The sequence below is a fragment of the Microtus oregoni genome, unplaced genomic scaffold (genome assembly GCF_018167655.1).
Source record: "Microtus oregoni isolate MIOR12 unplaced genomic scaffold, Mior012 000029F_ref0000214, whole genome shotgun sequence".
NCBI classification, from domain to species: Eukaryota; Metazoa; Chordata; class Mammalia; order Rodentia; family Cricetidae; genus Microtus; species Microtus oregoni.
The window spans coordinates 9,276,238-9,346,081 of NW_024543088.1; the positions used below are offsets into that span (position 1 = coordinate 9,276,238).

Below are 69,844 nucleotides of genomic sequence, written 5' to 3' on the forward strand. Positions count from 1 at the left end.
CCTGGAGAAATCCTGTTGAAGCTCCCTCCCCTCTCAAAAGGCCAGCTGAACCCACAGTGGGTACTAGGCAATGGAGTTATTCATTTCGTCATTAAAAGTATCTAAACACTGGCCAGTCTGCATGTCAGTGTTGACTCACGATGCAGATTTACAGGCAGCCATCAACCACAGAGAACTGAGTCGCTGCAATGTGATCATAGCAGGCCTCCTTACATGTGTCCCAGAGCAGGAAACACCACAAGAATTAGCAGTCCAGTGTACTGAAACGTCACAGTAATGTAAGCAAATTCTTAACTTTTCCTGTGCAGCTGGAACCTCCTGAGCCCCTGTCAGTGTCATGAGTGTCTTAACTTCTTAAGTCTGGATAAAATATCTGTGCTCCAGTGAGCTGTGCAATTCGGTCACTTTTTTTCTTTTCACTTCCGACTTCTCTTTTCCAAAATTAAACATCACAACACTAACACGTCCTTTATAATCTTCATCTGTGACAGCGGCTCCTACAGCGGCTCAGGGCTTCGAGCCAAGCCAGAACGTGGAGCTACTCTCCTGTAGCAAGCACCCAGAAGGAACAGCTAGCTGAATATGTATTTTCAGGACAGCTTTCTCCATAAGCGGTATTGTATATTCATAGGCACTGGACGGGTCATAGCCAGTAGTGAGGGTGGACCCCTGGGTGGGTGCCGTGGCATGCTCGGAGAGCCGAGAGCCACAGGAAGCAAAGAGCAGTGCCATCCTCGGCCTGAGCCATTTGCCGACAAACCTGGCAGCAGTCTTCCAAGCAGGGTGTGGTGGCGAGCAGACTCCTTCACCCTTTGATCTGAGGATGGATCAACGGATCAATTTGTTTCATCGCTAAGAAGTTTGAGAGCTCAGACTATAGAGCAAGCTGCAGATGGACTCTCAGGGAAGTCCTTCAGGCTAGAGACAGGCTAGGAGTCGCCTATAAAAACTGTAGTTCAGTGTAGGTCAGTGCTAGTGCACTCCCTTTAATCCCAGCACTCGGGAGGCAGAGGCAGGTAGATCTCTGGGAGTTCATGGCCATATTGGTCTACATAGTGAGTTCCAGAACAGCTAGAGCTACATAATGGACTCTGTCTCAAAGAAATAAAAATACAATATATTATGTAGGTTTTTAAACCATTAATACTAAAAGAAAAGCCTATGAGGCAGATACTAGCTTTTCTCCCATTTTTCAGCTTCAGAAAACCAGACTTTAGAGAAAGTTCAAGGGCCCAGAATTAGTGGAACAACTAGGATTTGAACTTGGTTCTGTTATTACTACAAGTCACAAGCTCTCCGACACTCCTCTGTAGAAGAACACAGGAAAAGATAAGGGTGGAGTAAGAATCGTGGGGACCTGGCTGGTGAGAAAGGAAAGGCGCTTTCCCCAAGCCTGGAACCTGAGTTTGATCCCCCACCTGTGTGGGGGAAGGACATGTGTCATAGAGCATGCGCGCGTGCGCGCGCGCGCGCGCGCGCGCACACACACACACACACACACACACACACACTAAATGAATTTATCAAAAATATAGTGTACAAAAGAATCTTGGAAACCATCTAGCATAAGGAAGACCTTTATTCATTTGTAGGTCAGATGGAAGAAACAAAAAAGAAACTAGATGTCTGCCAACTGAAGTCACTCAGCGGCCCTTCTACTGCTACCTTTATTAACACTCTGACACAAACTAGAGTCATCAGAGGATGGAAACTCAGTTGAAAAACCACCTCTATAGAATTGGGCTGTAGGCAAGCCTCTAGGACATTTTCTTATTTGGAGATTGGTATGGAAGGGCTCGGCCTGGTGTGGGTGGGGCCACGCAGGGCCAGTGGTCTTGGGACCATTTGGGAGCTGTAAGAAAGAAGGCTCAGAAAGCCATGTGAAGCATATCAGTTAGCAGCAGCCCTCCATGGCCTCTGCTCAGCTCCTGCCTCCAGGTTCCTGCCCTCACAGCTGTTGATGATGAACTGTGAGCAAAGCAAGCCCTGTGCTCCCCAAGCTGCTTCTCCGCCACAGTGTTTTGTCACAGTGATAACAACCCTAAGACAACTACAACAAGAAATTGTGGTTCTGTCGGATGGTGGCGGCACACACCTTTAATCCCAGCACTCAGAAAGCAGAGACAGGTGGATTTCTGTGATTTCGAGGCCAGCTTGGTCTACAAAGTGAGTTCCAGGACAGGCTCCAAGGTTACAGAGAAACCCTGTCTCAAAAAAAAAAAAAAGAAAGAAAAAGAAAGGAAGGAAGGAAGGAAGGAAGGAAAAGAATTGTGGATTCAGAGACTAAGCAGAAGAAACAATTTTAAAACATACAACAAGCTGATAGGTGGTGGTGCACGCCTTTAATCCCAACACTAAGGAGGCAGAGGCAGGAGGGTCTCTGAGTTCAAGGCCAGCCTGTTCTAAGGAGTGAATTCCAGAACAGCCAGGGAAATGCTATCTTGAGAAAACAAACAAAAAAACCTACAACAAAATACAAAGAGGAGCCACTGTGCTTGAAAGAGATCCTGAAGACTCAAACAAGGAATGAATGCCTGAAGGAAAAAATAAAAGTAATGGAAAAGGGGAAATAAAGAAATGACCAAAACTGGATGTGGTCATGCCTACTTGTAACCCTGGAAATGTGTATGTGTAAGTGGGGGGCAGCAAGTGGATCACCAGAGCTCACTGGCCACCCAGTCTAGCTCATCAGTGATCCGTGAGGGACAAAATAAAATAGCACACCTGTGGAGGTCAGAGGACAATTCTGGGGAGTCACTTCTTTCCTTCTATCTTTATGTGGGTTCCAGGGGATCAGCTTCAGATCACCAGGCTTGCAGTGAGCCACCCTGAGGGTCGAGGAGACGCGATTTAAATTGTGGATAAATAAATGAAGCATAGCCCTGGACACATCCTTCTAAAATGGCAAGATTTTGAGATGCAGTGTTCACTGCATCCCTCTGAGTCAAAGGAGCAAGTTACTTACAGAATAATAATAATAAAAACCCAGCTTGCTGTGGGACAATGGTCTGTACCCTGTCACTTGAATTTTAATAAAATGTTGATTGGCCAATAGCCAGGCAGGAAGTATAGATGGGGCAACCAGGCAGGAAGTAGGGGCAGGGCAACAAGAACAGGAGAATTCTGGAAGAGGAAATGGTCAGTCTGCAGCTGTCACCCAGACACAGAGGAAGCAAGATGAAAATGCCTCGCTGAAAAAGGTACCAAACCACATGGCTGACACAGACAAGAATTATGGGTTAATGTAGGATGTAAGTGTTAATAAGTAGCCTGAGCTAATAGGCCAACTAGTTTATGATAAATGTAGACCTCTGTGTGTTTCTTTGGGATGAACAGCTGTGGGACCAGGTGGGACAGAAACCTCAGTCAACACCAGCTGGCTCAGGATCCCTCATATCCAGCCTCAGAAGTTGGTAGGATTACAGGAGACAAAAAGAACAAAAATCGGGCTGGAGAGATGGCTCAAAGGGTAAGAGCACCGGCTGCTCTTCCAGAGGTCCCAAGTTCAATTCCCAGCAACCACATGGTGGCTCACAACCATCGTAATGAGACCTAGTGCCTTCCTTGCCAGCAGTACATTGTATGCTTAATAAATAAATAAATCGTTTAAAAAAAAGAACAAAAATCCAAAACTTCATAACAAACCAAGAAAGAGTCCACTTGGAGCTGGAGAAATGGCTCAGTGGTAAAGGACCTGTTCTGTTCTTTCAGAAGACTGGAGTTCAGTCACATTGGGCGGCTCACAATCTATGTAGCCCAAGCTATCTTCCCACTCATTGGGGGCTCACAGTCTATGTAGCCCAGGCTGTCTTTCCACTCATTGGGGGCTCACAGTCTATGTAGCCCAGGCTGTCTTTCCACTCATTGGGGGCTCACAGTCTATGTAGCCCAGGTTGTCTTTCCACTAATTGGGTGGCTCACAGTCTATGTAGCCCAGGCTGTCTTTCCACTCATTGGGTGGCTCACAGTCTATGTAGCCCAGGCTATCTTCCCACTTAGCATCCTCGTGCCGCAGTCTCCTCAGTGTGGGGATCACAGGTGTATTCCACCACATGGTTATTGCCCGTGCTTCATTTTGGTGACTTTTCCATGATATATTACAGTGTTCATATATATGACACAATCCTTTGAAAGTATACAATGTATAGAAACTTTAAGTTGACACTTGGGAGGCAGAGACAGGTGGATCTCTGAGTTCGAGATCAGCCTAGTCTAGAGAGTGAGTTCCAGGACAGCCAGGATTCTATGGGAAAATCCTGTTTCAAACAAAACAACAAAACAAAAAGAGTCTTTTGTTTTTGTTTTTGTTTTTCGAGACAGGATTTCTCTGTGGCTTTGGAGCCTGTCCTGGAACTAGCTCTTGTAGACCAGGCTGGTCTCTCGAACTCACAGAGATCTGCCTGCCTCTGCCTCCCGAGTGCTGGGATTAAAGGCGTGCACCACCACCACCCGGCACAAAAGAGTCTTTTGTGTATCTAAGACATCATTACATTATAAATTTAGGAGAAAAGAACTTTTTCTTCAAGACACACTAAGCATAAATAACTTGGCTATCAGGAAAACCTTGATCAACTTTAATGCATTTTCAGTAATATAAAACCAAATTTTTGAGCCGGGCGATGGTGGCGCACGCCTTTAATCCCAGCACTCGGGAGGCAGAGGCAGGCGGATCTCTGGGAGTTCGAGACCAGCCTGGTCTACAAGAGCTAGTTCCAGGAGAGGCTCCAAAGCCACAGAGAAACCCTGTCTCGAAAAAACCAAAAAAAAAAAAAAAGAAACCAAATTTTGTAAATATAAATAATTGAGACTTACCAGTGTGCCTTGACATTGAGCCAGGAAATACCAGTCTAGAAATGAACTTTAAACTGTATTGTGGCCAAACTAAAAACTTTGCCCTCTCTCATTTTACTTATTTATGTTTATGTATTTATTGGCGTTGGAATCAAATCTTGCGCTCTCTAGGCAAGAGCTCCACCACTGAGCTACATCTTTGGTACATCATTTACTTGAATTTCTGAAGTCTGTGTTGAGCCTTGCATGGGCACTTGGCATAGCTGGCATTTAGTCAGCCTCTTGTATCTGTAGGTTTATTTCTCTTCCAAACGTGAGAAGTTAACCACCAGCAGTTCTTCCAGTCCTCCTCTGTTTCCTCCTTTCCTTCCTAGGCTGATGATGGCTCACGGGTCCCTGAAGCTCTGTCCCTTCTTTCCAGCATATTCTCTCTGCTCTCCGCGTTTTGCACAGTGTATCCACCTGTCCTCAGGTTCACTGATGTCATCCTCCAGCCATCCCCACTGTATTCCAGAGCTATATTAGTAAGATTTGTATTTCATTTATTTTGGCATTTTTTTGTTTTATAATTTGTTTGTTTTTTGAGACAAGGTTTCCCTGTTTGTTTTATAATTGTAATTTGTTTCTTTTTATTACTTCTTTGCTGAGATAATTTGTTTAAAAAAATCTGTATCTCTTTGTCAAATATTTTTATTGTGATGTTTTAAAATCCTTAATTCTAGGGACTTCAGAGATGGCTCAGTGGTTCGGAGCGTTGGTTGCTCTTGCAAAGACCCTAGTTTAATTCCCAGCACCTGGCTCAGTGCAAACACCTGCAATCCCAGCTCCAGGGAGTCAGGATCTTTCCAGGCCTCTGAGGACACCTGCGTCTACATGACATCTACACACCAAAACAAACAAATGAATATCCGAGGAAGAGTGTGCCCCGAGGAGATGCTTCAGAAAAAACAATGAGCCAGGCACTGTGGTGCGCACCTTTTTAATCCCAGCATAGGCAGTCAGAGCTCTGTGAGTTTGAGGTCAACCTGGTCAACAAAGCAAGTCCCAGACAGAGAAACTCTATCTTGAAAAATTCTCCCCCACCCCCAAAAACAAGAAAAAAGGAGAGGAGGAGGAAAAGGAAGGAGGAGGCTGTTGTTGCTGTCTGGCTCTAAGGCGACAGAGCATGCGCAGACTAATCACTGGCCTCAGATGCGGTGTCCATACAACGAAAGCCCCGTGAGTCCAGCCAGCTTTGTGCTCAAATGCTTTCAAAAGACTGGGAAAGCTTTACTTTCTCACGAGAATTGATTATTAACTATCTCTGTGAAGGGAATATTGATGACTGAGGAAGTGTGAAAATCAATCCCTAGAAAACGGGTCCCCGGCTTCTTTTTTCTCATTTCCCCTTCTGTAAACTCTGAACCTCCAAACCTTTCCAGCCTGAGACTCTAGCCCTCTTTTGGGCAAAAATATACAAGGGGAAACTAACAAGCATAAGTAAATCTCTCTTTTTTAATAAGAAAAAATCCTGAGAAAACACTGAAGTTATCTATGTAAGAAAGAAAGAAGGGGCTGGAGGTGGTCCCATGGTTAAGACCACTGGCTGCTCTTGCAGAGGACCCTACTTCGGTTCCCAGCATGGACACGGAGGCTCACAACCATCTGTAATTCGAGTTTCAAGGAGTCTAATGCCCTCTTTTGCCCTCTAAGGGCACTACACACATGGTACATATACAAAAATGTAGGCTTAACTCATACAGTTAAGAAAATGTAATGAGGGGGGGCTGGTGAGATGGCTCAGAGGTTAAGAGCACTGACTGCTTTTCCAGAGGCCCTGAGTTCAATTCCCAGCAACCACATGGTGGCTGACAACCATCTGTAATGAGATCTGGTGCCCTCTACTGGTGTGCAGGAAAACATGCTGTATATAACCAATAAATAAATCTTAAAAAAGAAAATGTAGTGAGCTGAGCAGTGGTTGCACACACCTTTAATCCTAGCACTCTGCAGGCAGAGGTAGGTGGATGGATCTCTGTGAGTTTGAAGTCAGCCTGGTCTACAAGATGCTAGTTCTAGGACAGCTAGGACTGTTTCACAGGGAAACCCTATCGAAGAAGAAGAAGAGGAGGAGGAGGAGGAGGAGGAGGAGGAGGAGGAGGAGGAGGAGGAGGAGGAGGAAGAGGAGGAGTAGATGTAACGAAAGAAAATGAGATCATAAACATCTGTTGAGTACTTGTGTATTACTGCATATTCTTTTACATACTAAGCACTGAGGTATAGACCTGGGGAAGCATGGCCTTTAGATTCATGAGATCCATCCAAATGGTGAGGATTCTATAAGATGGGCTGAACTGGGAGAAAAAGAAGGGACATCTTATTGGCAACTCTGATGCTCACCAACGGGAGCAGAAGAACCATCATGGAAGTCATCCCGAGAGGCTGATATCCATGCACAAAGGGCTTTGTGGGTTTGCTGGAGAGTTTGCCTCCATTCTCTAGGCAGTGGAAGAAAATTAACCTCTGGAATGATGTAGTTAGGAAATTGATATTACAAGAAGGATAGAAACTATACATGTCACAATGTGATGAAGCAGATGGAGCCCCGGTAGACCCCTGTCACAACTGCCCAGATGACTCAGCGTTAAGGAAAGGATGATTCCAGGACCATGGAAGGGGACAGTGGGGCAGGAGTAGGCAATCTGGTGATTGCTTGGATGATGCAGGAGGCAAGGATGCTGGGTACCCAGTGATTGCTGGGATGATGCAGGAGGCAAGGATGTTGCTGGGTACCCAGTGATTGCTGGGATGATGCAGGAGGCAAGGATACTGGGTACCCAGTGATTGCTGGGATGATGCAGGAGGCAAGGATACTGGGTACCCAGTGATTGCTGGGATGATGCAGGAGGCAAGGATGCTGGGTACCCAGTGACTTCTGGGATGAGACAGAGACAAGGATGTTGTTGGGTACCAAGTGATTTCTGGGATGAGACAGAGGCAAGGATGTTGTTGGGTACCCAGTGACTTCTGGGATAAGGCAGAGGCAAGGATGTTGTTGGGTATCCAGTGACTTCTGGGATAAGGCAGAGGCAAGGATGTTGTTGGGTACCCAGTGACTTCTGGGATAAGGCAGAGGCAAGGATGTTGTTGGGTATCCAGTGATTTCTGGGATGAGACAGAAGCAAGGATGTTGGTGGGTACCCAGTGACTTCTTGGCTAAGGCAGAGGCAAGGATGCTGGGCATCCACATGGAAATGAGACGGCATTGCTCTACTCAGAACGTCAGGACCTGAGTCGTTTCACCTCCCATCAGACCACACGGGCTCTTTTTCTGCTGAACTGCAGTCCTCTATCAGTTCATTCACTGACTGCATACTTTCTCTCCCCTACCACCTAAGTAGAATACCCCTAAGACCTTACCCATCCTTTCCCTTCTAGACTTCATCTTTCCATGTGCTAACAACACTTGGGGCTCCAGCTATCTACATGGCCAGGTCTGTTCTCCAAATGCCCATGAATTAAGCCACCAGCCTCAACCTTGTACTCAGCACACCCAAACAGGACTGACAGTTGCATTGCCCAGTAGATGGATCCTTTGAGTTCTGCTTTCTTGGCTCATCGCTAAAAGCGTTTTCTTTTTTTTTTTCCCCAGTTTTTCAGACCAGCAACCTCTAGGGCAGATTGGTCCTAAAAGATCGCAGGCTCAAGAACCAGATTCTGGGTAAAGTGTGGCCTGGTTAGCTACACAGTCTCTAACTTGGGACAAGTGAACTTCCATCAAGGACCCTCTGTTTCTTCAACAGTGAGACGGGCATAACAACACCTGATGTCACTAGAAATACAGCAGATGCCAGGGTGCATCCCGACTCAGCAAGCTTGGGCCCCACTCATCCCACTCCGACGGGTCTCTGCATCCTGTAATCTCTTTCTGCTATGTTCTGCATTTCCCCCTTTTGCTTCATTTCCACTCTAGTTCATAATTACATACTTGTGTTGTGGGGTAATCTTTTTGTACACCATGAAGATGTATTTTTGCCAAGGCGCTTTCTGATTGGCTTAATAAAAAATCTCTCTGGATATTCACTAGGCAGGCAGGAAAGTGAGACAGAGAGAACTCTGGGAAGAAGAAGGGCAGAGTCACAAGGAGCACTAGGACTCAGAGGAAGTAGCATGGGCAGTACAGAGTAAAGAAAATAAAGCCATGAGGAAGAAAGTAAATTAATAGAAACGGGCTAATTTAAGTTATAAGAACTAGTTAGGAGCAGGTCTTAGCGATTGGCTGAGCTTTCGTAATTAACAAGACATCTCCGTGTTGGTTATTTGGGAGCTGGCTGGAGAGACAGAAAAGGTTTGACTACATGCTTGTTCTAAATCGCATCCACATCAGCAGCTTCTGAGCTGCCCGCCTTGTCATTTCAGCCCACACTTCAGATCAGCATTGATTGTTTAGAATGCTGTCTGCGTCTTTTGAGGCACACTTGCCTCTGTGTGGGAAAACTTTCCCTCACCCTGCTTTTACTGGGAAGGTAGTGAATCGGCACAGAGAAGTTAATAAACCTGCTCAAAGTCACACAGCTAAATAAGCAGCATTGCTGAGGTTCAACCTCGACAGTCCAGAGCTAAAGGCCATACTTCACCCACTTGTCAAGCTGCCGTTGAGTAAATAGCACTCAGGAGGCAGAAGCAGGCAGATCTCTGTGAGTTCTAGGCCAGTCTGGTCTACATAGCTAGTTCGAGCCCAGCTACGGGGTGAAACGGTATCTCAAGAAAAAATAAATAAATAAAAAGATATTGGAAACATGAGTCAGCTGAAGTCCAAAGTCAAACTGCTAGTAAGTGGTGAGGCCAAACCCCCTCCTCCCATCCTCCCCATCCCCCACAAGCTTTCAGGACAGGACTGAGAACAGAGCCAAGGAAGCTGGATTCTGCCTATGTGTGTGGTATGTTCACTAGTTTCAGTGAGAGGTGGGAGACCCCAGTCCGGAGGCATCTGGGTTTCTGTGTGTGAGCACACGTGCCTTCCACCCAGTGCTAGACTCTAAAGCTTCCAGGATAAGGATCGTGTCTGATGCTGCCGTGTCTCCAGAGTCTATCACAGAGCCCGGCAGGAAGCAGACAAGAGAAGGGAGGAAAAGAGTGATGTTAGTCCAAATGACCGTTTGTGCAGCCGATCCATGCCACAGCCCAGTGCACTTTAAGCTCATGAGTTTCTAATTAATCTTAGACTTACAATTTCCTATCTTCTGAACGCACCGTCTGACCTTCGGAGTGTTTATTGTCCTCGCAGACAAGGGTAATGCCCCAGCAAAAAGTCCTGAGTGGTGGTGACCCAGCGTGGAAGCCCTCTGACACAGCATGTCAGACGAACAACAGCCAGGGTGAATATCGGCGAGGGAGCCACATCTCTGAAGCTCAGAAGCAAATGGAAAACAAGGAAAGGAAAAAAGACCTAGGACAAACAAACAGTGGGTCCAGATGGGGTCCTGAGAAGCCCTGCCTCAGAACCAGGCGAGCAGACAGGGCTGTGCACTTCCTAGAAGCTCCTGAAGAATTGTGTGTGTCACACCCGTGTGTGTCTCTCTGAAAGATGACTTGTAGCTCTTGTGACGATCTCAAGAGCCGTGCAGGTCACAGACATCCTGTTAGCCTCTTTGCTTGCCTGTTGGAGAGGGGGAGAGAGAGAGAGAGAGAGAGAGAGAGAGAGAGAGAGAGAGAGAGAGCTCAGAGAAACCTGTTGGCTTCAAGGGATTCAAGGGACTGGGGCAAATTGAGTTGCTGTTGTCATGCTAGTCCCTCCTGGCTTCTTTTTAAGAAGCTGAACAAAAGCAATTCATTTTCATATATGTTTATAGGAAAGCAACAGCAAAGTGTGTGGTGGCGCATGCCTTTGATCCCAGCACTCCAGGGGCAGAGGCAGGAAGATCTCATGAGTCAAGGTCTACGTAGGGAGTTCCAGGCCAGCTAGGGTTATGGAGAGAGACCTTGCCTCAAAAACAAATAAAAGAGTTTGAGAAAGATGAGGAAGAAAGACCACATCAGACAGTCCATGTGTCTGTGGTTTCTTCTCAAGACCATCCCACTGCCCTTAACCTGATATACTGAAAAGTGGGGTAAAGCCATCTGTCAGGTTTGTCCACCTGGGTCCTCAGGCCTGAGGCTAGAACACAGTGGCAGGGATTTGCCCTGGGCACGGGAGCCCTGGGGTTCAATCTCCAACACCATAGACCCAAGAAAAAGATTGCTTTCTTCCATTGAAATATACATAAACAGGTCGGGCAGTGGTGGCACATTCCTTTAATCCCAGAGAGGCAGAAGCAGGTGGATCTCTGTGAGTTTGAGGTCAGCCTGATCTATCTAGCAAGTTCTAGGACAATAGGACTGTTACACAGAGAAACCCTGTCTGAAAAAAGTCAAAAAAAGAAATATACATAAACAATCTCTAGTTCGACTTTCCCTCCTCACATCAAGCAATAATCAGAATCAAAGTGTTATATACAGCATCTGATGAATGGGCAAAGTGTCTCCAAGTTCCACATCCAGGCCAGAAGGACAAAGATAAAGAATCCTCGAATATTGTAAACATATGGTACCAGGTTGGCATTTTCTTTCTTTTAGGTTTATTTATTTCATATGTAGAGTGCATGTCTGTGCACCACACTTGTGGCTGGTGCCTGCGGAGACAGAGAAGGGCATCAGATCCCTAGGAACTGGAGTTACAGATGGCTGTGAGCTGCTGTGTGGGTGCTGGAAGGCAAACCAGGGTCCTCTATGGGAGCAACCAGCTGAGCTGAGCTGTCTCTGGTATTGTCTTTTGAAATGATCTTGCAGTGCAGAGAGAGGTTCATAAGGAATCACAGGAGGACGGGAAACGCAACCCGCTTTCTAATACTTTTTCTAACTGAATTTCTCCAGGCATTAGATTTAAATTCGGCTACTGGCTGTATAAACACAAAAAGGTAAAGAGTGTCAATCCATTTTCTTGAGAAAAATATAAATTCCGTGTAACTCCAGGCCAGGAGGCAGATTACGGGGGGCACGGGGTTGAGGCTTTTATTTACCTTCTGTTGACGCCTGTCACAATCTGCTGGGAAGGTAAGAAAGCATGGCCGATTATCTGGGTTCGTGGCAATCTCTAACTCCAGCCTTCAGAGACCTGGAGGCTTGAATGCGATGGTGTTGGCAGAGGCTAACAAATGACTCTGTAAATGGAGCAGATGACGTTGATGGATGGTATTTTACAATGAAGCATGAGTAAAGAGAAAATATTTCCTTCCCCTCAATTGAATTGTAGGTCCACAGTGTCTCTTTCCCAAGGAAACCAGAGGAAAACGTCTGGCCTGTGTTCACAGACAATCTGGAGCAACGTGGGGAATGCGTGCTCTCTTGCTGTGTGTAGCTGTGGACACAGCATACGGGATTCTACAAGACCGGAAGTGTGAAAGGATAGAGTCGGTACTGAAGTGTACAAATGATCAAGTTGGCTGCAAACTTAGCAAGAGCTCCAGGCTTGGTCTACAGCCCCTCAGCTTCCCTGTCCCCTTTAATGAGTGACTCGGAACACAGCCATCTCTTTGGTGGGTATGAACTATCTAGTTAGTTACACATTTGCACTGTGGAAGAGAGGTACACTTTGAAACATGCCATGTTTCATGAGTCTGGAACTAAGAGCATCGATATCTGCATGTAAAGAAATACAGAGTGCTGGAGAGACGCCTCAGCAGTTAAGAGCACTGGTTCAGGTCCCAGGATGCATAGAACAGCACACAACCACTCTGTAGCTACAGTTTCAGGGGATCTGACACCCTCTTAAGTCCTCTGGGTTTTCCTGCTTGCATGTGGTAGGTACATGTGCGCGCGCGCACACACACACACACACACACACTAAATAGCTAACTAACTAATTAATAAATAAATAAATTATCAAAGAAATAGATAAACATGGACGGTTCCAGTCAAGCCGGGGCCACCTCTGATGCTTTTCTTGTTTCTTTTTGGTATTAAGGATAGAGTCCACTTTCTTTAGTATACTACCTTACAGTGTGTTCCACAGAGCCCTTTTCTGGTACCTTGTTATTGGGGAAGTCCTGAATCTGGAGACTCCAATGCCGGCTGTCAAAACACAGGCACACAGAGTACAGGGCAAGCAGTGACCCATACCACAGACAGGATGGCCAAGGTGACCCATTCTAACCTATAGTTGGGATAGTTACTTAAATTAGACATTTATGGAGAATTTCTCTTTTTTTTTTTTGTTTTCACTATTTAAATGACCATGCAACAGTTGACATGCCATTGTTTTTTTTTTTAATAAAAAAGAATACATAATAAACTGGACGGTGGTGGCCCGTGCCTTTAATCCCAGCACTTGGGAGGCAGACGCAGGCAAATCTCAGTGAGTTTGAGGCCAGCCTGGTCTACCGAGCAAGTTCAGGGAAAAACAAAAACCAACAAACAAAAAGAATACATAATATCTATTTCCTTCTATATTTTACTTTAAAGGACCAAATTATTTCCCATTGTTTAAATTAATGGCTACATGGGGTTAGAATTTGCCCAGTTCTCACCTTTGACACTTTCTCTCCCACCTAACTGGTTAGAAACGCTTTGTGAAAAATAACTTACTATCCAGAGAGCACCCCTGTTTGCCAGATAAGAGATCCTGTTCTGCCATCCCAGCCGGCAAGGGCTGTTTAAGTTACTAGATAACAAAGTGATTATTGATTATATTATTATTTTTTTTTACTCTTCCTGATTCCTTGAAATCCAAGGGGAGTTTGTCAGACTAAGAATGATTTTTGTTAAAAAAAAAAGGGGGGGGGCTCCTCCTTCTTGTGTTGTTAACTGGCCTGTGACAGATGGGAGCCCCGAGTTTCCTTGCTGCCCTTTATACTCAGGAGTGGGAGAGCAGAAAGTAAACAAGCCAGAACCCAGAGTACTCCTAGTAATCTGGGCTTCTCAGCGTTGGGCCCCAGCACTTGGAAATCAAATGGCAGGTCCTCCTGGACTCCCCTGGTAGCCTGATGTTGTTACCTGGGTTAGCATTCCCTTATCACATGCTCATGCGGGCAGAATTAAGTGGAATTAGCTAACAAATTATAGAAAATTCATTCACCTTTAAAGGAAGCTGTTTGGTCACGGTTAGAGCAGACAGAGTGTTGCATTAAGACCCAGGTTAATGGTCCTGGCTGGAGATGGATCAATATGCCTTGGTTTTATTGCCTGCCTTTAATTGTACTGATGGGTGAGCTGCTCAGTGTTCTGCCCTAGAGCCCACCTGAGAGGACACTAGCATCCCCAGGAGAGTCCACTAACCCATCCCAAATCCTTAGCTACCTGCAAAAACAACAGCTACAAAGGGAAGAAAGAGAATTATGTCAGTGTTGACCGACTGGGAAGCGTCAGTATTTATAGGTGTGTAGTCCATGAAGATTCAAATGACAATGGTTGGTCTGCTGTTTCTCCTGAATTGGGCATTTTTCCAGTTGCATAACAACCTCATGATGGAGAGTATTTTTCAATCATTTAAATTAAGTAAAATTTAGTCTAAGTGACTATTGTTATTGTTTTTTAATTCATTTACTTTTATTTTGTGTGCATTGGTGTTTGGCCATGGCCACAGGTCTCTCGGAACTGGAATTATAGACAGTTGTGAGCTACCATGTGGGTACTGGGAATAGAACCCAGGTCCTCTGGAAGAGCAGTCAGAGCTCTTAACCGCTGACCATCTCTCCAGCCCAGTTCTTGTTCTTAATGCACAGTATGCCCACAAATGAGCTTGTAAGGGTTTAAAATGCAGATTCCCGGGGCTAGGGATGTATCTCAGGGGCAGAACACTTGCTTTGCATACACAAGACCCTGGTTTTGACCTCCATCACAAAAAAAGAAAAAGCTAAACCAAAAGGCTAGGGTACTGACCCCAGCTCTCTGGAGGTAGAGGCAGGAAGATCAGGGGAGTTCAAGGCCAATCTCAGTTACCTAGTGAGTTCAAGGCCAGCCTTTGCTGGTTGAAAGCTTGTCTAAAATATATATTTAGTACCTACTCCATAATAAGCTAGGATATTGTCAAGGCAGCCAGATTGAATTCTAAAGGCCCATCATGGTCTTGAGAGATGAATCAATGGTTACGAGCACTTGCTGCTCTTGCAAAGGACTCGGATTCAGTTCCCAGCACCTACATGGTGGCTCGCAACCATCCATAACTCCAGTTCCAAAGGATCTGCCCTTCCCCCCTCCACCTCGCCTTCTGACCTCCGCCACTTGGCATGCATATAGCACACATACAGGCAAACCACTCATGCACATCAAAATAAGTAAATCATGTGTGTGTGTGTGTGTGTGGGCATGTACATGTAGAGGCCAGAAGAAAGCATGGGCCCCTGAAGCAGGAGTTAGAGGCAGTGATGAGCTACGTATGGGGAGTCGGAAACAAAACTCAGGTCCTCTGCAAAAGCAGTATGCACTCTTAACTACTGAGCCATCTTTCCAGCCCCCAGAACACTTATCTACTACTGAGTTCTCACTCCTCAAAAGCAAGCACACGGTAAGAGTCTATGGGTATTTAATCAATAAATAACATTGAAGCCAATAAACCGTTCAACATACAGCAGGTTGGTTGAAGGAGACAGCAGGAGGGACCTGCCAGTGTGGCGCACAACAGAAACTTGGAAGAAAAGAGAGGTCCCCAGGAGTAGGGCACAGTCAAAGGGGTGGGGAGGAGAAGAAGGCAGAGAAAGGACACATTAAAGAGAGCATGATCTGGAGGACTTAGAACAGAAGGCTGGGAGCAGGCAGGGATGATTGGACACTGGGCAGAGAGGTGAAGGAACCAGAGTTCAGGCAGAAGCAGACCAGAGCAGTGAGTGTACAAGTTCTAGGGGAGACCACAGAGATTGCGGGGGGGGGGGGGGGACACGGCAGCAGCTGGGGTGAAACTCCGAGTCTGACTTCCTTCTGTTGTTTTCTTTCTGCTGCCCAGTGAACTGAAGGGGACAGAAGAAGGAAACCTGAAAGGATGGGACCGGCTGGCGGCTCGCTCCTGAAGAGCCAGCAGCAGAACTGGAACCTCCAGAGACCCTTGCCCTTATGGCTTCTCTACTCACACACCAGAGCTAGAGGCATATGCTGTAAGACAGTTGTGCGACCATTCATTGAGCTGCAGGTCTGTGCTGGCTAGTTTCATGCCAGTGAGACACAAGCTGGCATCGTTTGGGAAGCGGGAATCTTGACTGAGAAAATGCCCCCACCAGAACGATCGAAGGGCAAGCCTGCGTGCATTTTCTTCATTGGCGATTGCTGTGGGCAGTACCATCTCTGGGCTGGTGGTCCTGGGTGCTGTAAGAAAGCAGGCTGAGCAAGTCACGATGAGCAAGCCAGTGGGCAGCACCCCTCTGTGCTGGTGATCTGAGAGATAGGAGGTTGGAATAAACCCTTTCCTTCCCAAGTCGCCTTTGGTCATGGGGTTTTATCACAACAAGAGAAACCCTAAGGAACACAATTTGTTGTAGAGGGGTGGGGGTGGGTGTTGAATTATCTGGAAAATAATTTCAAATTTTCACTTATTGCCACTAGAAGTGTTTTGCCCCAGAAATCAACTAACACACCTGCGATCCCATCTTGCTTGCTTTCAGGTTCCTCCTTCCTCCTGTGCTCCAGATGCTGAATCTGAATTGAGTCCCTGAGTAAAATCTCTTAGGCCTCTAACATCTGTGTTATCGCAGGTGAGTCAAAAATCAATCAAGAGGTGGTACTCTCCTTAAATATACACTGTTTGCTTTACTGGGCTTTCTCAACTCGGGGCATAATTTTGTTTTAACTCTCTTTTTTTCCCTCTCAAGACAGGGTTTCTCTGTGTAACAGTTCTAGCTGTCCTGGCCTCAGACTCACAGAGAGTCACCTGCCTCAGCCATAATTAGAGGTGTGTGCCACCACTGCCTGCCTCGTTTTAATTTTTAACAGCAAATAATTTTGAAATGTATATGGTCTTAAAAATTAAATTTCACATTTACCTATCTTTGCTGAGAATTACCCCCGCCTCCGTGCCCGCCACACACATGAACACAAAATGGTATACAATGGCTTAATTCTATCCTCTAGCCCAAACCAGCCTCTGGTGTGGCCACAGAACCACTCAGGAAGCAGACGGGAGTCTCTCTGCACAGTCTGCGCAGGCAGAGGCTAAAAGAGCAGGCAGGGGACCTCCAGTGTCAGCAGGGACTGTCAGGACAGCCTGCTAATCAAAGACTTTTTCACTGTCCACACTATAATTGGTTTACAGCTTTTTTTGTTTATTTATCCATAAGAGCTGCTGTTAAATGGCTCGGGCAGGCTCCTGCCTAATGGCTGGGTATCTCTGAGGCCTGCTGGAGGCGGAGGAGGCACAGGCGGCAGGGGATGCAGAGCGGAAATGCGTTTCACCTGTAATGGACTTGGCCACTCTGGGAGGCAGAGAGGCAGAGAAACGCTGAGTGATCTTGTTCGCTGGAGGTTCTGTAGTGTGCAACCATTAACCAGTCAAAAATCTAAGAGTCATACCAAATGGTTTTGGGATCTTTGTTTCTCAAGTCCCTTTTTAAGGAAGGAGATGGCAGAAAACACTACTTGTGAAATCAAGAATATGTCACAAACACCCACAGGCAGGAGAGGGAGGATCCTTTTTGCTCAGCCTGGGGGAATTATTTATTTGTTTGGCTTTGTTTTCTGCCGGAGAGACACTTTCCTTTTTGCAAGGCCCAGCAAAAATATTAAATGGGAACAAACGAAGCATCGAAATGGAAGTCAATTTACCAAAATGCATGCAATTAGACCAGAAGTGCTAAGTAAACACTCTGGGGGTGACAGGTGAGGCTGAGTGGGGGGAGAAAGGGGCGGGAGGAGAACAATGAGGATCCAGCTCCGGAGGTGCCCAGGTGAGTGAGGGGAGGAACCAGGAGGGAAGGTGCCTATCTTTATCCCAAACTGGAGACACGCTCATAACCGCCTCACCAAGTCAACCCGCACAGCCACTCGGCAGATTATCTTCCAGGGTCAACACCCTGCGTCCGCGCCGCCCACTCTGGCCCTGTCCTTCCGATCGATGTGGCCACTCGCGGTCAAGGAGATAGCGTCGAGTCCCAGGCGGCCACCCTGAACAATAGACTCATTGAGGCGGGCCTGTCGAGATTAGGTGCAAGGCGCCCCGGCCTTTCACTCCCAGGGCCCTCGATGGCAACAGGTGGCCCTTTTCCCTGAAGAAATCAGAGACACTCTCCCCTCTGGCCTGGCTTCCCTCGGTGAGAACCTGAGCCGGAGCTTGGGACTATAGAGGGTCCAGGCTCTCACATCAGCACTGCGCAGCATGCAAGCAAAATAGAATCCTAGGAGGGAAAAGAAATTTCAGAACACAAAACCCGCATAATTTTTGTTTGCCTTTAATAGAGACTAGCCTACTCCATCTGAATACACTTTTTCCACTAGGAAAAACATATTAAAATGTTGCAAAGGTTTTAATGTGGTTGTAGTGTTTGGTTGAGTCGGGACACAGTGTAAATCACTTTCCTCTTGGTTGCATGTGCCTCCCGCCTGCTTTTACAGAGGCTCTCTTCACCGATGCAAAGAGGCCCGGTTATTCCAAAACCTTCCAGTGGCCTTGGAGGACCAGGTCAAGGAACTCAATGAGTCCGCAACCTCTGTAACATCCGCTCCAGAGAAGGAACACAAAAGCCACTGGGTCCGTGCCAATGGGGACACACGGACTCTCTCTCTCTCTCTCTCTCTCTCTCTCTCTCTCTCTCTCTCTCAAGTGAGCCTGTGAAAGGCAGGTCCCCCAGCATATCTGGCAGGTGGAAACTAGACACAGGCCTCCTTGAACCGGCAGGGTTTTAATTTCGTTTTCTAGGCATCCCAATCATCTCCTTGCCCAGCTGCGCTGTTTCAACAACACACAATGTGGGTCTTCTCTACAGGTAGATTCTACCGGGACTCCAGGACAGCTGTCAGGGATCAGAAAACTGTTTCGATCCCTTGTCCAACCACAGAGGTGACACTTTCCTTTGCCTTTGGCACATTTGGGAAGTTATGCTGAGTTACTCAAGTAGATTCCAATTCCTAAAATTAAATAACAATAGCCTTCAATTTAAAAAAAATGTTTAGCCACTGTGATTCCGCCCCCCCCCCCCCCAAGTTAGCAGTCTGCCTGCTAGAAGTATTGGGAGTACAAACACAGAGGAAAAGAAGCTAAGAGGATAGTTTCAACAATAAAACTAAAACGACAGCTTCGGGCTTGGAGAGCTGGATTCTGCGAGCATCTCTCTAAAAGTGTGTTCTTCAGCAGCTGAGATATGCAACCTTACAGTTTTGCATATCACGGTATTGAGCTGATATTTACATACATTATTAAAAATACAAGAAAATTAAAAGTTGGGCATGGCGCCTTACACCTGCAATCCCAGGTCTGAGGAGGACAAAGATGAAGGCTTGAGGGAGTTTGAGACCAGCCTGGACTACATTCGTGAGTTGTAGCCGCGACAAGGCTACAAAATTAGACCCTGTCTTAAACAAAACAGACAAATCAAAACGAGCAAACAAACAGAAACCCAGAACGGGGACGTAAACATTTCAAGTAAGCGCGATGGAAGGGGTTCTGTAAAAGAATAAACACTCTGATATTTTTTGCGCGCCCCGCTTTGGAGACCTCCGCCTGCTGTAAACGGAGGAGGGCTCAGCCGACTGAGAGAGAAAATTGAAACAAATGTAGGTGTTCGCGGGTACCTGGGCCTCCTTCTTAAGGCAGTCCGCCAGGCCAATAATGGCCCCAGGCTGAGCCACGTGGGGTGCCTCAGAGCCTATGGCACGGCGGCCGGCTTGTCTGTGCCCCGCCAGCGCCTGGTCCTCAGGACAGCCGTGGGGAACTGTCAAAGCGATCTGGACAGGAGTTGGGAGTCCATGAGCTGCACAGCGCCAGGGCCTGGCTTGCAGATACCTACTCGGGGCGGCTGTCCCTCAAGTGCCGGCTGCCACCATGAACGGTGAGGAGCAGTACTATGCGGCCACACAGCTCTACAAGGACCCGTGCGCATTCCAGAGGGGCCCGGTGCCAGAGTTCAGCGCTAACCCCCCTGCGTGCCTGTACATGGGCCGCCAGCCCCCACCTCCTCCGCCACCCCAATTCGCAGGCGCCCTGGGAACACTGGAGCAGGGAAGTCCCCCGGACATCTCCCCATACGAAGTGCCCCCGCTCGCCGAAGACCCTGCAGTGGCGCACCTTCACCACCTCCCAGCTCAGCTCGGGCTCGCCCACCCGCCCTCCGGGCCTTTCCCGAATGGAACAGAGCCTGGGGGCCTGGAAGAGCCCAGCCGCGTTCAGCTCCCTTTTCCGTGGATGAAATCCACCAAAGCTCATGCTTGGAAAGGCCAGTGGGCAGGTAAGCCTGGCTTTTCTCCCTTTCTCTTCTCCTAGTGTAGACTCAGCTGCCACTATCTCCCTTGGGCCTTTTCCACCTGCAAGGATAAAGCAGGCTTAGCATAAACTCTGGTGAGGCCAACAAGTCCATTCACCTGGAAGCCTCTTCTCCACTGGCATTCCTCCTTCCTTGCGAGTGTCCTAAGCCTTTCTTAACCTGGGAACCGGCTCCCACTCCCAAGAAAGCCGAGGCCTACCCAGGTTCAGACCTTCTTGAACTCTCTGGATCCTTCTGCAGCGGGAGATCTGGAAGCCGAGGACTCCCAGGTAGTGGGCACCAAGTTAAAAGCAAGTCTTTGACCTAGGCTGGAACCCCTTGGGAGCCTCAGGCCCCTTCACTTCCTGGCCCTGTGCTGGTGCTGGTGGCTTTATTAAAGAAAATGGGCCTCCTGGGGGCAGCGAGTAGAAGCAGAAAAGCAGAAAAGGAAAGGAAAATTGCGTCCATCCAGGCCTGCCAAGGGTCCGGAGGCCCTGGAGTAGAGTAAGGGGTGGGAGTGAACAGGAAGAGACTGGGGCGAGGTGAGGGGCTCACCGAAAGGCGGCTCCCGAGCTGGCAGCTGGGAGAGGCGTCTGGGGTGCCTATTCTTTCTGGACCAACCAAAAGGGGTCGAAGGATCTTCTCGCGCTGCGTCCCAGGAAGTACATATGCAATAAGAGGCCCCTCCTTCTTGAAGTCCGGCTCAGACCCCCCGGGTTTCCTTAGCTCTGGGCTTTGCCTGCTTTGTTCCAGGCCCTCCCTGGCAGCGGAGAGGCGACGCAGAGCAAGCTCTAGGTCCCTTCCCTGCCGGGTGCTGGCAGCGAATTCGCACGGGGCCTGTGCCCGCCGCTGCACAGTGTTATCTCTTCCGGGCTGCAGCCACTTCTGGTCACACCTGTACTGCAAATAGCAGCCTTTTCTTTGCCTTCCGACTGACTGTCAGGAACCACGGGTTCAGAAGCTGGAGTTGGCATCCCCTGAGAATTCTCAACGTCAGGTCTTCAGGGCCTGTCTAAGGAGCCTGACTCGGGCCCCAGGAGCAGCCAAGCAAAGCTCTGGAGAGGGTCTGGGGTAGGCCAGGCTCACCAAAGTCCCAGGGGACACCCAGCGAGAGCAAAAATCCTAACTTAAGACAGGGTTCAAACTCTTCCTGGGGACGTCTGTCCCTCACCTCTAACCAATTCCAAGCAGATGAAGAAGGTAGATGCTGCAGAGGTGTCTCAAGGCCAAGGCCAAACGTCGCTGAGACCCGGTTCTTGAGCTGCTCTCCACCCAGGGGGTTCTCAGTCCCTGGTTCTTTGCCAAGGATTCTGTCTTTCTGGGCTCCCTCCCGCAGAGCCCTGGAATCTCTGGCTATCCGCTCCTGCGTTGGACTAAGGAGGAAAGAAACCAGGAGTAAATTCTGAGGGCAGGCCGACAGCTTTTCCTGTGCTTGGAAAACTCTTTGGAGAAGCCTTCGGACTGCAAAATTCGGGCGCCAGAAGCCTTTGCGGGTCCCTTCTGACCCTCTGCGCGTCCGACTCTGGACTGGCCGCCCCTCTCTTCTTCCGGTGGAGGCCTGCAGGGAGCTCCAGCCGGCTCCACTTCGGAAGAACTGTCAAGTTTAGCGAGACCACCTGCGTGTGCTCAGTGGGGTTTCGCAACCCTTGGAAAGGGCGCAATGACCAAAAGGCTCATAGTAGAAATACGAATACTAATGGCGATAGTCACTTGAAAATAATTGGACCTAAAAGAACGTCACCACTGGCCGGTTCTACTCTGAGTCCCGGGAAAAAGTCAGACTGGGGAAATCGGAACATTTTCTCATCTGCAGATTCCAACTTTAGTTTCCGTCCTCTGCTTCCTCTAGTCGGACACAGATCCCTATAGCTTTTTGCTAGGGCTCAGCAAAGTAGGCCGCTGAGGGCAGGAGTCCGAGGAACCTGTGAGTTACATTTATGAAACCGAGGTTGGCATTTTTAAATGCTTCGAAAAGGGTAAGTCTTTTCTCTCTCCTCTTTCGGGGAAGGCCTGTGTGGTTTCTGAGGCGTTCCCAGGGAGAGAGCTGCTTTCCAAAGAGTGGTCTAGGGGCCTCAACTCAACTTCTGGTGCCTCCTCTTGGTCCGTCCAGGAAATTAATCCCTTGCCCTGACTGCTGTCACGTCCCTTGCCTCTGTCCAGAATCAAGTCGGCCTTGGCCTCTTCGATGAGCTTTGGTGGAGAGCCCTAAAATAGTGTTCACAGTCTAGGCATTCGGGTGCCCTGCACAGACCTGGGGAACACTCAGTTGTGTCACTGATTTCCTGGAGACTTGGGTTTGTTGCTTGCTTTAGATGAGGGTTTGGAGCTAGGACTGACAAGCCCCTTGGTGATCTATCCCTTTTCCAGAATAGCTCTGAGTTCCTCTTCGACCTGGTCTCTGCCAATATTGGTGGCACAGCACAGAATGGGTCTCCTGTGTGATCTTTCCCCGCCCTCCCAAAAGTATTTCTTCTTCTCAGAGGCAGGGTACTAACTAAAATTAAAGTAACAATTACCTCTCAAGTTGGGGCTAATTACAATATAACCATATTTTTAAAACAATATAGGGAAAAAAACTAAAAAAACGTTCCCTCTTCTAATCTGAAGTCCTTAGTTCAATTCACGGAACCTAAAATTTAAAAAAAGAAACAACTTCCAAAAGCTGTGCTCCCACCTCCACAGGCGTGTTGCAACGCTCACAGTGCATATCCTACGAACAAAATAATAAATATTTAAATAAATAACAATATGTTAAAAGACATAACAAAATGTTCCCATAACTTAATGAGCGCCATGTTCTTTCACACTGCAATCTGGGTCCGTTAGTGAGTCATTTTCAATTCATTTAAAAAAAAATATGTTTCGAGACCAGAGCTCAATATTGCTGTTGCTGGCCTGGAACTCGTTATGAAGACCAGGCTGGCCGCCATTTGCCTGCCCCTGCCTCTGCCTCCTGTGCGCTGAAATTAGAGACTGCACCACGGATGCCTATCTTGTAAAAAAAAAATAATAATAATTTAATGTGTTGAGTTTAGCATTATTTTAAGCTAAAGAAACAGTGAGTAAAGAGGAGAATTAGCATCGCGTGTGGTAAAAGCGTAGTCTAGAAATGTTTATCGGGTCTATAGATTCCTGTAAAGACGGAATAGTAATCCGAACCCTATTTCATCCAGTCAGACTGATTTAGGTCAATGTGAGAAAGTTTGTTTAAAATCCTATGTTTACGGCATATTATTGCCTAAGTAGAATGGGATCAAAGTGTTTGTTGTGTGCATTTTAACCATTTTAACATCCCTTAAATGAACTAATTTTGAAACAACAGACCCAAGAATGATATCGAGGCGCGGCTGTGACCTAGGAGAAAGGGAAGTTTGTGGTGCAGCCACAGTAGGCTCTGGAGCGAGGGGCTGCCCAAGGTCTGACCAGTCGCGATCAGCAGGAGGGCTATTACTGGGCTGGGGATAAAATATTTGGGCTGAATTGTACCCCGGGGACCGCACTCACTGACTACCGTGTCGCCCACAGGCGGTGCGTATGCAGTGGAGCCGGAGGAGAACAAGCGGACCCGTACAGCCTACACGCGGGCGCAGCTGCTGGAGCTGGAGAAGGAATTCTTATTTAACAAATACATATCCCGGCCTCGCCGGGTGGAGCTGGCAGTGATGCTGAACTTGACTGAGAGACACATCAAAATCTGGTTCCAAAACCGTCGCATGAAGTGGAAGAAGGAAGAGGATAAGAAGCGAAGTAGCGGGACCGCAAGCGGGGGCGGTGGGGGCGAAGAACCAGAGCAGGATAGTGCGGTGACCTCGGGCGAGGAGCTACTGGCGTTGCCGCCTGCGCCACCTCCGGGTGGTGCTGTACCCCCAGGCGTCCCCGCTGCAGCCAGAGAGGGCCGGCTGCCTCCGGGCCTTAACTCGTCACCACAACCCTCCAGCGTAGCGCCTCTGCGACCACCGCAGGAACCTCGGTGAGGATCGCAGGCTGAGGATGAGCGAGCGGGTCTAGGACCCCGAGTATGGACGCGCTGCGTGTGGGCCCCTAGATAGAGAGGGGATGGTGAGTCTTAACCTGGATGCCACTCAAGAACATTCTTGAGGGCACGTGCCAGTTGGGTATAGCCAGAGAGATGCTGGCAGACTTCTGGAAAAAGAGACCTTGGATTCTGAAAACTTTGGAGACTGCGAATGGCCAGGTCTGCTTCTGTTGGTCGCGTTCCTCTCCCTGTCTCCAGGGCTCTATCCAGGGACCTATTTAGAGGACCGGACTCAAAACTGGCGATGATGGAAAGAGGACGAACGTGATCATTAGCCTAACGTCCAGTGGGCGGGAGAGCTGGGCTGGGTGCCTTTGTTTGCCCAGAAAACAACTGCCATTATTGGACCAACCATTTTAAGGTTAAGAATAATGAAAACAAACTGCTTGAGGTTTCAAAGACGCAGTGATGTGTGTGTTTCTTCTAGCCGTCTCTCCCTCCACCCCTCCTCCCTCCTTTTGCTTTGCTTCCCCTCTGCTAGATTCTTCCCCCCCCCCTTTAGCCAAATATTTCATTAACATCCGTTCTTCAACCTGCACTCTTTTCTTTGAAGATCAGAAATTCTTCACCGACTGGACCTGAGGGGAAGAGGAAGCAAGAGTCCTCGTGCACCTAATGGGACCTCCTGGGTCCTGAGGGACCAAGCTTGCACAAGGACATTTGAGATTTCTATTTAAAGTGCGGATATCTTCCCAAAAGGAAGCCAGGTGCCGAAAACTCTTCACAAAACCCGATGTGATTTCTACATCGTATTTTGAAGGTTTGGGGGCGGGGGGGGGGGAGGGGGAACTGGTTGTTTTCGTTTAAAGCTTTAAAATTAGCCGTTCTTTGCCTACGCGTCTGCCGTTTCCAAGTCGGTTGTTTCTTTCAAGGTCTGAACCTTATGTTTAGGTTGTTTGTGGAAAATGCTTAATAAATTGCATGATAGGTAACGAAGACAAATTCTCTTTGCCTTATTTCAAACCTCCCTAGAAGATGATGTTTCCGTCTCATTTAAATATTTAACTAGCAGTTTCGATTAAGAATTATCCAGCTTCAAGCTGGGTGGTGGTAGGACAGCTGAGGCCAGAGAAGCAGCGGTGCTTTTAATCTTAGCACTGGGAAGCAGAGGCAGGTGGATCTCTGAGTTGGAGGCCAGCCTGGTCTATGGAGCTAGTTCCAGGACAGAGACATGCAGAGAAACTGTCTTCAAAAAAACCACAGCTTTTCTAACGAAAGTGTTTTGTTTTGTTTTTCTTTGTTTGTTTGTTTGTTTGGTTGGTTGGTTGGTTGGTTTGAGTGAGTGAACAAGTCTCCATCCTCAGAGACCCAGCCCAGGAGTGCCTTGAACTAGCAAAATTGGCTTCAAACTCCTACCCCTCCCTGCTCTGCAGGCAACTCCAGAATAGTTGCTTTAGTGGCACCAATGCCTCTTGAGCACCCCCACAGTCTAAGTCTGAGATTCAGGAGTTACTACTTTTATTTCTTTCCTACACAGAGCGATATTAGGCAGTCTTATTTGTTTACTTGCCTGCTTTAATAATTTGCCCTATTCCTTAGAGAGTCACAACCTGGTAGGAAGACACTCTCCTAAATCAGGAAGGTGGATGTGCCCTCTCCTGGTGGAGGCTACACACTGGTTGGGCTCTGAAGTGTGACAAATCTACACTGGAGATATAGGGAAAAAATGATTTAAGCCTGGTGGTGGTGGTGGTGGTGGAGAGGCAAAGACAGGCAGATCTCTGTGAGTTAGAGGCCAGCCTGGTCTACACAGCTGGTTCCAGGACAGCCAGGGCTACCATTTCTGAAAAAAGAGAGAGATGAGAGAGAGAGAGAGAGAGAGAGAGAGAGAGAGAGGAAAGAAGGGAGAAAAAGGAAGGGAGGGAGGGGGGAGGGAGGGAGAAAAAAGAAAGAAAAGGAGAGAGAGAAAGAGAAAAAGGAAAAAAGAAAAGAAAAACTTATTTAAGTTCTTCTCCCATTTTAAAGTAGTGACAAAATTTTGTGCTACCTTATAGGATTGCTGCGGGGTTTAAATTAAAGACTATAAATGGGTTTAGTTTACTATCTAGAAAAGCATGTAACTGCTCATGGCCATTTCCCTGGCCACTAGCCTCTCCCAGTCTCCAGGGGTTCCTGGAAGGCCTTCCTTTGGCAAAGCCCCATCCTGTCGATGTGATTTTTACATACCCATTGATCTTAGATGAGCACTTCTGGTTTTACAAAATTCCCATGTTGCCACAGCAACCTCCTCCAGGCGCTTCTTCCTAGGATGCTTCTGTAAGGTTGGAGGAGACTGAGAACTGTCCAGTGTCCAGATGTTTGGGTTCCAGAGTAAAGCAGTCTGCTCTGAGAGTCTGAGAACCTGAGATCTCAATCCTGGTACTGGCGGAGTTGCAGCTTCCTCACCAGGCTCTGGAATATGCCCGAGGGAAAAAGGCATAGGCTGGCAGGGGTTTGGGATACAGGGGTTTTGGACACCAGTAGTTGTAAGGCAACTAACTGGTTTGCTCTCTAGATCAGCCAGAAGAGAGATCTTAGCTCATTCCTTTCCTCTTGTGAGCAGGAGGGTCAAGGTCTGGTAGGCAGAGCTGGGATACCTGGGGCTTTGCTCCGAACACTCTAAAAATAAAACCATCTGGTTCCCCTGACCTGTATCTCCCATCCCCTTACCTATGTGTAGCCTCAACTGAGTCAATTCTATTTCCTCCTTCATTATGGGGCCCATAATGAAGATGAAAGGAAATGGCGTCTTCTGGAGGGCTTTGGAGGAGGTCCAGCACACATCTTTCAGTATACGTGGTGTAGGAGGTGGTTGCTGTCCCTTAGTTCGATAGAAACCTCTCTAGAGGATAATACTCAAGAAAGTAAGAGAGAACAGGACTCTTCAGAGACAGCAGCCTCAAGCATGGGGAGAGTTGCACTGGCATAACCTTGGGTTGCAGGATGATTCGGGTCTTCTGGCACAGGGCTTCCACCTGTGTACCAGGAATTCAGCAGCCTCCCAGAGCTGACTAGCTGGAAGGTGCAGGGTAGGAAAAGACACACATTCTGGCAGCTGGGGATGTGGGGGTGGGCTCCAGGCGCTGGGAGTTCCAAGCTCAAGTCTGTGAAGAAGTCTGGGTTTCTGAGGCCTTAAGGATGAGAAAAGAGACTGAGGGCAAGGGTGGGGGGAACTGTGGGGGAACTGCCCACCTCCCTCTGCTACTCTGGGGTTTTGTGTGCTCCAGTCCTGTAAGGAACACCACTGAGGGTGAGTTTGGAAAGTGTTAGAAGAAGGTGTGTGAGCCCCAAGCGTGCCTGCCTGCACCTCCATGCCCCCCTCTTCTCCCCTTCTTTTCCCGGGGACGCCCTGGCAGGATCCACCATGTACCTGACCCGCCACTTCTCTTGAATTTATCAGTAAAGTGAGAGACCTTCCTGAATCACCGATGTGTGGATCAGTCCTGAACCACACTGACCACCGTGGTCAAAGTGGAGCCCTGGAGAACATTGCCAACTTCTTCAATGCGCACCCTGGCCTGGAAGCCTTTGGAAACGGCAACCTGACTCCTCAACCAGAGAACCTGAACTAAGGGATTTCTGTGGTTTTTCCCAAGCCCTGTGAGTTCCCAATCCAAGACCAGAATGAAGGCGGCATGGGGATAAAAATAGTATGAGTGGTACTGAGAACGAACTGTCTGTAAGGTATCTATGCACCTGCTCTAGGGAGCTCCCACCTAGAACCGCCAGACTCTTGTCCTGAACTGGAGTCCCTGCTGTGTGCTGTGTTTGCCCTGGGGACTCATGATTATCTGTCCTAGAGGGAGTAGGGCTTAATCAGGCTCACCAGGTATCTCTTTTGGAAGAACAAAGGCGGCTTCCACTTCCCAAATCAGCACTGGGGTCCTGAACTGGTCAAGTCACTTCTCCACACCCTCTCCAATTAATCCAGCCCCAGTGTCTAAATCTGAATGAAATTTAAGTGTTGCTCTTTCAAGTTAGTGAATTCTACCTATTACATTTCTTTTTAAATATTAATATTATTTTACTTTCTATGTATGGGTGTTTAGCCTGCATGTATGTATGTATGCCATGTGTGTGTCTGGTGCCTGTGGAAGCTCTGGGCATCAGATTCCCTGGAACTGAAGTCACAGATGGCTGTGAGCCACCAGGTGGGTGCTGAGAATCAAACCCAGTTCCTCTGAAAGAACAACCGGTGTTCCTAAGCATAGAGTCATCTGCTAGCCTCTCCTATCCTAGGTCTACGAAACACACCCCATCAATCTCTCTCTTTGAGTCTGTGCCTCTTTATATAGCCATGTTTGTATGGTTGATGTCTAAGGGTGAGCGCTATGATTGTGCTGGCCTTCCCTATCAGTGCCCTGTCCCTTTAAGAGACAAGCAGTCCAACTTTGTGTGTCTGGATATGCCTGCATACCCCATGTGATGTGTTTATATGTTTACTGTGTGTCCGGTAGGTTGCCATAGTGACAAGGGTCAGGTGGCACTAAACACCAAAGGCTGCTTTCCTATATACCTTTTCCTTTTCTCTTCCTTCCTTTCTTCTTATTTACTTATTTGTTTATTTATAGACAAGGGCTCACTCTGTGGTTCTAGCTGGACTGGAATTCTGTATGTAGACCATGTTGGCCTTGAACTAACAGAGATTTGCCTGCTTCTGCCCCTGCCAAATGCTGGGATTAACGGTGTGCACCACCATGCCTGACCCTCCCTCCCTCCCTCCCTTCCTTCCTTCCTTCCTTCCTTCCTTTCCTTCTTTTTCTTTCTCTCTGTTCTGGAGATGAAACAAAGGATTGCGCTCACCCTGTGCAACTTCTCCAGCACTGAAAGTGACCACAGCCCCAACCCATTACACATTCTTCACAGATGGCTTCTCCTGCCTTTAAAACTGTTCAAAATATAAAGAACTGAGACCATTTTCACCAGAACAAGCCATCTGTGGTATTCTACCATCTTCTACCAAGGTTTCAACCCTGTGTCACCTGAGTAATTTCCAAATCTTTTCAAGAAAATTCGAGGTCACAGCAACTACCAATCATGGCCTTAACAGCATCACATACAGGCGCGCCCAGAAATACCATGACTGGGAGGGTCAGGAAAGAGCAGAGCTCTCTATACTCAAGCCCACCTCTGTCAAGCTAATGGGAAACTGAGGTAGGGCAGCAGGAAGCAGAAAGCTGTCCCTGCAGGGACAGGCAGTAGCTGGAGCCTTCTGGACATTTTTCTCTGTGGATAGATCCGAAAGCTTAGGAGGACAGCCAGACACAGTGGGAAAGGAAGGCTAAACAGTGGCTCCAAATAACTGTTCCCAGGGTGAAAGAGGCTGACTGGCCAATCAGATCTGATCTTCGGGCTTCCTCAGGGTCTTGGATGTCAATGCAATTTCAAAGCTGTGTTTGTTTATCAGTAGGTGGAAGGAGCATGACCAAACCTTATTCCGACATTTTCACTAAAATATTTTCTCTGATGTTGTGTGTAGCTCAGTAACTGAGCTCTTGCCTAGAGTGCACATGTAAAAATTCATCTATATTTTGGTTCTTTTTTTTTTTTTTTTTTTTTTTGGTTTTTCGAGACAGGGTTTCTCTGTAGTTTTGGAGCCTGTCCTGGAACTAGCTCTTGTAGACCAGGCTGATCTTGAACTCACAGAGATCCACCTGCCTCTGCCTCCCGAGTGCTGGGATTAAAGGCGTGCGCCACCACCGCCCGGCTTCATCTATATTTTGGGCTCTAGATGAGATGCCATAACTTTTGAAAGCACAGACAACTCCAACTTTAAGCTGTATTCTACAATTTGACTTCAAGGAGTTGAATTGCCTAGAGTCTTTTCCTAAAGACTCAGGCAATGAAAATATATGTTCTTTTGGGCTGGGGCTAACCCCAGCCTAGCTTGTACCTGGGTTCGGTGCCCAGCACTGAAATTAGATCGATTTCATACGCATGCGTTCGAGTTGTTTCTCTGCACTGTAGCACAGTGCACTCTTCAAATGTATGGCGATAAGTTTGGCTATTCCTATGAATGAACTCTATTCTTATCTGAATGAATTTTTTTTCCTGACTTCTCTGCCAGACCTGATCATGAGACTATGAGGTTTGAAAACATCTTATCTATTTGCCCATGTTCCAAATCACTTAAGAGGTTCACACAGCTGAATACATCTGGGAATGCTTTTTATATTACATGGAATGGTTTCCATCCTTCTTTTTTTCTTTTCTTTTTCTTTTTGGTTTTTTGAAACAGGGTTTCTCTGTGTAGCACTGACTCTCCTGGAACTCACTCTGTAGACCAGGCTGGCCTCAGATTCACAGAGATCCACCTGCCTCTGCCTCCTGAGTACTGGGATTAGAGGTGTGTGCCACAACTATACGACCATGAAACCATTTCTACTTCAGGAAAAATAAATAAATAAATATACAAAAGGTATTATCAAGAATTGAAAATGTGAAGAGCCTGTATTTGTTGGATTCATTATAATAAACGCATATATACTTTATTTGGACTTAAGGTTGCAAGAGGAAGTTTCTAATAGGGAAATGCAATGCCCCCCACCCCATATGAGTGGGCTCCTCCACAAAGACCCAACCAAACACCAAGGCAAAGATATCTTTTTTAAAAAAATATATATTTATTTATTTATTATGTATACAATATTCTGTCTGTGTGTATGTCTGCAGGCCATAAGAGGGCACCAGACCTCATTAGAGATGGCTGTGAGCCACCATGTGGTTGCTGGGAATTGAACTCAGGACCTTTGGAAGAGCAGGCAATACTCTTAACCACTGAGCCATCTCTCCAGCCCCCAAAGATATCTTTCAAGCTACCATTTGCTCTCAGATTCAGTGGAGGAGAAAGGGAAAGACCCTGGGTCACAGGAAAAAAAAAAACAAAGATTTTCCTCAGAACCCTGGACAGGGCTTGGCTTCCTGAGCTGTGTCCGTTATTTATTGCCCTTCTGAAGTAGGGCAAATAACTTAATCCCTTTGGCCCTGTCTTTGACCCCTGGAATTAGGGCTCTTCTCATCTTCTGTGATTGTTGTGAAATAGTTTATGTGAAGAGTAGAGTCCACTGGAGTAGGGCTTTCCAGAAGCATGCGGTCCCTCCGAAAGCATAGGCCTCGCCTCTCCTACTCGGCATGTGGCAGAGCGTGGTCCAGTGGGCCCCAGGGCAGGCAGCATTAGCAATGTCATGCAGACTTTTTTTTTTTTTTTTTAAGGATCTTCTGTCCACCTCTGACGGACACCTGAATCTAATTCAGGATCCAGGCCAGAGTGTGTGGCCTGCAAAGTGACATAGATACTGGCCAGACCCAAGCAAAGACATGCCTACAGATAGCAGAGCATTGGCACACAGCACACACGGCACCGGTACTCACTTCATGTGGCTTTGCACACAGGACAGGCATGCATCATCTAATTCTAGGGTTGTCTGGTGACTCCGGGGATAGAGGTGTTTTGATGATGTGGGATTTGCATAGCAATTCTTAGGACCCCAAGAGTAAGAGATTGTCCCCTGATCTCACTTATAAATCATTTCCTTGGCTGTTAGTCTATCAATTGGCTTTCAGTGTGACTAACAGAGACCACCCAAATAACAGGGACTTATACAGAAACAGTTCATTTCTGTCCTACATGGGAGCCTGTGGCTAAGTCCTATAGAGTGGGAATGTTGCTTCGAGCTGTCTGGGGCTTGGCTGCTTTGACTGTCCCTTCTACCAACTTTGTGTTGTCTGTTCCGCCCCATGCCCCATGCTGTGCTCCATTCCCTGCACCTGCTTTTCAAGCAGTAGGTGGGGAGGAGCAAGGATGAGGTAGGCAGAAGTGCAGTCCGTGAAAAACTAAAAGATCATGTGAAACCTCAAATCCGCCAATGTGCGCCCTTACAGAGCAAAGGGGCTTTAGAAGGATGATGAGGCTAGGGACCTTGAAGAGATTATATGGACAGTCAGCAGTGGCAGTGGGAGCCGTTCTCCAACTACAAAAGCTTGGATCTGCTAACCAGCTGAGCAACATAGCACATTCTCCAGAAAGAACAATCTCCTCTTGACTTAAGCCCTGGGGGCTTTGTTTTGTTTTGTTTTCCTTACTGGCCTGATTTTTTTCTTTTCTTTCCTTCTTTCTTTCTTTTTCTTTCTTTTTTTTGAGATAAGGGCTCTCTGTGTAATAGTGAGCTTGCGTGCATTCTCCTACCTCATGGGAAGGTGAGGATTACAAATACTACCAATTCTGGGCCAGTTAAATGATGCAGCAAATAAATGTACTTAAGAACTTCAGTATATGCATCACATATATATTATATATATATATATAATATATATAGAGAGAGAAATAGATATATGATATATGTAAGTTTTCATTTGTTTTTCTAGACAGGGTTTCTCTGTATAGTTCTGATTGTCCTGCATCTCCCTTTGTAGATCAGGCTGGCCTCGAACTCACAGAGATACATCTGACTCTGCATCCCAAGTGTTGGGATTAAAGGCATGCACCACCACCTCCTGGCCATATATGTAATTTTAAAATACATTAATAAATACATAAACATATATGTAACTTTTAAGAACTTAAAAAAGAAAATACATGAACAAATACATAAGTACATAATACATAAATAAGTAAGTAAATGAACAGATACATAAACACATATGTGTAATTTTTAAAAACTTGTCCTGAAGAGCTGGAGAGTGGGCCAGCAGTCAAGAACATAAACCATTTTTCCAAAGGACCTGAGTTCTAGTTCCAGCACCCGTGCTGGGTGGCTTCCAACCACCTAGAACTATTTCCCGGGAATATGATGCCCTCTTCTGGCCTGCCTAGAGACCTGCATTTGCATGCACATGCACGTGTTCAAGTGCACACAGATAGATAGATAGATAGATAGATAGATAGATAGATAGATAGATGATAAATAAATAGAATCTTGAGCTGAGTTGTGGTAGCACACACCTTTAGTCCCAGCATTCTGGAGGCAGAGGCAGGCAAATCTCAGTTTGAGGCCAGCCTGGTCTACTGAGTGTGTTCCAGAACAGCCAGGGCTACAGTGAGAAACCCTATCTTGAAAACAAACAAACAAACAAACAATAAATAAATAAATAGATCTTTAATAAATGAAACTTGTTATGACAATTTGGTGTTTTATATTCATTATTTACAGTAGCCCTCTACAGGGAGCCTGTGTCCTGGAATTCACTGCCAGAAGGAAGTCTATTCAAATGTGTGTGCTCGCTCTCATTAAACAGCCAGACTCTGTGCCCACTGTTTGCCTTAGCTATCAGAAAGCTCAGAACTAAAATTAGTGTTCAGGCAGAACCCAACACTGTATCCATTCTAGTCCAGGACCCTGGAGGAAGGCTGAGATTTGTCGGTCAGAAGAATCCACCTCTAGTTCTGTGTTTACCACCTGCTTCCCTGCTGCACTCGGAAGACTCATTTGTCAAATGTGGGCATTTGTCAAAGTGGTCATTGGAGGGACTCCACAGGACTGCTCTGAGTGCCAAAGGAAAGAAGCCATGTGGGGACTGAAGAGATGGCTCAGTGGTTAAGAGCAACGGCTGCTCTGGTAGAGGACTGGCCTTTGATTCCCAGCACCCACACGGGGGTTCACAACCATCTGTAACTCCAGTCCCATTGAATATTCAGTGCCCTCTTCTGGCCTCCCGAGGCACTGCACACACGGTACACAGGGAGGGTTACATAGAAGTAGGACACCTATACACATAAAAAAATAATTTTCAAATCCCTTTAAAAATGTAATGCATTTCTGGGAGGAGGTGGGAACTTTTTTTTCCCCTTTCTCAATAAAAAAATGTAATGCATTTGGAAAGTGCTTTCTGAGATGATAAATGTTACCTATAGGCGCGTAAACATGCTCCTCTTCTCTGAGCATTTGTCAAACAGTTACCTGTGACGTAACTAATTAGCAGTTGATGAAGTCAATGTAATAGTTTGTAACTAGATATTTTGACTTAAATAAAAATAGAAGCCAGAGACCTACCTTAAGGGGCAGTACAGGTCTTACCTAGAATGCCCAAGGCCATGAATTCCATCTCAAACAACACACACAAAAATAATAATAATATAATAATAATCAAATAAGATAGAATGAGAAATGTCAGGGTGTGCTATATGTAGTGAGAGTTACCTGGACTGCCATGTAAGTGCTATCCAGTCTTTATGTAGCCCAGGCTGGTCTTGAACTCATAGAAATACACCTGCCTCTGTCACCAAACGACTGAGATTTAAGGCATGCCCCACCATGCCTGACCAGAGCTGTTCTTAAAACGTGTCTGGTGCTGGGTATGGTGGTGCACACCTTTACTCTCAACACTCTGAAGGCAGAGGCAGGAGGATGTCTGTGAGTTCAAAGCCAGTCTCCTCTATATCGCACATTTCAGGCGGGATGGACCAGGGCTACATAGTGAAACCTTTTGTTCATTTTTGTTTTGTTTTTAAGAAAGACTAGCTCTGAGTGGAGTAATATTTACCTCACCTATTTAGAATCTGTCTATTGTCAGCATCCCAGATGGCACAGTCCTGCACTGGAGAACAGCTTCTAGCCTACTTGAAAAGAAAAAAAGGTGGCGTCTGGAAGTGAGGCTGGAGGACAAAGGTACTTTGCAAACAAATTCTGAGTCTGTGGCTTCAACGGTGTCCACTGCAGGGGTAGCCTATGCTCCTAACCTCTGAGCCCCACACTGTATTTTTGACAGGTGGAAAGAATCGTCGTTTCAGTTAAAAATAAACGTTAAACGTTGAAGATGCTGTCAGTGGTTAACTCTGAGTAGAATTACAGCTTTCTTTCCTTACTTGAGCTTTTTGTTGTTGTTGAGAAAAATCGGCAGTATTTAAAGAATATTGACTAAATTGCCACTTGTCTCACAGGAAGTACAGTAAATATATCAAGATACAAGGAAGTCTGCTCCAGGAAGTCTGAGAATCCCTTCACCTCATTAATCATCCAGAAGTAATGATTTAGAATACCCGGAGGCCTCGCAGTTCAGGGTCAGCATGAGTGGAGGTGGTGTGGGATGTCCTGGGTGCAGGGAGAGGAGAAAATACGATGATGACATTGCATCTCATTCTGAGCAGCATCCTCTGGCCAAGGTACCACAAGCAAGTCGCCCATGGCAACACATTGTTGTTCATAGGTCATGGTCCCTAACCATACTTTTTCTCTCATTTTTTTTTTTTTATTCCATAAGAGCATATGAGCTCACTGGGTGGTAGTGGCCATGGCACACACCTTTAATCCCAGCATTTAGTAGGCAGAGGCAGGTGGATTTCTGTGAGTTTGAGGCCAGAGTGAGCTCCAGGACAGCCAAGGCTACACAATGAAACTCTGCCTTGGAAAACTAAGTAATCAAACAAGCTAGGCATGTAACTCAATTCATAGAGTGATCAACTGGACTGACAGAAATCCTGGGTTCAAGCCCCAGCACCACTTATATAGTGCCCAGCCCAAATGTGTAGACCAGGCTGGCCACCTTAGACCCAATCTGTGTAGACCAGGCTGGCCACCTTAGACCCAAGAAAACAAAGATAGTGCAGAGGAACTGAGATTTCCAAATTCTATAGGATGAAAAAATGCAAATTACATTCATATTTTTTAATTATTATTAAGAGGAAGGCAAAAATCTACAAGACAGGAAATGATTCAGACATGTTCTCTCGGCAGGCAGGACTGAGAATAAGTGGTAGTGGGGCAGAGTGTGCTTGGAGGAGTTTGGAATTAACAAACCATTGAATGTTGTGTATGCTCACCTTCCTCGCTGTTTATATTTATTTATCATTCATTCATTTTTGTTTGTTTGTTGGTATGAGTGCTCTACTAGCGTGTACGCCTGCAGGCCAGAAGAGGACATCAGATCCCATTATAGATGGTTGTGAGCCAGCATGTGGTTGCTGGGAATTGAACTCAGGACCTCTGGAAGAGCCGTCAGTGCTCTTAACTGCTGAGCCATCTTTCCAGTCCTTATTTTATTTTTTTAACCTTTTTTAATATTCATTTTTCTTACATGTGCATTGGTGTTTTGCCTGCATCATGTCTGTGTGAGGATGTGGGATCCCCTGAAACTGGAGTTAAAGACAGTTATGAGCTGCCCTTTGGGTGCTGGGAATTGAAGCTGGGTCCTCTGAAAGAGAAGTCAATGCTCTTAACTGCGGAGTCATCTCTCCAGCCCCTTGTTTTTATTTTTTTTTCTTTTTTTAACACCTTTCTTTCTTTATTTGAAGGAGGTAGGTGTGCCCTGTGTAAACTTTTGCAGGAACTGGTTTTCTCCATCTGCCATGTGAGGTCCCAGGGATTGAACTCGTCCACACAGCGCACAGGCAGGCAGGCACCTTTGCCCACGCTGCCATCTTGCTAGCCTCAATGGCTGTTATTTGTTTTGTAATTTGAGATGCTTAAGGATGAACTGAGAAGCCTCCCTGCGCTAGGCACCCATCCTTGAGCCATGTCCCAGCACTTTCCCCGTATTGGGACAAGAATGTTCTAGCGATAATTCTCTATGTATAGCCTTGGGTGTTGGGTTTATTTCAGGGAGAAATGACCATAAAAAAAAGTTTATCTCTTTATTTAATAAATTTTTAGGTTAAAAGAAAAAAACTATACCCATTATGGTGGCACACACAGGACTGAGGGTTGGGGGAAGAGAAGAAGGAGAGAGGAGAAAGGGGGAGAAACGGGAAGGAGGGAGGGAGGAAGGAAGGGAGGGAGGGAGGGAAGGAGGGAAGGGAGGGAGGAAGGGAGGGAAGGAGGGAAGGAAGGAGGAGAGGAGGGAGAAAGGGGGGAAGGAAGAATTTGGCAATATCAACAATCTGTGTGTTCACTGAAGGCTGATACTGCTTCAATCAATTAGAAGTGTGGGTGGAAGTGACCTGTTTCTAAACTGAGGCCCTGGTACTCCATCCACCTCACACCAGGCTATCTGGGAACGAGCTCTAAACCACTGTGTAAGAAGCTTGGATAGGGGGTGGAGAGATGGCTCCATGGTTAAGCACACTGGATGCTCTTCCAGAGGACCTGAGATCAGTTCCCAGAACCCACATGGTGGCTCACAGTGTTTTTGACTCCAGGTCCAGGTTCTCTGATGCCCTCTTCTGGTCCCATTGAGTACTGCATGCATGCAATGCACAGATACCCATGCACATAAAATATAGAGTCAGGTGCAACCCTTTAATTCCAGCACTTGAGAGGCAGAGGCAGGTAGATCTCCACAGTGAGTTTCAGGACAGCCAGGGCTGCATAGTAAAACCCTGTCTTGAAAAACAGAAACAAAACTATATATAAATAAACCTGAATGAGCTCAGCCTTTGACTCAGTTTAGTCTCTAAGTCTCTAAAAACATTAGTAGGGTGTTTTCGGTGTTTGTTTCTGGTTTGTTTTGGTTTGGGTTTCAGTTTCTGAAACAGGGTTTCTCTGTGTTGTCCTGGATGTCCTGGAACTTGTTCTGTAGACTATGTTGGCTCAAACTCAAACTTACTAGGTTTTAGGAAAACCTCCAGAGGGTTCCAGTCTGGTCCTTCAGGTCCTTCTCCAGGCTCCAGGTACGGTGGAGTGGGACTGGCCATCCCTGCTGTACTCTCTCTGAAGTCCTCGCCTGTAGAATGAGTGACCACAGGGACACAGTCATAGAAAACCAAGTTTGGGGTGTTTAATCAGAGTTATAAATCACTTCTCTCTGTGTGCTCCATTTGAATACTTTAATGAATTCATAAGACCGTGGTGGCTTATAGCAACAGAATCTACCCAGGTCCTTCACCTCTGTGTGGGTGTCACATAGTGGGGGGGTACCTGTCTCCTCTTAATACTAATGCTTTCACTAGCTTATAAGGATGGCACAAATCGCCAAGAAAGATCTATCCATGTCAAAATACTTAACTGTGTGTGTGTGCATGCATGCATGCGTGCACGTGTGCATGTGTGTTTATGTGTGTGTGTGCACATGTGTGTGTGTTACAGGCGATCACATTCAGGAACTCAAGAATGCCAGGCAAGCACTGTTACCCCTGAGCACAGCCCCAGCCCAGGAGATTTAATTCAGTTGTACCTGTGTGTATTTTTATTTTAGCTGAAGGGTGTTTTTAAAATTAAAACTACATTTATTATTTACTTGCAAGTGTATGAAAAAACCATTTTTAAAACCATATTTATTATTTACTTGTATGCGTATGTGCAGGAGTGCTCGTGTGTCACTGCAAGTGTCTGGACATCAAAGGACACTTGCAGGAGTCTGTCCCCTCCTTCTAGCTTCCTGGGGACCAAGCTCAGGTCCTTAGTCTTGGTGACAAGCACCTTTACCTGAGAGGCCCTTGGTGGAGGGGTTTTTGTTTGTGGTTAGTTTAGGGTTGGGTTTTTGTTGTTGTTTGTTTGTTTGTTTTGAGACAGGGTCTCACTGCTTCACCCTTGCTGATTTGGAGCCTGCTATGTAAACCAGACTGGCCTCAAACTCACAGAAATCTGCCTGCCCCTGCTTAGGATCGCATGAGCCCCCACACCTGGCAAGTTTGTTTGCTCTAAGGCAATTTTCACAGGTTCTAAGAATTAAGAAATGGGTATTTTGAGGGCTGAAGAGATGGTTCAGTGATTAAGAGTGCTGACTGCTCTTACTATGAAGGACCTGAGTGAGTTCAAGTCCCAGCACCCACATGGTGGCTCACAACTGTCTGTAACTCCAGTTCCAGGGGCTTCGACACCCCTACACAAGCATACATACAGGCAAAACACCAGGACACATAAAATAAAAAAAAATTAAAGAAAGAAATGGATATTTTCTGAGAGATCATGTTGCTGCCTCCCACCACAACACAGTCACAAAAGTTGCTTGTCTAGTCTGTCACCTCTCCTGTGTCTGTCTGCTTAGTGCTGAGGAGCACACGACATCTGTCCTGTGCAATGAATCAGTGGAAGCTCTGTTGAGTTGGAAGAACCGGCAAGTTTCATAGTTTCCTAGGCTTTTCATGCAGCCCCTCCCAGGCATACTTCTGGTGAATTTCCCCCCATAGAAGACTTGCTGGGAAGGAAATGTCACCGTCTTAGTAGAATCCTGGGGGCAGCATGGCTGGACTTGCACTTGGAAATCTACTGACCAAGGGTTAAGCCTTAGAACTGTGTGAGACATGAACATGTGAGTCTTTGCACATGGAGGATGCAAAAAGGAAAAGAAAAGAAAATCTTTTAGTCTGACCCTTTTGTGCTGAATTTTTTTCTTTCTTTTTTTTAAAACAATTTATTATTCATATCAGTGTTTTGCCTGTATGTATATTTTGTGTGAGGGTGTTAGACCCTGGAGTTGCAGAGAGTTGTGAGCTGCCATGTGGGTGCTGGTATTTGAACCTGGGTCTTCCGGAAGAGCAATCGGTGCTCTTAACTGCTGAGCCATCTCTCCGGCCCCTGAATTCTTTTCTTATAGGATGATGATGAGTCAACTGAAATGTAGGCTGCAGCAAGTAGTTTTACAATACATATTTCTTTTTTTTTAATATTTATTTATTTATTATGTATACAATGTTCTGTCTGTGTGTCTGCCTGCAGGCCAGAAGAGGGCACCAGACCTCATTACAGATGGTTGTGAGCCACCATGTGGTTGCTGGGAATTGAACTCAGGACCTTTGGAAGAGCAGGCAAAGCTCTTAACCACTGAGCCATCTCTCCAGCCCTACAATACATATTTCACAGTTAACTTTTGCCTCTCTTTAAACGTGTCCCTCTTGTTTTGCTGGTAATGAGCAGGGGTTTTCACGCAGCATTCTTGATACAGACATTCTGATGCACAGAGCAGAGGCCACTGTTGTAGAGCTTACAGCGTGTGTGCTTCTGCGTCTGGTCAGACGTCTGTGTGAAGACCACGGCGCAAGCTTCGCACTTTGCTCTGCTCTACTCTGCAGATTGTTTGACATGACATAGAAAACACGTAAAGGTCCATGTTTAAAAGGATTGGTCCCTGGGTAATTTCTATCACTTTAAAAATAAAGTACATTTTGAAAGAATTAGTTTTGCTGGGCGGTGGTGGCGCACGCCTTTAATCCCAGCACTCGGGAAGCAGAGGCAGGCAGGTCTTTGTGAGTTAGAGGCCAGCCTGGTCTATAAGAGCTAGTTCCAGGACAGGAACCAAAGCTACAGAGAAACCCTGTCTCAAAAAAAAAAAAAAAAAGAAAGAAAAGAAAAAGAAAAAAGAAAAGAAAAGAAAGTAAGAATTAGTTTTAAAATAAGGTTAAGATAGTCCCACTTTTTAGTAATCCATTTTAAAATTTGTAAATCAATAAATTTTTTGTTGTTAAAAATATCTTTGGGCATATGCATAATGACGTCAGAAATAACCATGGCATTGCATTAAGTGATTTTTAAAAAAAAAAGTTATAAACTGTGACTTAGTTTCCATCTCTATGCTTTTAAATACTACAAAAGAGGTTACTTCATGTATGTGTAAGTCACACATATAACTCTTTATTTAAAAGTTTTCATTTATCGATTGTGTATTGGGTATTGTGAGCCAGCATACCGCTGAGCCTTCTCTCCAATTCCCACACCCAGAAACCTTGGTTGAAATTGCTTAAACCAGGGCAACACCAATAGCCCAACCGGCTAGAATGTACACGGTAAAGAAAGAACTTATTCACTTTTTTCCCCCATTTTTCACCCTTGCCCCGTTTAAATGTGTTGGAAGGAAAGGTATGAGGGAGCTGTTAGTGTGCATTAATAGAAATTCAAGCCCAGGCAGGCATGGATATGGAAAAATCTAGCAGCCTTGCATCTTTACACACCTGTTAGAAGTGACCTTGAAGTCCAGAGGTGTTCTTTGTACAGTGTCCTTCCTTCCTTCCTTCCTTCCTTCCCTCCCTCCCTCCCTCCCTCCCTCTCTCTCTCTCTCTCTCTCTTTCTTTCTTTCTTTCTTTCTTTCTTTCTTTTTCCCCTCCTCTTTACAAATTTTTCCCGAGTCTTGAACCTCAGTGAATTTGTCTCTCCCTTTTGCTAGTTTGCTTGTTGGTCCCTTCCACCGGCAGCCCATCTCCCCCACAGAGTCCCGCCTCTGCTTATCTCTAAGATTGTGTTCTCTAGCCGCCTAAGGGGTCGGGGTGAGGGGAGCCGGAAAAGGGGCGCTGCTCCTGTGGCAGCTACCGTGGGCAAGTTCGACCTTTGCCACTTTCCGCTCGCTCGCTGGGAACCAGGAAAGAATGTGGATTTGAAAGAAGGTGGCAAAGCCGTCCTTCTAGCCTCTTGATTTTCAGGATATACCCCGATATCCAAGTCCTGGTTCCATTTCTTAAAGTCTTGCCAGACGAGGGAGGCTAACAGACGGGGAGGAGGTCGGATGGCGCAGGGTTGGGTGTTAGAGAAGCATGGCGTCTCCTCCTCTGTAAACATTAACTTATATTAGAACCCTGCCTTTCTCTCTCCTGAAGCAGGAAGTCAACGGCAGGGTGCGGGGAAGGAAACTGCCAGAAGAGAAGACCTTGAGTAAATTATTTAGCTGTGACACTAGATTGAGTCATCCAACCTTCTCCACACCCCAAAGTGGGCCGAGGTTGACATCATCCGCAAATCCACTAATCATTTAATACAAGAAGAGAAACCAGATTGCCAGAAGCCAGGAAAATGAATGGAGTTGGGGGTAGGGGAGTAGGATTGTTGCTTTGTTACCCAGACTGGCTCTGAATTCCTGGGCTCAAAGAGATTCGGGGTAGCTGGGGTTCAGGTGCAGGTCACTGTGCAGAATTTGGAGTCAGTGAAGGGCAAGCCAGAGAGGCATCCCTTGTGCACACCCCGTTGTAAAGAATAGGAGTTGGGGGTGAAAGTGCTACATGCAAACGGAAAAGGCAGAAATATGCAGGTGCATTCACATCCTGTGCCAAGAAACATCCCCTAGGACTTTCCTCAGTCTGGTGCACTTGGCCACCAAGTCAAGAAGCAGCCGCTGGGGCGGCTAGTCTGTCCTGAGCGCCACCCACTTGTCCTGGCTGCCCCTGCCTGCGCCCCGGTAGCAGAGATCCTTGCGCTCAGCCTGAGCAGCAGCGCCCCCTGTCGGGTCCTCGAGGGCATAGAGAGTTCTGCTCTGGGCTGCGTGGCCACTAGTGGGGACAGCTTTGCCGCAGCTGTAGGAATCAGTTGGGTGGCCCGAGTTCACTCCAGGGGCTTCTAGCCCCCGGCGCTGGGTGGCCAGCTGCCCTCTGATCTGAATTTAGAGGCTTATGCTGTTTAAAACTGAGTGAATCCGCCGGGCGTACTAGAGCACTCCTTTGTCCCAGCAGAAACAGGCGGATCGCCGAGTTCGAGACCTGCCTGGTCTACAGCGCGAGTTCTGGAACAGCCAGAGCTACACAGAGAAACCCCGTCTCAACCCGTCCTCCGGCCCCCAGGAGAAAAAAAGGGGGGGAATCTGGGACTGTTGAGAACCCAGATTCTGGTCCTAATACCCACAGGCTCACTATCATCTCCACTTCCAGAGAATCTGATGTTCTCTTCTGACCACTTAACTCATGCAAGCAAATACACATAAATAAATAAGTATATTTTATATATAAAAACCAACAGCCGGGCGTGATGGTGTTATTGTCTTTAGTTAATCCGAGCATTTGGGAAACAGAGGCTGGCAGATCCTAGCCTAGACTACACAGTGAGTTCTATGCCAGGTAGGGCTACAGTGAGACGCTGTCTCTAATAAGAAATAGAAACATTAAAAGTCAGGGCATGTTTAATTAGAAAACAAGAAAGGGCGCCCATCGGAACCAAGCTGCTCCAAAGAAGGACTAAAAAGTGCCCCGAAGCTTGCAACCAGGCAGGTAGTGGCAGAGCGTGCTAAGAGGCTTTGATCCGGGGCAGTCTTGTGCGCGTCGCCACGCTTAGGGAGAAGCTGTGACCGTGCCCGGGGCGCTTTCAGGGATTCCCGGGGCTAGAGCGCCGCCTTCTGGGCCCCCTCCGGAGGAAAGCAGCGCACCTGTATGCATGGGGGGTGGGGAGGCGACTGCTCCAGTAGCCTTGGGGAAGGCGCGGGAGTCTGGGTTCTGCACGCAGGAAGTCAGTGTGACTCCTTCCTGTTGCCTTGGGGAGGTGGGAAGCACAAGGCTTATCATCAAAGCCTTAGCATTAAGGTGTACGAACTATGAACAGTGGGGTCAGCGCGATGACTGAGTCGAGTCTTAGGTAGTGACTTGGTCGCTTAGTGGCACAGGTGTTTTGATGTGTGGCCAGGACTTCCCTAGGCTTATTTCAGACAACTGAGAATTCTGCAGAAAAGAAAAATTAGGCTCAAACCCGAACTGGTTTCTCCGAGGCAGAGTGAAGAAGGAATGCTGAAAGTTGTGGACCAAAGCGGGACTTGTTGAAGCACAGTGGTATCTGCAGCACTTCAGAGGTGCAGGCACAATGATTAGGAGTTCAAGGCCAGCCTCAGCTGCCTAATCAGTTCTGTCTGTCCAATCTAACCTTTCTTTTAGCTATTTAATTCTTTTGCAGGGGTCGGGGGTGGGTATTTTGTTTTGGTTCCTTGCAATAGAGGAACTGTGTAGCCCTAGCTGGCCTGGAACCCAATATATAGACTTACAAACTTAAGATCCATCCACCTGCCTCTGCCTCCCCGGTGACAGTACTAACATTGCATCAGGATCAGGATCAAACCGCTTCTAACAATTCTTATTTGGATGTTACTATTGATCGATAAATTAAAATGGTCTAAATACCACATAACATACCATGGTATGTCATATGGTGATGGTTAACTCTTACTTTATTTTCAGTGTTGGCTTTCCTGAAGTCAGAGAGGATTTAAGTAGCATTTTTTATTTCTATTTTATGTACAACAATGGGTTGGGGGGTTGTTTGTTGGTTGGGTTCTTTGTTTGTTGGGTTTCTCTTTGTAACAACTCTGGCTGTTTTAGAACTTGCTCTGTAGTCCTGCCTGGCCTCGAACACACAAGAGATCCTCCTGCCTCTGTCTCCTGGTATTGCACGTGTGTGCCACCCACCTCCTTGGTTGTACATTGATGTCTGTGTGATGGCATCAGATCCCCTGGAAATGAAGTTACACATGGGAGCTGCCATGTGTGTGCTGGGAATTGAACCCAGGTCCTGTGGAAGAGCAGCCAGTGTTCTGAATCACTGCGCCATCTCTCCAGTCCTCAAGCAGCATTTTTATGAAGATGTATCCTGTCACGATACAGGTGGAAGGCATTATGATGGCAGGCTGCTAACCCCAAGAGTTCTATAACAACACATGAGCCTCAAGAAAAAAAAAATTCCTTTCCTAGAAGCTAAAACAGTCAGGAACTGCCTGGTGTTCTCCTACCAGTAAAATATTGGACCCATAAACCCAATACATGAGCTGAACATTATTGTGTCCGTAAATGCATGCACGTGGAGAGATGATTCAGTAGCCACTCCATCTGAGGGAAGTCTTCACGCAGCCACTATTCCGGTGGTGTAGCTCAGTGGTCTGAGGCCTGTGAATCCTTGGGTTTAATCCCCAGAGCCACAGATGAAGAACCAAACCAAACCTAGCTGTGCTTGGGTTTGGGCTTTCAACCCACAGCAAGGATTGCCCAGGGCTTGCAGGAAGAAAAATCACCTTTTCACTCCGGGGCTAGGTAACTGTGTTGATAGTATCTATGCCCACTTTTGTTAATCACAGAGTCCAATTTGGAGAGGCTGTTGTTAAAACAGATGTTAATGTTTGGGTAGTGGAGCCTTAGGAGACAGAAGAAGGTCACCCGGGTGCTAGCCCCCACCTTCTCTGCAGGGATTTCCTCCCAAAGAATGTCTGGTATGAGCGGAGGTGGCTCAGAGGTTAAGAGCACTGGTAGCTCTTCCAGAGGTCCTGAGTTCAATTCCCAGCACCCACATGGTGGCTCACAACCATCTGTAATGAGCTCTGGCGCCCTCTTCTGGCCTGCAGGCATACACACAGGCATACCACTGTATACATAATAAGTAAATAAGTCTAAGAAGAAAAGAAGGAAAGTATATCAGGTTGGGCATGAATGCCTTTAATCCCAGCACTCAGGAGGCTCTCAGTGAGTTTGAGGCCAACATGGACTACATAGTTCCAGGACAGCCAGGGCTACACAGTGAGACCCTGTTTCAAACAAAAGCAAAACAACAACAAACAAACAAAAGTAAAGACAGCATCTCACTATATATCCATCATGGCTGTCCTGGAACTCGCTCTGTAGATCAGGCCAACTTCAAACTTACAGAGAGTCTCCTGCCTCTACCTCCTGAGTGTTGGGATCCAAAGATACTGGACCACCAAGTCTAGCTTAATCTTTTTCTTAAGGACTTCAGAATAGGGGTTTGGTGGCACATGCCTTTAGTTCTGATACTCTGAAGGCAGGGGCAGGAGGATCTTGGTGAGTTTGAGGTCATCCTGGTCTACACAGCAAGTTTTAGGAAGGCCAGGGCTACATAATAAAACCCTATCTCAAAATAATAGTAATAACAATTTCCGAGCTATTTTCTACATCTAACTCCATAATGTCCTCAGAAATCTGATATAAGAAGTAGATTTATTCTCTCTGATTTGTCACTAAGGGAAACGAGCAAACACTGAGGCACTTAGTGATCATTTGGCCCTGGGGTCTTCCAGACTCCTCCAGCTGCCGCTAACACCTGCCTGGTTTCCTAGTCACAACACAACCTTTGAGGAAGCACAGAGGGAGCCGGCAAAAGGAAAAGTTAAAGGAGTTCATGAGAATCAGACGCTTATATAAACAAGCTATATAAATATAATATAAAAGTATTAAGAAATACTTTAAATATTTACAAATAAACCTACATAACGTAGGCTTTTCTTTCTTAGCTCCCAAGGCTCATTTGGCGCAATGATACCTGCCACAGCAGTTTCAGTGACTGGGAAACCATAAGGACAGGAGTAAACCACTTGTCTTAGCCACTCTTGAGGGACGATGGGGCCTTAGAGAGTCAAAGCCACAACTGGCGCTTGGGAATGGCTCCTGGAGGGGCGTGGAGTTAAGAAGATGGTGTTGAGTAGATCATTTCATAATGAAAAAGCTCGATTTTTTTCTTCTGAGCTAAATAACCAAAAACAAAATACAAAAAAAGTACTGATCAGTTACAAGGATGGTTCAGAAGCACCTTTAAGGAATCTTCATCCTGGAAACAATGTGTTTGGACATTTCCGGGAGTAGCGGGGAAGCAACCAGTCAGCCGCTTGCTTGTCTTCACATCGGAATTCAGGTTACAGCCTGGGCCACTCCAGAGTCTATGCATCTCTGTGGATGCCCTGCAGACTGGAGGCTATTTTGACAAAGCAACCAGAGCTAAAAGATTCAGAAAAAAAAAAAAATTCCAGGAATGGGCGATTCTATCGGGATTTGAGAAATTACCCAGTCCCAAGGTTCTTCGTAAGAGCCCTGGAGCACTTTGCAGAAGATGGCTCATGATAAAAAAAGTAGCTTGGCCGTTCTGAAGGCCTATCGCGTGTGCTGTAAAGATACATACTCCTCTGACCTCATCTGACTCCCACAAGACAGACAGGTGAGCTGTAAGTCAGAGCTGAGACCTCCCCAAGGTCACCAGACCCTGAAATCGCAGCCCTAGAAACACCTCGTTTCTTTTTTTGTTTTCGGTAGCCCATGTTGCCTTCTTTCCCTTGTTGGTTATGAATCATAACAGCGAGAAACCGACTGAAATGTGTTTTAATGCCTACTTAAAAATGGATCTTCTTGACTAATGTAAACATCTGACTAAATATTAGAAGTGACATCTTTGCCATCATTTGCCTTTCAAATGTTAGCCTTATTAGAGGGTGGAATAATGCCACACATTGTTGTTCACAGGGACAAAAAAATAGCCAAGCAGAGCTTGCCTCTTCCTCCATTTACAGGTCCCACACCGAGGTTTTATTCCCATATTTATCCTTTCTCTTGTGTGCGTTCTGGCAGTGTGGATGCGTATCTGTGCACTGTGTCTGCAGAGGCCAGAAGGTGTCAGATCCCCTGGAACTGGAGTTAAAGAAGGTTTTGAGGTGTCTTGTGGGTGCTGGGACTCAAACCTATATCTTCTGGAAGAGCAGCCAGAACCCTTAAGCACTGAGCCATTTCTCCAACCTACTATAAATTTTAGGGAAAAAAAGGGGAAAGATATGGTGCAAAGGGGCTCTTTTAGAAAGGTGAAGAATCGGGGCTGGAGAGATGGCTCAGAGATTAAGAGCATTGCCTGTTCTTCCAAAGGTCCTGAGTTCAATTCCCAGCAACCACATGGTGGCTCACAACCATCTGTAATGGGGTCTGGTGCCCTCTTCTGGCCCGTAGGCATACAAGGAGGCTGAACACTGTATACACAATAAATAAATATAGAAAAAAAGGTGAAGAATCGCTACTCCAAATTTGTTTTCTTTCTTCTTTTCTTTTTCTTTCTTTAGTTGTTGTTATTTGGTTTTTTTTTTTTGGTTGTTGTTATTGTTTGTTTTTGTTTTTCGAGACAGGGTTTCTCTGTAGCTATGGAGCCTGTCCTAGAACTAGCTCTTATAGACCAGGCTGGTCTCGAACTCACAGAGATCCGCCTGCCTCTGCCTCCTGAGTGTTGGGATTAAAGGCGTGCGCTGTTTTTTTTTTTTTAAGACAAGGTTTCACTGTGTAACAGCTTTGTTGACCGGGCTGGCCTCGAACTCAGAGATCCGCTTGCTTCAGCCTCCCGAGTGCTCCAGCACAGACCTGCCAGGTTTGTTTTCCTAAAGTCAACACATCCAAGAATCCCTTGCAGGTTTGGTCTGAACTGAGTTAGGGGGCTAAACCCAGTCCCCTATTACATGTTAAGCTCTGCTAGTGAAATGTGTCCCGTCCCTACCTCTTCAGTCCTAAACTCATTTTCTACAGGTTTAGGGCTATTTTGGAAGATCTCAAGAGCCCCAGTATGACAGCAGCTGAGGTAAAGAGAGGCACTGGCTGGAATTTCCTGGCTAGTCATGATCTAGAGCCCTTTCCAGGTGTCTCCAGGGAAAGAGCTGAGCACTTCCAAGCCCCAGCTCTTCCCAGAGCGCACGCGCCCCCTAGCGTCCTGAGCCCGGCTGGACGTCTCAAGCGCCCGGTGCTGGGGCATTTGGGAGCCTCTCAAGAGGTCAACTCTAAAACAGCTTCAAACTCCAAGCACAAGGCGCTCTAAAATTTAGTGCCTAAACTGAGGCTGCGCTGCCGGGTTCTCACCATATGCCACATTTCCCCCAGCTGGCTTTAGCGATGACACAGTGTCATCTGAAGCGTCACTGGCCCGGGAGGGCCCTTTTTTCTTGGCCTGGGAGACTCAGGTAGACGTTAGCTGTGGATAGCGGGGTGGGGGCAGGGGGGTTGTTTGCTGGGTGGCGTTTCAGGTGCACCCCTAGATCATCTCTGAGCCAGGAGGGGGCCGAGCCCCGGGAAGAGGGGAAGAACTTGTAATCGCGTGCAGCAGGACAATGCCGACTTTTGAACCTCTAACCACTAAGCAAACAACCCTTGTGCTCTTGCTCCACTGTCCAAACAGGGTTTATTGACAGGCGTTTCACGGCAACGCATAGCAACCGCGCCGCTGGCAAAGGGCTGGCGTGTGGGCGCGGCCAGAACGCAAAGCAGCGCTCTTTGCTGGGGCGGGAGGCACCTAGGGGCAATGGGGATCACCTGGCCCTGAACCCGGGGAGCTCCCGCCTCGCAGACGCCCACGCTGCTTCCCTCTGGTTGGCCAACTTCTACTTCCCGCTGGACCTCCTTTGCCAATCTAACAGCAAATTCGCCACTCGGAAGGGCGGAGAAATTGGGGAGGTGCTGCCAGGGGTAGGGGGTACAAGCGTCTCGCAGCTGCGCACAGCCTGCCCTGCGTGTCTCCTCCCTCCTGTGAGTCCTCGCCCGGGTTTAGGGCGCGGTTTAGTCCTAAATGGTGGGGTAAAACTTCCCTTCCCGGTCTTGCCCGGAGATCCAGACACTCAGGAGCGGCAGTAGATCCGCCAGATATGCAACCACCACTTGAATCTTAAACCGATCTTGGAATTCTTGTGTTTGGGGAATGAGGGTGTGAGGACAAGGTCATTCCGGGTAATTCTAAAGGCGTGTAGACATAGAGGGCCCATGGACACGTCTAGGGATTCGGAAGACTATATATAGCCATGGAAATGTCGTCTGGAAAGAACAGAAAAATATTAATCAATGCTTGTGTCCACTTCGCTGGGCTAAAGGGCATACCTGGGCGCGCGGGGGTGTCACTAATGGAGGGAGTTGTGGTCTGTTTGCATTGGGAAGGGAGCTGAAGCCTTCTTACCCCACCCCCATGATTCTGTAGCAGCTGGGAAGCAGCTAGCCCTAGTGACGAGCATTTTGCCCAAAGGCACCCCCAGGAAAACCGCACATTCCACAGCCCTACGCTGCACCGAGGCGTGGGGGAGGGGAAGGGCTCAGAATCTGCTCCTCCTCCTTCAGGCTTCTGAAGCTTAGGGGTAAGAGGCTTCCCAGACAACAACCTCCCCTACCTTCTTCCTCACCACCTTCACCCCCCTCCCCTCCGCACCACTTCTAGCGTGCAATCGGAGAAGATATTTCCTGGGGGTGTGAGAGTGGGAATAATTTCAGTCAAAATCCAAAGAAGATAAATCTCAGGATCTGAAATCTGGAAAGTTCGTTTATCTTTTGTCTTTTTAGAAAATAAAAGTCGACCGTGTTCGGATTCCCCCACTTCCCTTCACCGCACATCACTTCTCTACCCATGGCTTTTTGAAAGGCTGGCTTAGTTTGTTACACAGATCAAGGACTCCAACCGCAGCAACACCTCCGTTCTTCACCAGCCAGAGACGAGGGAAAGGACAGGAAGTCCAGGTTGGCTCTGGCATTTACAACACAGACATACATTCAGCCTCCAGCAGCTCTGGTGACAGGCTTTCCAAACAAGCCCTTGTCGGCAGGGGCCTGGAGTTGGCTCACCACCCCCTCCTTTCACCTCAGTCCCTGAGCCCACCAACCCCTTCCTGGTTTGTAGAGGGAGCAGAAAGCCAGACCACCTGGGGGTTCTGCAGACTTTGGTTAGTCCAACCTTCTCCCGCAGCTGCCTCTGGCTCATGCAGTTTGAACTGTCCCTGGCCCCGAGGCAGGATGGCCAGCTGGTTCTCAGAAAGCAGTCGGCAGGAAACAGCCATCTTGGCTCAAGTATTGCTCATTTCCCCAGCCTCTCTCCTTCCTCGGCTCCAGAAATGCAGTCCGATGCTGTTGGCCAAGAGCCGGGGCACAAGAGGCTGAAGGCTTGGTTGGTGCCTGTAGCCAGTCCTGGCAGGGAGCGTGGACGAAGCCCCAGAGATCACTTCCTCTGTCATCGCTGACAGGAAGAATCAGAATGGAAAAGAGTGAAGAAGAAAAAAAAAACTGAACCATATCTTCCCCTGAGGCCCACAATCCCACTTGTCCTAACTTCTGTCCCCATTCTTCATCTGTAGGTATTATTTGTGGGTGGGAAGAGAGAGGCGTCTTCGGAGGTCCATGCTCTTCACCGCTCAGCCTGGAATTGCTCTGCCGCCGCTACAGACCACGGGAGGAGTCACTGGGTGACAGTGGGGTTTAACACCCCTCCAGCTGGCCCCAGAACCCCAGGGACCGAACCAGGCACTGAGCCTTGCAGGGAAGACACAGGACTCAAGGGCTCGGGCACGCTCCTCAGTGCACCTGGCTGAGGCTGCGAGGGCTGCGGCGGAGGTGGGGCCGGCGGCTGCTGCTGCTGCTGCTGCTGCTGCTGCTGCAGTTTCTTCTTGTTGATTTTCCTTTCCTTGGCTCTGCGGTTCTGAAACCAAATTTTAACCTAGAAATGACAAGGCAGAAGATAGAAAAGATGAAAAGAGGAAGCAGCAGCATTCTAAGATCATCCTTGCCTGAGAAACCGTCTCCGGGCTCTTCCAGAAGTTTCCAATCACTATCCCCTACTCCCCCTCACACACACCATTGAGCTTTAGCGCAACGTTGAAGCATTCGTTCCCAGACTCAATTCAGTCTGAGGAGAAGTGGCAATCCCATGCCTTGCCCTCCTTCCCCCCGTTGCTTTCCAAAGAGCCTCTTGGAATCTCAGAACCAAGGAAAAGAAACCGCGCAGAAAGGTCCTCCCCCATGCAGATGGGTGGCCAGCTTCACGGGCATCCTTTGGCCCTCAGTGCAGAGGAACTGTACTGGTCTTCACCTTGGTGCCCGCAATGAGATTTCCTGTAAAATTTCCTGACTGAATTTGTCCTGTTTTTTTTTTCTTTTCCTTTTCCCTATACTATAGAAAGTGTTTGTGGGCCAAGCAAAACCTCTTTCGTTTTTTTAAAGAAACAAGTTTTTATGTTTAATTATGTGTATGCACATATACAGAGTGAGATTACCCACAGAAGCCAGAGGCACTGGATGACCCCTGCAGCTGGAGTTACAGGCCACTGTAAGCCACCTGATATGGGTTCTGGAAACAGAACTCAGTCCTCTGAAAGAGCATTAATGTACTCTTAAATGCAGAGCCATCCCTCCAGCCCCTGTCTCTTTAGTGTATGAGTAGACGGGGCCTTCATTTTTCTTTTTTTCTTTCCCCTAGTGCTGGGATAAAGAGAACATATCCTAATACAGTGATTGTCAATGTTCTTAATGCTGTGACCCTTTAAGACAGTTCTTCATGTTGTGGTGACCCCAGCCACAAAATTATTGTGTTGCTACTTTGTAACTGTACTTTTATTACTGTTATGAATTATAATGTAAATATCTCTGGACCCACAAGTTGAAAATCACCGTCCTAATAAATCTTTATTGTCCCAAGTGGAGTTCCATGCTTGAGTCGTGCCTTGGTTTTTCTTGCAGTTCTCAGATCCCTCAAAATAAAAAGCAATTCAGAAAAAAAAATCAAGAAAAGACAACTGGTAATTTAAGGATTCCCAAAAGGAAACTGCTCTCTTCCTTTCATTAAGGAAAGGGTGGATGGACTCTTGGCCAGGCTTCCTAGTGCTACCTGCCAGTGCCCGCACCCCATGCAGTAATAGCCAGACCCTGGGAAGGCAATTCCCACCTGCCTCTCCGAGAGTCCCAGTGTGGCCGCCAGCTCAGCTTTCCGCCTGATGGTGATATATCGACTGTAGTGGAACTCCTTCTCCAGCTCCAGTCGCTGATGGTCTGTGTACACCACTCGGTATTTGTCTTTCGTCCTGGTTTTCACTGTGGAGGAAGGAGAAGCTTTGGCTAAGAACTACAATCCATCAGTCATAGGTAATGACAAACCTCCCTAACCCAGGAGCCATTTCTCTTCCTTTACTGATGTGGTGGGGGGAGCAGGTGTGACTGTCTACTACCAAGGCTGACAATATCCACACCACAGGATCCAGGGGAGGAGAAGGGTGTGAGCCTCGGGGCACAACTAACTTCTCACACAGCCCCTTCCTACCCATAATCCAAATATAGTCTATTTAGGACCAGAAGAAAGGGAGGTGGGGGGAGTGGCCAGAGTCCCCAGGTATATAATATCCATTTTCAGGTTTACTAGAAATGACAGCCACCTTTAAAACACCTGGGACTGTGGTGTCAGGGTTAGCTGTTGGTTTCCCCTTTGTCTCAATACAGTGGAAAGGTGGGTGCAGGAACTGGCGGCTTCCTGAAAGCCACCAGAATCATATTCTAGATACAGTAACTAATTCTGCTCTGGAATTCTGAGCTGGGCTCCAGAACTTCAGAAGGACAATCCCTCCTGCTGAGAACACTTCATTCCTGCCCAACCAGGTTTGGCCCAGGGCAACTTTTCTTTTTTAATTCCCCATTTATTCCATGCGACAGCTATCCTGACCAGTGACCTATGATCATTGGATTGAGTCAACATATTAAATCTTGGATTGATTGTTTTACTGAAGGGCCTTGACAAGTAGCGCGGGACTGCTGCATCAGGCTGGAGCCTGTCTATTCACCGCGTCTGTCGTGGTTGCTTTTCGACAGAACGCTGGCCAGGAACTGTTCCACGTCTCAAGTTGGAGAGGCCACACAGCAAAGCAGGTTTTAGCGCTCAGTGCCTAGTCGAACAAGGAGATCTAAGGGGTAGGAATTGCCGAGAGGTGTTTAAGGCCCCGCAGGCTGACTTTGTTCAGGTAAAAAACCTTTGCAAACCACAACAAAAGCGCCCTGGGAGGATACAGGAGGGATCAGAGAGCTCCCCCAGCCTCTGAAAGGGGAACACAGTCGCAAACAATGCCGGACAAGGCGATCTTATCAAAGAAAAGCCCTTTCAATGCTTTAATAACAACCGCATTCTGTTTGAATTACCACTACTGAGCAAATGGCGGCCTCAGCTTTCATCCCCTTCCCCGCCAGGCGCATTAACATAAACACAGCACCGCAGGCGCATTTGAATGGGCGCTGCGGCCTCGACCCCGCGCCTGCTTTGGAAGAAAAGGGATCCAACATATCCTGAACGCGTTCACACCAGTTACTGCCTGAAACCCACTCTCGAGTGCCCTACTACACAGAAGACGACAGAACCAGATCCGGGTGCGCAGCCCGAATTGCACAACACTTGGAATCCTGAAGGAAACCATTAGAGCTGGGAAGGGAGGCACAGGACAGTTCCCCCAGAGGTTCTCGCCTTGGGATGGGTGCTGCCCGTTCAGCACCACGCTCGGGCTGAGGAACGCTCAGCGCTCTGAGGTCCGCTCCCTCAAGGGTCTGGGAGGCAGCCCCGCACCCCCTGGGAACCAAGCAGGGGGGCTGGAAGAGGGGAGGGATGAGAAGGAGTTGTCAGAATTCATTATTGACTGCGAAAGTCACCACCCTCTTTCCGGGCCCTAAAAGAGACAATGGCTGGGCTGAAAAGGTGTACATCAAAGCTGGCCGGGCGGCGTACACGCCTCTGCCCCTTGACAGATGACGCTCTGCAGAGGAGTCGGGCTCCGGCGCTGCGGGCCACAGCCTCCCCACATTAACATCACAAGGGCGCCCGGCGCCGACAGCGGCCTTGCCACCTCGGCGCGGGACTTCACAGCGGCCTCTCATCTGCTGACCCCGCGGCCAGGGCTCCTGAGGTTATCCGCCCCCTCCCAGGACCCCAGTCTCGGACCACCCACCCCCTGCACGCTAAAAGTCTTTCGTTGGTCTAAGACCCCTGCCGCAGACCCCCGCCCATTGTGTCCTTCAGGCAGGCTGGTGCAGGGAAGGTTTGGGGTAGCTCAGGTCTAGGAATAAATCCTCTTGGAAATGACCAAGCCAAAGCCCACTCACTGGAGGCTAATCTGTAGCCTTCTGTCCGACAACATTGCCCACCAGGCCGCTCATGGGGTGTGCTCAGTGACGCAGAAGAGCCAGAGACAGGCCCCCAAGTGCCGCTCTGATTTATACGGCTGTAATTGGCTATAAACCTCCGTAAAGTGGCCATAACCTGCATGTGGCCTGGCTGTACTGACTAGATGCAAACCGAGAGAAGCGGAAACTCAAAGAGCTGAAGAAGGTTCCACGGAACAAAAAGGGGACTCTAATACCACTCCTCTGTCACACTTTTCCCACTTCCTTCCTACCCACCCACCCCCACACACACATAGGGACATCAGAAAAGGCAAAACCGACGCCAGTGAGTCCCACAGTTCGGCAAATCTAGGGTCTTTAGCAATTATCTCCCGAGTCTAGAATACACAACACGCGCAGACACACGAGATCCTTGAAGGTTCGGTTAGAGAAAATAGAGAAAAATGGCCCACGTCTGAAGAAGCTGGGTCCGTTCAGGGATTCCTCTCCTTGCTTCTTGCTCTCTGTGATGACAGGAGAGGACTTCCGTGGGAGACTTTGCTTAGCAGAAGGAAGGGTCAGGGATCCTGGAACTCCCCCTTCCCCTTAAGCCAGTGCCTTCCTTCTCTCCAGCGGGCGCACAGCAGCCTCTGGTCTCTGCTCCAGCAGCGCTGACCCCTTGAGTTGGCTTTAATAGTCAAACTGGTCTTGTTCAGTCTCCACACTCCCTGGCAATTACCCCTTTAGGGGGTACCTCAAATGGAGGAAGGAGAGTGGGTAGCTAAATGGTATAGGCACGGTGAGGGGATCCAAGGCCCCCCTTTCGCCTGGGGGGTGTGTAAGGAATGCTGGCCCTGTGATTCTCCTCGCGGCGTAGAGCTTACGACATTGTCGGAAGCTTCCGAAGGTATCCCGATGTTGCCAACGAGGAACTGTTAGAGAGGAAACCGTTCCTCTGCCCTAAACAAACGTGTGTGAGAAGCACAAACTATGCACATCTGGGACCGCAATCAGCAAAAGCCCCCCCACCAGGGGTCCATCCCAGTGGTTTCCCCCTTGCCCCTCCTCCTCTACTGGCCAGAAGCTCGCAGACTGCCGGCGACAGTCCCGGTGCGCGCGGGACCTGGGACGCGCCCCAGCACCGCTTACCTTGGCTTCCCAGGGACGGCTGTGCGGGCTTCCGCATCCACTCGCACAAGTTTCGCCGCTGGCCGCTGGGCGACAGCTGCTCGGCGGCGGCGGTGGCTGCCGGCCCCGGAGGGCCGGGGTTGAGTGTCTGCAGCAAGCCGGAGGCGCAAGACGGCGCGGCAGCCGGATGGTGCGGGTGGTGATGCGGGTGATGGTGAGCGTGGTAGTCGGCGGGGCTGCTGTAGCCCATAGCGGCGGCCGGGGAGCCCCCGTTGAGGCCGTGGGCTACAGCGTTGGCCGCAGCAGCGCCCCCAGGCGCGTAGCCGTTCCAGTCCTCGCGGAGAGGCGCGCCGTATGCGGTGGGCCAGGATGGCCCTGGCGACTGAGCGCTGTCCAAATTCGCCGCGGCAGCAGCCGCGGCCGCCACGTGGTAACCACCGTAGTCCGGGTACTGCGGGGGGCTGACAAAGTTCTGCGGTGCCAGGTTGAGGCCGCCGGAGTGGCGCACGGAGCTGGGGTACATGCTCACGTCCTTGTCTAGGAGGTAGCTCACGTACATGGTGGCGAGGGACCCAGAGCAGACCTCACCATGCTGCCTGGGGACGAATCCTGGAGGCTGCCAGAGGCGCGGGGCACAGAGGGCTAGGGACGCGGGGGCGCGGGGAGCTGCGGGTGGCTGGCTGCACCTCAGCCCACGGTGCTCCGCTGGCTCCTAGCGGCGCTCCTGCCTCCGGGGCAGTCCCTCCCTCTGTCCTGCCTCCTCCCTCTCTTCCTTCTTTCCTCCCACCTCCTTGCCACTAGGCTGCGGAGGCGGGGGAAGACCCGCCACCACAGGTTGGCTCGCGGAGTCCCAGGCCAGCGGCCTTACGTGATTAACGAATGTTTACAAGACTCTATTAGTAATGACACAGACACCAATGGCTGGAGACGTCGAGTCGCAGCGCACTGCGCTCACAAACCCCCAGAAACACGATTTGCATTTAAAAGAAAGGGGGGGGAGCTCACGAGAGGGCAGGGACCAGATCACAGCTAAATATTCAATCCTTTATTGTTAAAGAGCTTCCTCCTTCCAACCTGGTGCACTTTAACCTCCAATCACAGGTTCAAAGAATGAAATCAAGAGACTTGCAAAAAGTATTGGCGGAGGGGGGGGGGGAGAGAAAGGGAGAGAGAGAGAGAGAGAGAGAGAGAGAGAGAGAGAAAGGGAGAGAGATCTTGGTTGGATGGCTGGAATCTGGGTTTAGAGACAGGAGCAGTCTTGTTCCTGCATTCGCAGGGAGGAGGCGGTCAAGAAATTCTTGTTCCCAAAGAGAAAAAAGAAGCCAGAAGCCATTGCTTTGAGGACATTTCTGACCAACAGAGGAGGTGACTTGTAGATCTAAGACCAGGGCCATTCCTTCCCACTCCCAGAATCAGAATGAAACTGACTGACGTCCCAAACAACCGACAGCACTACTTTTATTTCCTTGCCAAAGATAAAAGATGGTCCTAGCTCCAGGCTGCGCCCTTGCCCTTGAATTCGTCTTACACTTAGGATCTGAGTTCAGTTAAAACTATTTTAAAAATATTACTGTCTCGAAAAACCAAAAAAAAATATTACTTTAAAGAACCGAACACCTCTACAAAGCCAAGATATGTTTGGCTATGACTTACCTTGGAAGGGAGTAATTGGTGGGGTCTGAAGAGATGCCTAGGACCTCAGTAAATTTTTACCCTTGAGCACTAGTTATACGGTGTATTCAGTTTGAAATGTCAACCGATTATACTTGTACTTTTATTAAAAGTATTTAAAAGTTGAAAAATCAAGGAGCATGTTTCTGTCAACTCCTACCCAGTTATTGTTGTCTTACATAATGCCTATGTCTTAAAAACCCTTTCTCCTGGAGCCCAAGAGATGTCTTACCCAAAAAGCACTGGCTGCTCTTTAGAGGGCCCGTGTTCAATTCCCACTACCCATCTGGTGGCTCACAGCCCTTATGGATCTGACACCCTCATTTTACTTCGTTGGGCACCAGACACATGAATGGTGCACAGACGTACATATGGACAAAACACCCCCATAAAATAATAAAATAGGTCAATCTTTGAAAACATTCAACTAGTTTAAAAGAGCACTTTCTCTTTTATAATGTAAAACCCTCTCTGCAGAAATCTGTTTTTTCATCCCAGGGAATGAAGAGGCCATCTGCTGTCAGTATTAGTTCTGCTCATGAAAATCAAGGGCGGGCACGGAGACCTGAACTGCCCTACAGCAGAGCCTTTGGGGTGGGAGAAAGTCACCTGATTGCACTAGGCAACTTGGTGATGTTGGGACTGCCACTTCAGAAGGGAGGTTACAAACCGCCCAGGCCCAAGCTAGGCAACTCTACTTTGCTCTTGCAAATGGTGCCTGGAACTCAAGGTATTGGTAGCACTCCTTCACAGAGCCCTTCTCTCATGGATCATAGGTTCTTTTGTCAAGGGCTTCTCTGGGTAGGAGTCCTCCCTGGGGTACTTTCCAGGGCCCTTTATCTTCTTGGACCCCTGCCTCACGAATCTACACCTGTGGGAACCTGCCTTCTTCATATCCTTTGTATGTTGTAAGGAAGGTTAAAACTGGGGGTGGCTGGATATTCAAGAGCTGTCCCTCAAGAGGCCAGGGATCCTTGTTACTCCTCCTTAAACCCTCCTGGGTAGGCACTGAACAGGAACAACAAGAGTGCCATCTCTCTTTGCAAGAATCACACCTGGAAATAAATATCAAGCCCTACTACAGAAGGCAAAAGCAGAAAGGGGTGTTCCCAGTCCCTACGGGGTGGCCAGAATGTGGGAGGTTAAGTAGTGGGCACTGCAGACTTTTGATCTTAGTAGTGTCTTCCTCCTCTTCCTGAGACTCAATACCTCTTCCATTCCTTCAAGTCCCCTCCCAGGCTTAAGCTCTGGAAGCCCAGGCCCAGACCCAGGCTCAGCCTGTGTCTTTAGAATGCCTGCATTCTGGCATTTCTTTGAAACAATCACTTTATTAGGGACAGCCATTCCCCCTCAGCCCTGTGGTGGCTACTTCCTGAGTTTTTATGGCCCAGGCTGCCAGCCACTGGCTAATTGTCCCTGTTTTCCAGCTGTGTCTCTGTACTCTGCCATGGAAAAAAATGACTTCAGGTTGGGCACTACTAGGGGAGCAGGTAGGGTTACTCTGCTCTCCCAAGGCCGAGCAACAGGGGAGCCTGAGTTTTATTTGGGGTGCTTGAACCCAGGAAAGAAAACCAGTACTAACAGGAACTGTTTTTCCTCCTTGCAAAACCTGGGTACCCTAGCAGTCATAGCTTGACCGCGGTGGCAGTGGCAGAGTCTGGGCTGTTGGGAGAGGAGAAAGGGGCTGATAAAGCCTGTCCTTTGACAAGCTCTTCAGAGTGGAAGCGTTGCTAATCCTCCCATCCTCCAAGGCTGGGTCTCCCAGAGGGACAGGGTGGTGAGAAAGATTGTGACTTCTGTGGAAGGTGGCAAATGGGAAGGAAGCCTGCCTGTCTTTCTACTGGGACAGTTCTAGTAGGATGGAGGTTTCCTCTGGAAATCCCCTCCAGGATGAAGCAGGGCCTCCAGGTAAGTGCTGACCCACAACTCTGGCATAATACAGAGAAAGGTGGGTAAAGCCTCCCTCCAGGCTCCCTTACTGTTGTGCTGAGACTACTAGAGAAGGGACCACTCTGGGTGTCCCCGGGTGCATTGGAGGTGGCTGCCTTCCACAGACTATTTCATTCACCAGCCCTCCCTCTTGGGAAAGCATGAGCTGACAGGGGAGAGAGTAGGAAGGAAAAAAAGATCCCAGTAAATAAAGCAACAGGAAGACTGTGGGGACAGCCAACCTGGTTATCAAAGGGGTAACCCTTTGTTGCCTACAGTGTAGAGGCCATTCCACATTCCTTCAAGAGGGTCTCTTTTCAGGACACAGGCTGGTGGCCTGAGCAGGGGCGCAGGAGGAGGAGGAGGGGGAGGAGGAGGAGGAGGAGGAGGAGGAGGAGGAGGAGGAGGAGGAGGGAGCTACCGGAAGGGGCGGGCTCCCCCACCCTTAAACCCACAGATCCCTGACCTGGCTCCCTCCCTGCTCAAAGGTCCTGCTGCTGGTCCCAGCTACAGAACCTCACCTCTGTCACACAATTTTAGTTCCTGCAGTTGGAGAGCAAGCGGGCACCCACCTAACACAAAGTAGGCACTCTCTGCCCACCTTAGCGTCCTTTCTGAGTTCCCCGGAAACAAGATGGACCTCAGTAATATGACCCACTCATCAAAAACCTGAATCCCCAGGAAGAGCAAGAGAGAGTTTCTGGCCAGTTCTCTCAGCTTAGCAGGCAGAGTGCCGTGGGTCAACGTTCTAACACTACTTAATTGGGAGCTTGGGAATCTTTGAGCCAATGGCAATCCACTCACACAAAGAAAGACTCAATAATGCATGAATTAACCCCAACAGCAGCAACCGGCCCTGCGGCAACCCACTCAGCTAACATCTCAGGGAAGGAAGTCAATAGCATTGTCCTTTCTCTAGGGCTTCTCCAGAGTCTGTCACCTGCCCAGCACACTAGGCTACAATGGAGACCCAAGTGTCCATCCAGGGCAGCAAGGAGGTGCTGCAGCTGCTCAGCCGCCAGCAGAAACAGATGTGGTCTCAGCTGGCAAGTGAAGCACGCTGGGTGCCAGTCCTCTCCAGCTAAGGAGAGCTCCCAGAATTCGCAGAGCATTGTGGGCTGGGATGCCCAAGCTTAGGGACCCAGCTGTCTTAAGCCTCTCCTGGAGGAACAGCGGAGCAGCATTCTGATCCAGTGCAGGAGATATCCCTTGTTCTACTGTTCTGCCCAAAGTATATTCCCACAGCCAGAAGGTCTAAGAAAACAAAGCTGTTAAGGAAAGGGGGAAATGTTTGGCTTTAGCACTCTCTTTAGAATGTTTTTGCTCATTGGATGAAAGTTAAATATTTAGAAGTGACTTATCTTTCTCCTTTGTTCTAAAATTGGTGCTTGGATGCTTGGAGTGTTGGGCAATTCCTTTGACTTCCGTATGGCAGATGAGAACAGAAACCCGCTAGAGCTTTTGTAACGGTAGGATCTGAGGGGTCTCCCAGACTAGGAAACACCGGAGAGAGCTAATCTAAGCTCACAGCAGAGAGCATTCCCAGTGCACTGGCCTTCTGTTAGCCTCTCTTCTCTCACCATTGTCTCAGCCTGGAATGACCTTTGTTTGTCATATGAAAATCTCTTCCAAGGAAAGCCTACTGGGCAAGTTTAATATGGCCAGGGCAGGACGGGGCACAGACAAACCCGTGTCTCTCTCTCAGTTCATATACACTGACAGGCTGCCTTACCTGAAGCTGGGTGGTGGTGGTGGTGGTTATGGTGGGTGATGATGGTGATGGTGCCTGGTGGTGATGGTGGTGGTGATGGCTGTGGGTGGGTGGTGATGGTGGTGGTGGGTGGTGGTGATAGTTGTGGTGGTGGTGATGGTGGTGGGTGGTGGTGATGGTGGTGGGTGGTGGTGGTGATGGTGGTGGGTGGTGGTGATGGTGGTGGCAGGTGGTGGTGGTGATGGTGGTGGGTGGTGGTGGTGATGGTGGTGATGGTGGTGGGTGGTGGTGATGATGATGGTGTGGTGGTGGTGGTGATGGTGGTGGGTGGTGGTGGTGATGGTGGGTGGTGGTGGTGATGGTGGTGGGTGGTGGTGATGGTGGTGGCAGGTGGTGGTGGTGATGGTGGTGGGTGGTGGTGGTGGTGATGGTGGTGGGTGGTGCTGGTGGGTGGTGGTGATGGTGGTGGGTGGTGATGGTGGTGATGGTGGGTGGTGGTGGTGGTGGGTGGTGATGGTGGTGGTGATGGTGGTGGTGGTGGTGGTGGTGGTGGTGGAGGTGGTGGTGGTGGAGGTGGTGGTGGTAGAGGTGGTGGTGGTGGTGGTGGTGGTGGTGGTGGTGGTGGTGGTGGTGATGGTGGTGGGTGGTGGTGGAGGTGGTGGTGGTGGTGGTGGTGATGGTGGTGGGTGGTGGTGGTGGTGATGGTGGTGGGTGGTGGTGGGTGGTGGTGGGTGGTGGTGGGTGGTGGTGGGTGGTGATGGTGGTGGGTGGTGGTGGGTGGTGGTGGTGGTGGAGGTGGTGGTGGTGGAGGTGGTGGTGGTGATGGTGGTGGTGGTGGTGGTGGTGGTGGTGGTGGTGGGTGGTGGTGGTGGTGGAGGTGGTGGTGGTGGAGGTGGTGGTGGTGGAGGTGGTGGTGGGTGGTGATGATGGTGGGTGGTGGTGATGGTGGTGGTGGTGGTGGTGGGTGGTGGTGGTGGTGGTGGAGGTGGTGGTGGTGGGTGGTGGTGGTGGGTGGTGATAATGGTGGGTGGTGGTGGTGGTGGTGGTGGTGGTGGTGGTGGGTGGTGGGTGGTGGTGGAGGTGGTGGTGGTGGGTGGTGGTGGTGGGTGGTGGTGGTGGGTGGTGATAATGGTGGGTGGTGGTGGTGGTGGGTGGTGGTGGTGGTAGTGGTGGTGGTGGTGGTGGTGGTGGTGGTGGTGGGTGGTGGTGGTGGTGGTGGTGGTGGGTGGTGGTGGTGATGGTGGTGGTGGTGGTGGTGGTAGTGGTGGTGGTGGTGATGATGGTGGGTGGTGGTGGTGGTGGGTGGTGGTGGTGATGGTGACAGTGGCAGTGGCACTTAGAACCTACACAAGTTGCCATTTTACAAAGACCAGAGAGGAGTGGAGATCCTCCCAAGGTCTCACAGCTATGCTCAGATCTCCAGCGATATGTCTGATCTTTGCCATGCAGCAGTCTGTACAGACGTTAATTATTACTATGTCTGTTGGTGCCACCCTGGAAACATCCCCAGTACAAAACCAGCTATCAGGATCAAGGACTGAGAACTCCCCACCCTATAGGCACCACAGTACTGGAGCAGTCAGGCTCTGGATTGCTACAATGCTGACCCACATTCCAGACTGCTTTCTCTCGGGAGCACCTGCTTTCTTCAGTCTTCCTAGTTATGGAATACATTTCCCCCAGAAGTTCTATTCTAGTTTCTCCGACTGACTGTAAAGGTCTCCATCCACTTTTGTCTCGTAGTAAACACTTTCTAGGGGCGGGGGAAATCTCCATTTTTTAATATCGCAACTGACATTCTGTGACTCAATTGGAAAGGTGTCCGTTCAAAAAACGAACAAAGGTTAGGCATCGAATATGTCTCTTCCCTGCTTCTCCCCTTATTAAATACCAGCTTCTTTAAAGCCCAAGGCACAGAATAGGTTTTTTTAGTTATTTTTTTTTTAAACCATCCACACTCCCCAGTTACGAAGGTGAGCGACTAGTTCAGAAATGGGCTCCTGATTTCCAGGCTGAGCCTTGGGCTGAGGTACCCTGCTGGGCTCGGATGTTTTTGTAAGGGGCTGTAACTGTGGGGGAGGTGAAGAGCGAAGCACCCCCCCCCCCCGTGTGTGTGTGTGTGTGTGTGTGTGTGTGTGTGTGTGTGTACCCTGTGGTGAACTGTCTGGTTACTTACTGGAGTCAAAACACCCAGTCCTCGAATCCTTGGGCTGTCTGGTTCTTTTTCAGTCTCAATCTTTTTTTTCCTTGACGAATTCGTAAGTAAAATATTAATTGTTCCCACCAAATGCAAACCAGCTGTCCCTGCGCCCTCCTGGTGTTCGCTGGGTCTACCCGACGGAGCGAGCACCTTGAGGTGCCTGCGACGCGGGCTGGTTTCCCGCATGCTGCGCACCAGAGAGGGGAAGGAACAAGGGGCAGCGCCAGGCACAGGCTTGCCACTGTTGGAGCCCAGACACGAAGAAAGGAAACTGCGAGCCACCTCTCTGCAGCACCGGTCACCCGCCACCAGCCTCGGGCCTGGGGCGGAGGGAGGGGGGCTTTGACACTGGGCTCCCTAGAAAGGGCCCTCAGGTGCCGCAACCGTTCTTTTCCAGCTCGCTCTCTTCCTGCATCGCACGTCCAGCCCTGACCTCCAGACTGGGAAGAGTCCTTGAGTAGCCCTCTCGGGTCACCTCACCTCCACCTCCTTCCAAAGGGACGCCAGCAACTGCCCAACCCGTGCCCTTTCCCTCAGGGGTAAAAGACTGGATAATCTCTTGATGGCTGAAATGCAGTTATGCCACTAGTTAGACCCGGTCGTTCCTGAGAAGCACAGATTGCATCTATGATTCTAAAAATAGCCCTGGGAATCTTGCCCCGTTGGATTCTCTGCATCTTCGGTTTATCAAATTTACATAAAGAGGGTGGATTCTACATTTTAGGGCCCTTATCTAAGGGTTGGGTTTACCCCAGGGCTACACGGAATGCTTTGAGTGTAGTGGATTTTGAGTCTTTGGCCTGGTGCTCCTGTCCCCCAGGTGGCCCACCATAGGATGCTGATAGCAGGCGCCTTCCAAGGCATCCACTCCTTCATCCCCAGTTTCCCTTGCCCACACTGCTCAGGGAAGTAGATGAGGTGACAGAAGAGGTAACAGGTTCCTTTCCTTTGATTCTGAGTGCTCCAGGAGGGGATTATTTCTGTGGACCCCCAGAACCCAAAGTTCTGGAAAAGGGGGAGAGTACATTTTGTTTTATTTAGTCGTTTGCTAATGAAAATCAACTCTGCTTCCACCTGTCTTGTTGAGGAAGTCATGAATGATTGTGTTTTCTCTGGACCAAGAGAAGCCTAAGTAGTATTCTTGCGACTCATTAACTCCCCTCCCCTCTCTCTCTGGTGGCGGGGGTGGGATGTTGTGACAGTGTCTCCTGCTGGTGATGTTGCTTCTTCAGAGACCACAGCAGGCTGACTGACTCTGGATCTCCAGGTTCCCAAATCTGACTTGTTCTATAGATTTCTATCTGCATCATCTCTACCCCCATATTACCAGCACTATGGGATACCATCTTCATCCAGGGCTCCACAACACCCAGGGCTGTCCAATGAGTATTGCTATTTTAATATTGGGTGGCTCATAAGGCTGTCCAGTCCACCACCAAAGGCTGACCTTTTGGAGGGACAAGGGTGACACTGGCTCCTGACCATCAAAACTTTCCAACTTGGGCACACACACACACACACACACACACACACACACACTGATCTCTGCAGGGCATAGTCCCCAAGTTGGTAGTTGAGTAGGAGAACTCAACTCCCACTGCTAGATGATCACCTGGGACCAAAACCAATGTTTTAATTCCCCCCTCCCAACTTCAGCTTTCATGAGTGTCTCAAAGTGAGATAGTCGCTTCTGCTCACGTGTAAATATCAGGTAAATCAAATGAAGTGGGAAAAGAAAAATCACTATGGAATACAAGACTCCCCTTTCAGTGCCTTTTGCATTGTTGTTCCTGCTTAGCAGGAGAGAATGGGGAGCCAGAAGGGAGCTTTCAATTCGCTAAAGCTGTAGTGTCGGGCAGACCGCAAGGCGAATGGAGAATTGAAGCAGCGATCTGGATAAATCCGGGACAAAGCGCTAAACTCTCTAGAATTTTGACATATTTTGGCGACGAGTGTTCATGTGGATGAGTGCACAAAGGATGCATTCATTGCTCGTGTGATTGCTTCAGTTCTCCACTTGCTTTGTGTGGGTGAGAGGATTGTCCTTCCAGGCCGGAGCCGGCTCCGGCGAAGGGTGTCCCCTTTGTGGTGCATCCTGCTGGCGTTCGGATCCCCAGCCCCGCAGCGGTTCCACACTGGCGGGACCGGCGCCTAGTAAATCCGCCAGGCGCAAGTGGCAGATCTTCTTCACTTCGCCCAGGGCGGTGCGCAGCTCGGACTCGGGCTGGCAATGCAGCCGGCGGGCTAGCTCCCGGGGCACTGCGGCGCGGTCGCTCAGGCGCGCAGCTAGCACAAATGGAAAACCAAAGCGCTTGCGGTACAGCGCGTTGAGCTGCTGCAGCCGCAGCCGGTCGTCTGAGTCCAGGCTGATGAGGCCCGCTTGGCTCTGCTCCCGCAGCGACTCGGCGGTGAGCGTGCCCTGCTGCAGATCGCGGCCCGCTAGGTCCGGGTGACAACGTAGGATGCCCTCATGGCCTGCGGAGAGAAGCACAGACACACACCTGCAGAGGGTTACTCCCTGCACTTCAGAAAGCCAAACTGGGTCCCTGGGTAGTGGTGTCCCTCTCCAATAACGGGATGCGGGTCCCTCCGTCCCCCGCCAGGACCCGGGGGCGGGGCGCGAGTGACAGGTTTGGCCTTTCAGACCTAAGGGGGGGGGGATCCTGGGGGGAGGGAGAGGGAAGAAAGGGAGGGAGGGAGAGAGACAGAGAGAGAGAGAGAGAGAGAGAGAGAGAGAGAGAGATCGGAGAGGCTGGGAATTTACGACCTGTTCTGGGAGAGCTGGGAAGCGATAAGAAGTCCTAGCTACTCCTATCTTTTCAAAGTCCTTTGCTCTCAGGGGGGCTTTGATGTTGAAAGGGGGCCGGATGCGAAGGCCTGAAGACTTCCGCCAAAAGTCCTGGAATGGGTTTCGTTCTGCCTCTAAGAACAGGCAGGAGCGGAGTGGGTCCAGGGGCTTTGCAAATAAATGCCTAGATTTTGTGACTCTAAGTGTGAGTTCTGGGTCTCTGGGATGAAACAGTCAATGAACCTTGCGGGCTAACCGAAAAGAATCCCATTTCATCGAAATCCTTCCGCTCTTGATGAAAGCGGCTTGCCTTTTTATTTTTGTTTTGGTTTTTTGTTTATTTGTTTTGTTTCTTTAATTATAATCACCCACTCTGGGGTTCTGTTGTTACTCCTTCTCTGTCTGACTTCAGATCCCAAAAGAGCCCGAGTGGGTGGAAGCTCTCGTTCTAGGCCTCTCGCTTTGGGAAAGTCTAGCTGTGGCGTCCGGGGTTCTAATTTAAGGGGACTCCCGGCCATCCTGGCAGGTCGCGTCGTTTAAGCACTGTAAAGAACGCGAATTGAAATTCCCTGGCTAGACAAGATCTCAAATGTGCCCAGAAGGGCGGCCCTCCGTAAAAGAAGGAGAGTGACACCTAATTTACCGATTATGGAGAACTAAAGATAACTCATTTCCCCATACCCTGGCACCTAACGCACAAGCAGTTCATGTTCATAGCAAGTCCAGGAAAACGGAACTATGAGATGCAGCCGCCTTTCTATTCCATCTCCACAAAGCAGGTAGGTGTCTATCTCCCTTTGGCAGTGGGAATAGGTGCGGCTTTGTTGGAAATGGGAACTGATTAAAACACCCTTTAGTAAGTTGTATCTCAATACTCACAGAGAGGAAAACCCCCTTTAAATATGGTGCAGCCTCCCCTTCCCCAAAAGTTTCCCCCACCCCGCCTCCATAACAGGATGGAAAGTAAAGCCCACACCAAAGCAAATCCGTGGCCTGTATTCTGTATACGGAACTCCAGGGGATCAGACAATTTCTTCTGGCCTCCTTGGTCACCGCGGCGCACAAGCGAGTGTCATACAATCACAATCACATAAATAAAAATTAAATCCATTTTAGAAAAGAATATTGAGCAAAGGCTCAAAAAGACAAACTTCAGTTCTTCTGCCCAAGGTCACTGAGCTGCGCACCTGCACACAGTTCGCTCTAAACCCACAGACCGCTGTAATGACTTGCCTGGCTAAGAGGAGTTGGTCACCAGTTCCATTCTCGCCCCCTCCCCGTCATGGGTATCCTAATTCTAGACCACCGCGCTCAGGAGTAGTTCTCTCTTCTGCAGTCCAGAGAGAGCTTTCCGTGTGGTGCGAAAACGTGTGTGTTACATTTCCCACCTGGGAGGCCAGAGGGCTGGTGGTTGCCACGCCACTCAGGACAGGTTCTCCCCACATCCATCCAATCCCAGAATGGGCAGACAGCCTTGGCTGCACATTTACGCTACTAAAAGACAGCGCACCCACATCGATCCTCTCTTGTTAAGAGTTAAAACAAGCAGCCTCTGGGCCACCTCTCCCAGGAGGATCCAATTGCTTTACTGCGTGTGCTCCCGGGTCTGTTCAAGCAGCCATCGATGCAGTTATTGGTGGGCTTCACGGGAGTGGGAAGTCTCCCCCCCCCCCGCCCCCAGGAACCTGCTGTTGCACATGCGTGGAGCGCCACCCCCCCAAACCTTCTTGCCCTTACACCTCACTTCTCACTCCTCCTAGGTTTATCTTCCCCTCTTGAAAGCATCGCCTGAGTTAATGTTTGCCTAGGAGTGAGATGTGTTTGCCACTCTTGCAGAGAAGACAAGAAGGGGGAAGAGAAAAGAGGCCTAGAATAGAGCAGGGCAAAGGGCAGAAGAAAATTACGCTAAATTAGCGGAACCGAAATTTACACACACCACACACACACACACACACACACACACACACACACACACCACGCGCGCGCGCCTTTCAGCGGCACAGACAAGAAAGAACTGGAATGGTAGCCTACCAGAAGAAATAAAGCTGGGCTGGCTTGCCCAGTCACGGTTCCCACCTTAGCTGCTCCAAATCGCTGGTCCCTTGGGTACTGCAGAGGCTAGCACCCATCTGCCTACGGATATACAGCAAGGGCCTCCCTAGTTCCCATCTGCACTGTATCTCCTTCAAGGTACCCACAGCTGAGGCCATTAATCCCAAAAGGAGGCTGGAGACTGGAAGACAGCTCGCATTCCGGAGTCTCCCCTACGTGGGTGGCCCAGTGCAGGCAGTCTCTGGCACCCTCATTTGTTTCATAACATCTCATGGAAACTCAGATTTTCCCAGCTGTGTCACTGGGTGTCAGGACAAGGCGAGGAGCAGGTAGGTATTGCTCACTGGGAACAGAGGGCAACCTCACCAAGACTTGCTGCGAGTCCAGAGAAGGGTAGGGCTGACAACAGTGCCCTCTGAGCAAGCAGCAACTGCCTAGAAGCCTATTGTGGCCCTCCTGTGCCCCTCTGTCTACACCAGTCATGCGCCCCCCACTCCTGGCACAAGGGATGGTCTTGTGTCATCTAGTAAAGACCAACTCCTTCACCCGTGTTCTTACACACACACACACACACACACACACACACACACAGAGAGAGAGTTATTTTAAAAGGAGACCTTTTATTTATTTATTTTTATAGTATGATTTTTTAAACTTTATTTAACTTTATTTCATGTGCATTGGTATAACGATGTTAGATTCTCTTGAACTGGAGTTACAGACAGCTGTGAGCTGCCATGTGGGTGCTGGGAATTGAACCCAGGTTCTCCGGAGGAGCAGTCAGTGCTCTTAACCACTGAGCCATCTCACCAGCCCCAAAAGGAGACCTTCTGAAGATATTTATTTTTAAATTTTCGTGTGTTTACACGGGAGTGTGTGCCCAGATGCATGCGCGCTTGCCTGCTATTGAGGTATCCATCCCCTGGAGCTGGTGATTGGTTGTGAGCTCTGATATGGGTGCTGGGAACAGACAGAACTCAGCTCATCTGCAAGTGCTTAACCTCTAGACACAGTGTTCCTTTGGTGACAGTCTCATCTAGCCAAGGCAATGCCCTTGTTTGCCTGGTCTTCCTCCCAAGTGCTGGAATTACATGAATTACCCACACTGAGTTTCACGTGTGGTTTCTTTGTTTTGAAGTGTGTGTGTGTGTGTGTGTGTCTCACATATATGTAGGTGCCATGCACACACCCAACTGCTTCTCTCTTGTTCCTTCAGTTTCAAGGCAGCCTCTAGGTCCCCTTGCCCCGGGGGCTCCAGTAGCTTTATTGCGCATGCTCTGGGGTCAGTCCACAGCATTTCCACCTGTGGTTTCTTTGTTTTTAGTTGTATATGTGCATGTGTGCGTGCTTGTGTGTCACATACTTGTGGATGCCCTTGCAGGCAAGAGACATCTGATCCCATGGAACTAGATTTCCAGGTGGTTTTTGGTCACTTGAGGTGCTGGGAACTGAACTGGGATCCCATGCAAGGGCTGTAAGTGTTCTTAATCACTGAGTCATCTCTTCAGCTCCTGGTTTTGGTGTCTTGAGTTTACTCGTGACTTTCCTTCTCAGATGTCACATCTACAAGTCATGCATGGCTTTCTGCACCCTCCCCATTCCACAGTGGGGAGCCACTGAGAACCATGCTTCCCAAAGGCAGATCTAGAGCCCCCATGGAGCTCCCGGCTCCCCACCACTTTTTTCTTATTTCTCTGGCCTTCTCACTTTCTTGTTGTTTACTTCTGCGCTTCTCCATCCAGGTCACTCTATCAAGTCTCTGACCCCTCCCACAAACCAATCTGCCCTCATCAGAGTCCATTAAGAACAGCAGTCTAGCCTGAGCCCATGGGCCAGGCCCTGGCATCGTCCCTCCTGCTTCAGGTGCCTGTCCTTGTGTGGCTCAGCCCAGATGTTAGCACTAAAAGGAGTTGGACTTGCTTCTCCCTTTCTTATTTACAGAGTTAAGTGTTCTTGTCGAGGGGTTTTCTTTTGTTCTGTTAAATTTTTCTTCAGAGACAG

General features: G+C 48.6%; 3 protein-coding genes across 5 annotated transcripts in view; 1 reads left to right on the forward strand and 2 right to left on the reverse strand.

The window, feature by feature from the left end:
- Positions 1 to 19,765: 19,765 nt before the first annotated feature.
- On the forward strand, positions 19,766 to 24,157 carry Pdx1 (pancreatic and duodenal homeobox 1). The gene is made up of 2 exons (XM_041678368.1): positions 19,766 to 20,168; positions 23,709 to 24,157. The coding sequence occupies exons 1-2, from the start codon at positions 19,766 to 19,768 to the stop codon at positions 24,155 to 24,157; spliced, it is 852 nt and encodes a 283-aa protein (XP_041534302.1).
- Positions 24,158 to 49,769: 25,612 nt separating this feature from the next.
- On the reverse strand, positions 49,770 to 56,420 carry Cdx2 (caudal type homeobox 2). 2 transcript variants are annotated; one of them, XM_041678237.1, is made up of 3 exons: positions 55,514 to 56,420; positions 52,180 to 52,321; positions 49,770 to 50,951 (listed from the first exon to the last, which is right to left on the reverse strand). In XM_041678237.1, exons 1-3 carry the CDS (start codon positions 56,049 to 56,051, stop codon positions 50,810 to 50,812), a joined length of 822 nt encoding a protein of 273 aa, XP_041534171.1. In that variant the 5' UTR covers positions 56,052 to 56,420; the 3' UTR covers positions 49,770 to 50,809. The 2 variants fall into 2 exon arrangements, with proteins under 2 accessions (XP_041534171.1, XP_041534170.1); XM_041678236.1 differs by having other exon boundaries at positions 52,176 to 52,321; positions 55,514 to 56,399.
- Positions 56,421 to 63,918: 7,498 nt separating this feature from the next.
- Positions 63,919 to 69,844, reverse strand: part of Urad (ureidoimidazoline (2-oxo-4-hydroxy-4-carboxy-5-) decarboxylase) — a 10,189-nt gene continuing 4,263 nt past the window's right edge. The window contains exons 1-2 of one of the 2 annotated variants that reach the window (XM_041678202.1): positions 67,180 to 67,300; positions 63,919 to 65,478 (exon numbers count right to left, since the gene is read on the reverse strand). In XM_041678202.1, the coding sequence (XP_041534136.1) occupies positions 65,009 to 65,478; positions 67,180 to 67,240 (531 nt within the window). In that variant the 5' untranslated portion in view covers positions 67,241 to 67,300 and the 3' untranslated portion in view covers positions 63,919 to 65,008. Of the gene's footprint in view, positions 65,479 to 67,179; positions 67,301 to 69,844 lie in introns of those variants that run through there. The other variant, XM_041678201.1, reaches the window with a different exon arrangement.

What these genes read in the sequence shown, in the direction of transcription:
- Pdx1 (XM_041678368.1), top strand. Translation starts at nt 19,766, where the DNA reads ATGAACGGTGAGGAGCAGTACTATGCGGCCACACAGCTCTACAAGGAC. An exon ending in TTGGAAAGGCCAGTGGGCAG is followed by an intron (nt 20,169 to 23,708) that starts GTAAGCCTGGCT and finishes TGTCGCCCACAG; the next exon opens with GCGGTGCGTATGCAGTGGAG.
- Cdx2 (XM_041678236.1), bottom strand. Translation starts at nt 56,051, where the DNA reads ATGTACGTGAGCTACCTCCTAGACAAGGACGTGAGCATGTACCCCAGC. An exon ending in GCCGTCCCTGGGAAGCCAAG is followed by an intron (nt 52,322 to 55,513) that starts GTAAGCGGTGCT and finishes CTTCCTCCACAG; the next exon opens with TGAAAACCAGGACGAAAGAC. An exon ending in TGGGACTCTCGGAGAGGCAG is followed by an intron (nt 50,952 to 52,175) that starts GTGGGAATTGCC and finishes TGTCATTTCTAG; the next exon opens with GTTAAAATTTGGTTTCAGAA.